At 34.4% G+C, this 72,089-nt stretch overlaps 1 protein-coding gene across 2 annotated transcripts; it reads right to left on the bottom strand.

Annotated features, from left to right (window-relative positions):
- Positions 1 to 17,300: 17,300 nt before the first annotated feature.
- On the bottom strand, positions 17,301 to 50,607 carry LOC109806464 (protein ZINC INDUCED FACILITATOR-LIKE 1). Of its 2 annotated transcripts, XM_020368882.3 has the most exons (17): positions 50,156 to 50,604; positions 50,032 to 50,072; positions 48,848 to 48,908; positions 48,666 to 48,768; positions 48,465 to 48,567; positions 39,775 to 39,828; positions 39,627 to 39,689; positions 39,392 to 39,441; positions 33,974 to 34,049; positions 33,395 to 33,574; positions 33,021 to 33,108; positions 22,627 to 22,712; positions 22,428 to 22,535; positions 22,242 to 22,286; positions 22,051 to 22,139; positions 18,321 to 18,364; positions 17,301 to 17,828 (listed from the first exon to the last, which is right to left on the bottom strand). In XM_020368882.3, exons 1-17 carry the CDS (start codon positions 50,304 to 50,306, stop codon positions 17,725 to 17,727), a joined length of 1,446 nt encoding a protein of 481 aa, XP_020224471.1. In that variant the 5' UTR covers positions 50,307 to 50,604; the 3' UTR covers positions 17,301 to 17,724. The 2 variants fall into 2 exon arrangements, with proteins under 2 accessions (XP_020224471.1, XP_082921142.1); XM_083065016.1 differs by lacking the exon at positions 33,395 to 33,574 and having other exon boundaries at positions 50,156 to 50,607.
- Between the last annotated feature and the right edge of the window lie 21,482 nt (positions 50,608 to 72,089).

Here is a 72,089-nt window from a genome sequence, read left to right as displayed (position 1 = left end):
GTTCTATAAGGCTTAAAGAAGTAAAACAAAGTTTCTCTGAAATAATCGATTATTTTAAAATATAATCGATTATCTTAAGTAAGACTAAGCAAATAATCAATTATTCTATAAATAATTGATTATCTGGAAGGATTTGAATCCAGAAGTATCTGGAATAATCGATTATTTGGGTAAATAATCGATTATCTGGGTTGAGAGGAACTTTGACCCTTTGTAATAATCGATTATTTGGGTAAATAATTGATTATTTGGGCAAGTTAAAAGGAATGAGTCTCTGGAATAATCGATTATTCTAGAAATAATTGATTATCTGGGAGCAATTTTGAAAAATAGTCTCTAGAATAATCGATTATTCTATAAATAATCGATTATTTAGTGCATAAAGGGTTTTTCAAGTGGATTTACTGATACAAAAAATCGATTATTTGTATGGATATATTTGTATGGATAATCGATTATTTTCCTGACCCTTGGTTTTTCAGAAGAATTTTGAAAGATTATATTCGCGCCAACTCCCAACCTCTCACCTTCCTTCATAAGTGGCACCTCTTCAATACCCAATCCGTTGATTAGGGCATTAAAACTCACCCAACACTCTCATTCTCTTTGTAACCCACACATTCTCTCAACTTTCACACACAAACCCTAACCTCTCAATTCCTATTTCTTCTTCTTCTTCTTTTCTCCAACCAAGAACCCACCTTTGTTCACAAAATGGCCTCATCTTCCAAAAGAATCAAGAAGCTAGAAGTCAGGGGGAGCAAGAGACCTCTGCCCACTAGTACTGATCCGTTGATTAGCAAGTGGTTATTACTACTTTTATTGGTATGTGGGTAGGATAATCATTCCTCCAAAAACCCTAAAGCTGGAATAGTTCAAGAATGAGGGTTTTAGTTTTCTTCCTCTCTTGGAACATCAAGAACTCAAATATTTCTTGGAGTTGGAAGGTCCCTAGATATTATCTGGACCTTATTAGGCTATTCTTGTGCTTTGCCTCAAATAATGGTGGAATCATGCAATTTGTGGTGAAAGGGAAGCTCATAAAGCTTGACGGACCAACCTTAAACGAAGCGGCTGGGTTGAGCAGAATCGGGAGAACAAAGCCCCAACCTTTCAACTTTGGTGATTTTGAGGAGCTTACAACCTTTAGGGACTGTCAAAGAAATCTAGAAAATACAAATTATAGTAAGTTTCTGGCTAGAGGTATGAAAAATTCTAGGCTAATTTCATTTATCATTGCTTGGATGCTTAAGCCTAGACTTCATAATCAAGATCATATCTAGAGATGATATTTTGTTGATGCATGTTATCAAGAAAAAGGAAAAGATTGATTGGGTCTCGGTTGTGAATGATTGTATTTGGAAAGCTAGGAGAAAGGAGGATGGTCCAATTCCTTATGCTTTATTATTGTCAAAAGTATTTGAGAATGCAGGGGTAGATCTTCAAGGGGAGAAAAAGATTATTCTCCATGCTTCAAAAAAGATTGAGAAATCTTATTTGCATCACATGGGGATGTTGAAGCAAGAAGATAAGTGGATATTCAAGGAAGATATTCCACCTACACCTGAACCTGCAAATGATGAAGATGGTGTTCCATCTCATGATGAGGACCAGCCACCTCAAGTGGAACTTGAACCAGAACAAGAGCACTGATCGAAGCCCAAGTTATTTTCTCCGTTTGAACAAATTATGATAGACAAGCTTGATGTTGTCATGAAGATGACAAGGAAGCATGAGTCACAATATTCTGGCATTCTTGATTGGTTTGATAACCTTGATCATGAGATTGCAAGGATTAAAGCCCACTTGGGGATTCAAGATGACTCGGAGTGATGTGTGGATGGTGTTTTATTTTTAGGAGTTTCTAGTTTTAATTTCAGTCTTAAAAATTCCTAGTTCTAAGTTTCAATATGGTTGTAATGGTTTTAATTTTTGAACAATTGTTCTTTGGTTTAAATTTGGTTGTTGTTATTGAACAATTTAATCTTGGTACAATTTGAATTTGGTTTTGTTTTGATATTGGCTTATTTTGGTTTGAGCATTGGTATTTTTCTTTTTGATAGATTTGATGCATATTTGTTAATGTTTGTTGGTGCATTCAAAATAATGCTCATGAGAACATGTTTGATGTATGATATTCATATATGATATGTGGTATCAAATTCTTTGATATGAAAGTTGGTCTGACTGTTTTGTGCATATATATACATATGAAATCTGCAATTTTATTTCTCTAGACTTGGACATATTGCTTTTATAAGTGCCATTGTATGTTTTTGATGTTGTCCAAAGGGGGAGAAAGGTTTTGAATTTGTTTTGTAGGCTTGTCTACTAACAAGGCACTGCTCATATCTCATTTGATTTGACTTGAGCAAAACATAGTTTAGCTAGCAAAACATATTGGTTTCTCATCATCAAAAAGGGGGAGATTGTTGAGATTCATGGATGATGAATCAAGCTCAGCTTTGAAGTTCTGAGAAGTTTTGATGATATCAAAGGATACAAGCCAATAACAAAGGGCAAGCTAGTCAAGAAAGGAAGACATGAAAGAATACTAAATGTAATAATGATTGCAAAAAGACTTTTCTTCTTCACAAATATTTTAGCACCTTTTCTATTGTTTCCATGAACTTAAAGCTTAAGATCAAAAAATAAAATACTTTTGAAAAGAAAGGATCTCAAGTTCTAAGTCTAGTGAAGAAAAAGTGGATTTCACCTAGTTTTACTTCTTATGCTACTACTTTAATTGTGCCCAAAGTAGACAACCATTGTCTATTTAAGACTCCTTCTACTTTATTTGTGTTAATAAGGCACCCAACATTTGGTTTATATTGTTTATTGAATACATCTCATGGTGTCATACTTTCTATTTTCTATCTTAAAGGAAGTCCAAACTTGTTTGAATGTAACTTGACTACTTCCCTTCGAGACAAACTTAGATTATGAGTCTTCTATACTCTTCTTTACACCCTGATGCGAATCCAGCAGGGTAAAATTGAAGACTAACAAGCCTAAAGTCATATGATAAAGAAGAAGGATTAATGGGCTGGAATTTAGGTAGTTTGGGGCTGAATAATTAAATAATTCCATTATCTTATTTTTTAATGTAATTTTCGTTTTATTTTATTGTATTAAATAAATATGATGGGATTCCTTGCCTTTTAGGTTGCTAAGGGGAAATAAATGCTAGTGGGAATTTATTGCTTAGTTAGTGGGCTAGTGAGGAGTCAATTTTAGTGGATATTAAGTGTTAGTGGAAATTTATGTCATCTTGCCCATCTAAGCTTATAAATAGGAACCTTTTGTGAAAGTTTAAAAAAAGAAAAATGAATTATTCATAATTTGGATATTTTTCCAATTGAGAGGATTTTCTCTCTCTAGGTTCTTAGGAACTACTTTTGATTCTTATCCTTGAATTTCCTAATTCAAAGTGACGAATCTTCCTCAACTTATCAATCTTTAGGGATTGTGGCATTGTTCTTTCATTTCTTACCTCAATCCATTTTTTTTTCTTTTAATTTCTTAATTATGAGCATTCCAACCTAGATAGATCCGTAAAACGAATCCATCCCTTTGGGTTCATATCACACCCTCTTCTATTTTATATCTAACAAATAATATGATCAAGGTTGTCTAGGTATTTTCCTTGTTAGGTTCACATTTTTTTCTTGTATATGCCTAGGTTACTATGTAGGGTACTTCAAGCAATATACGTTAACTTTTACGAATATTTCCTTAGTTTGCTATAGTTTTAGTACTTTCACATTTTTAGCATTTAATTTTACACATAGTCTACACTATAATGATGATCCTATCCATATCCATAAAGAGTTTATCTTTCCTAGTTTAGGGTACCTTGTTAGGACTCTATAGAAGCAATTCCTCATAAGGTGCACTTTCCACACATATTACATGAATATATCGGTTCTAATTGTTGAGATTCATGGATGATGAATCAAGCTCAAGTATGAAGTTCTGAGAAGTTTTGATGATAATAAAGGATACAAGCCAATAACAAAGGGCAAGCTAGTCAAGAAAGGAAGACATGAAAGCATACAAAATGTAATAGGGATAGCTTATATGTTCTTATATGTTGTGTTGTCTTGTTGAGTTTATTTTTTCATGTGTATGCTTTGTGCTTGAGTAAATCTTAATCTCAATTGACTAAGAATGAGTATGATGATGATCTAAGTGGCTTGGAAAGTTTCCTAAAGTGTGAAATTGAGTTTTTGAAAACTTACTCAAAATAATCGATTATCATTAAAAAATAATCTTATTCCAACAAGAGGTTCAAGGAACCTTGCTGTAATAATCTATTATTTTAGGAAGTACTTGTCGCCACCGGCCCGAAACGGGCTTTCGGCATTCGCGAAGGATGGTTGGACTCGTTATTTGTTTTTAAAAATGTGGATTGCTAGAATGACTTATTCTCAAACTGAGACCTCGTCAAACGAGCAATTTTATTAAATGATTCACCAATCCATATTAATCCCAAGCGGGACCCTCCATGGATTAGTGGTTTTCGCAAAAGGAGGGTTCGTGGAGTCGCCACCAATGTTTTACTCAAAACATTGGAAAAAGGGATAAGGCAATTGATTTTATAAATCAACTTTGGCCATTACAACCAGAGTTGGGTAAGGGAGTCGGTTACGCGTGGGGAAGGTGTTAGCACCCCACAGCGCCCCTTTCGGGTTCCCTATGACAGATTATTTCTAAAATAACAGCGTAAAATTACTAAATTACCCCTATTTATTATAAGCGATTATAAATTAACTATCTACATGATGACAGTTAAATATACAAACAGAAAGCAGTAAAAGGAAGGATTTTAAGAAGAAAACCTTTGAAGCGTGCTTTTATATATTTCGTAAAACTGGGAAGCTTTTTGGCGTTCCCTCGCTCTACAAGCCCGCTCGCTCCCTCCTATAAAATTTTGACTACGGAAATCCGGAGGATTTCCCTTCGACTAGGTTCGAATCTCCAAGCTAAGTGCTCGGAATTCCAGAACTTCGTCGGATCGACTCCCAGAGAGATTTCTAGGGCAGAACACTGCTCAAAAAACCCCAGAATACTCAAGGAGGGAGTCAAAACTGAGTGAAAAAGTGTGGAATGACGTCCAATTGACGTCATATTTATAGGGAATAGGCGCAATACGGCCTACAGGGGCAATACGGCCGTATTGAAATTTTTGAACTTCAATACGGTCGTATTGAAGTTCAATACGGTCGTATTGAAATTCAGAAATTTCAATACGCCCGTATTGAGTTCGCTGCGGTTGTATTGAAGTGTCAATACGGTCGTATTGACTTCAGTACGACCGTATTGAAGTGTCAATACGGTCGTATTGACTTTAGTACGGCCGTATTGGGCTTTTTCCCTCCACTTCCTTATTTTGAGCTATTCTAAGACCTCTAGACCTACAGAGAACCCTCCTAGGGCCTTCGAGGAGTCCTTCTGGCTGATTATCCTTCAGTCTTCGAGAGTCTTCAAGCTTTATTTCCGACCCGGACAATTTTAGGGGTCTACAGCTGCCCCCCCTTTACTTAGTCGGACGGCCTTTTGGTGTATCGGCTGACAAGTAAAGGAGTTGACCCAATTGTCCGGGTATTGTGCCGACCTTCTGACTTGTAGCGTCTTCCGGTGGAAAAATGTTGAGTAGCCTCCCCAGGTGGGTGCATACCTCGGCGCTTCTGACATCCTCGGTAGCTGAGTTTACCTTCTCCAAGGTCAACTTCACTCGACGCCCGAGCCGGAAGTTGGACATCAACGCGCCTCTGATGATGATGATGGTTGAGTACCGCCTCTCCAGGCTTAGCTTCACTCTTTGTTCGAGCCGGAAGCTAAGTATCCTTGTGACGACGGTGAGCAGTATGAGTTTTGCCTCTCCAGGCCTAGTCTCGCTCTTTGTTCGAGCCGGAAACCAAGCACCTTTGTGACGACGGTGAGCAGTGTGAGTTTTGCCTCTCCAGGCCTTGCTTTGCTTGTTGCCCAAGCTGGAAGCTGTAAGTACCGTCTCTCCAGGCTTAGCTTCACTCTTCGTTTGAGCCGGAAGCTAAGTACCTTTGTGACAACGGTAAGTGGTGAGTACCCCTTTTCCAGAGATAGCTTCGCTCATTGCCCGAGCCGGAAGCTGCATACCTCCGTGTTTGTGACGACGGGGTAGCGTGAATATCTCCTTTCCAGGGATTCGTGATGATTTTGTCTCCACAGTCCACGATGCTGCTTCGACAGTTGTTTTTTGATTTTGTGCCACTAAGGGCTGGATAACGCAGGGATCCGTCTAGGGGATGTGCAGTTACTCATAGGTTCTTGTGTCCCAACTTTCCATTGCGTAGTTGGTTCCCACTGGGGAATTTCTGATTCCTTTGGGTGCAGACACAAAGATGCTCTTTCTGATGTGAGCGGTGCCTTATGATTGGCTGACGTCCTTTCGACGTTGGTGGAGTATCCCGGTTATCCTTGTTCGGGTGTCTCTTTTGGTTTTCTGATTTTGCTGCCTCTGTGTAGGCTGTTATCCACTGGGGGATTTTGTCGTTGATTTTGATTAGCCTCTTCTGTTAGGCGTATCAGCTTGACGTTCAATGATTGGCTGAGAGCCAGATTCCACTTGGGGAATGATTATTGATTTTTTTTATTTTTTATTTTTTTCTCCTTCTACAGGGATGCCTCTTGAGTAGGCGACTGGGGATTTGGGGATCTTATGTATCCCAGAGTATTATTTAGGAAGCCTCTACAGGCTTAGCCTCACTCGACACTTGAGTTGGAGAGCTATCTTCACTGAGGAAGTTTAAGTCCTTTGACTTGGATATTCTGCTTGGGTGATCGTGCTTCCATTGGGAATGTCGTCGACCTTGCTTTGATAGCTCTTGCTGGTGATTTTGAGTCCAAGAGCGTGAGTTGAGGTTTCTCTGGGGAGTATTATTTCTGTGAGCCTCTCCAGGCTCAGTTATTCTTTGATGTGGGGGATGAGGAGTATTGTTTCGGCAAGCCTCTCCAGGCTCAGTTATTCTGTGCAAACTGATTGTTGGATTTTCTGTATCCTTGCCCTTTTTTTTTTTATTTTTTTTTTTATTTTTTTTATTTTTTTGGCTTTTTCTGTATTTTGCCCTTTTTTTTTATGTTTTTGGCTTTTGCTGTACAGAATTTAAATTAAATTCAGTTATTATGAGAGAGTATTATTTCGGCGAGCCTCTCCAGGCTCAGTTATTTTGAGAGTATTCTTTCGGCAAGCCTCTCCAGGCTCAATTATTCTGAGAGAGTATTATTTCGGCGAGCCTCTCCAGGCTCAGTTATTTTGAGAGTATTCTTTCGGCAAGCCTCTCCAGGCTCAATTATTCTGTATGATGCTGCTGATTTTCTGAATCTTTGTATTTTGCTTGCTGCTGTCATACACAAGCAATTTTCTATTTTTCTATTTTATGCAGTTGCCTCATGATAAGGTCTTTGAATGTGCAACTAATGTGTGTGTGATGCACAAATGCAATACAATTTTTTATTTTTGTTCATTTATTTAGAAAAGTGAGTGGCTCTCCCTATCCTCTTCTTCTTGGAGGACTTTCTGTCATTGACGCGAGGGAGTATTTTTGTGAGCCTTTATGCAGGAGATTATGGATTTTACAGGAACCCCTCCAATTTTCTTTTATTGACCGATTATTAAGAGTTTCGTACAATTTTTAGAAACATCAATTTAAAGGCATAATCACAAGGTCAAGAAAGAAAAGAAACAAATGGATATTTTATTGATATTCACAAATGTTTATACAGAAAGATTTACAAAGGGAATTTCTGAAGAATGGCTGGCCAAGGTAGGCTATACATTTTTGGCTTAAACAATTATATCTGTAATTGTCGCTCTTCCCGTTTCCCTAATCGTTTCGGGTGAGATGCCTGAGCCAGGAGTGTAGATACTGCAAGACGCTTGCTTCTAGAAGATTATCACTCGGACCGCCTTTCGGTTTTCGGTTGAAGTGATCGTTGCTTGCTTTACTTTTTGCATCTTATTCTTTTGCCCCTAATTTTTGCCTAGGACGTGTCCTAGCGGGGATAATTTTGCCTTTGTTTTGCCTAGTACCCTTGTACTGGCGGGCTTTTTGTTTTGCCCTAACTTTTGCCTAGGATGCCCTTTTTGGGTTTTCATCCTAGCGGGCTGATGCAAGCAACGTCTTCAAGCATAATACTTCTTTACCACGTCAGCGTTGACTGGGTATCGAAGTTCTTCTCCGTCCATGTCTGTGAGAATCAATGATCCTCCGGAGAAGGCTCGCTTTACCACGTATGGTCCTTCGTAATTTGGGGCCCACTTTCCGATTTTGTCCTTTTGAGCCGGTAGCAATTTCTTCATCACCAGCTCTCCCTCATGGTAGACTCGAGGATGGACTTTCTTGTCAAAAGCCTTTTTGATCTTCCTTTGGTAAGCTTGACCATGGCATATGGCGTTCAGTCGTTTTTCTTCGATAAGGTTCAATTGGTCGTGTCGACTTTGAACCCATTCTGCCTCGGAAAGTTTTGCTTCCATGATTACTCTCAGAGACGGTATCTCGACTTCAACCGGCAGAACTGCCTCCATTCCATAAACAAGGGAGAATGGAGTAGCTCCTGTGGATGTACGTACTGAAGTCCTATAACCATGGAGAGCGAAGGGTAGCATCTCATGCCAGTCTTTGAATGAGACAACCATCTTTTGTACTATCTTCTTGATATTCTTATTGGCTGCCTCGACTGCCCCATTCATCTTTGGTCGATATGGGGAAGAGTTATGGTGCTGAATTTTGAACTCTTTGCACAGCTCTTCCACCATCTTATTGTTCAAATTGGATCCGTTATCAGTGATGATTTTGTCGGGAATACCGTATCTGCATATGATATTCTTTCTGATGAAGGACGTTACCACCTTTCGGGTCACATGAGCATACGATGCCGCTTCTACCCATTTGGTGAAATAGTCAATGGCCACAAGGATGAACCTATGTCCGTTGGATGCTTTTGGCTTGATGGGTCCAATAACATCCATGCCCCACATTGCAAATGGCCAAGGTGAAGCCAACACATTGAGTGGCGTTGGTGGGACATGAATATTGTCGGCATATGTTTGACATTTGTGGCATTTCCGAACGTATTGGTAACAATCCCTTTCCATGGTCGACCAATAGTACCCTGCTCTGAGGATTTTCTTAGCCATTGCAGGCCCGGGAATATGGGTACCGAAAACCCCCTCATGTATTTCTTTGATTACATTTTGAGCTTCGACTTGGTCTATACATCTCAACAAGACCGAGTCATAATTCTTTTTGTAGAGGGTTTCTCCAATCAACAGAAATCCCATGGCCCTTCTTCGGATATGCTTTTTATCATTATCACTAGCCATATCAGGATATTCCCCTTTTGACAAATATTGTTTGATGTCATGGAACCATGGATGATCGTCAACAGCTTCATCTATCAGTAGGCAGAACGCTTGCTTATCGTGCCGCCGGATATTGATGATGGGCATTTCATGCTCCTTATCCAAGGCGAACATCGATGATAGTGTAGCAAGGGCGTCAGCAAACTGATTCTCCTCCCTTGGAATGTATTCAAAGATGACACTTTGGAAGAATTGTGTCAAATCTTTGATATGCTCAACATATGGTATCAGTTTAGGATTTCGGACTTCCCAGTCACCTCGTAGCTGATGGATGACTAAAGCCGAATCTCCAAATACTTTGAGTTTGAGGATACCATTGTTGATAGCCGCTTGGATTCCTAACGCGCAAGCCTCGTATTCGGCCATATTATTTGTACAGTCGAAATTGAGTCTTGCTGTTAGAGGGATATGCTTTCCTTGTGGGGAGATTAACACTGTCCCAATCCCTTGTCCAAGCATGTTGGAGGCTCCATCAAAATACATGGTCCACGCATCGTCTTTTGGTTCTTCATGTTGTATACTCATTATATGCTCATCGGGGAAATCATCCTGAAGGGATTGATAGTCATTGGTCGGCCCGTGTGCTAGGTAATCAGCTAAGGTACTACCCTTGATGGCCTTTTGTGTGACATGTATGATGTCAAATTCTGATAATTGCACTTGCCATCGGGCAATCTTCCCAGTGATTATTGGTTTGTCGAACACGTACTTAATTGGGTCCATTTTGGAAACCAACCAAGTAGTATGCCTTATCATGTACTGCCTGAGCCTTTGTGTTGCCCACGCTAACGCACAGCAAGTCTTTTCTAATGGCGTGTAGCGGGTTTCATAATCAAGGAACTTTTTGCTCAGGTAGTAGATGGCTTGTTCTTTCTTTCCAATTTCGTCCTGTTGCCCTAGCACGGCTCCCATGGACTCATCAAGCACTGTCAGATAGAGGATTAATGGCCTTCCCTCGACAGGTGGCACCAATACTGGTGGATTGGCCAAGCACTGTTTGACCTTGTCAAAAGCTCGTTGACAATTCTCATCCCAAGTTTCGGAATGATTCTTGCGCAACAGCTTGAATATCGGTTTGCACGTGTCAGTCAACTGTGCGATGAACCTTGCGACGTAGTTCACCCTGCCGAGGAATCCTCTAATTTCTTTCTCAGTTTTAGGAGGAGGCATTTCCATTATTGCCTTTACTTTATCGGGGTCCACCTCTATGCCTTTTTCACTGACGATGAACCCAAGAAGCTTACCCGACCGAACTCCGAAAGTACACTTAGCCGGGTTTAGCTTAAGCTGATACTTACGAAGCCGATTGAATAATTTTCTCAAATATTGGACGTGGTCCATCTCGTCTTTTGACTTTGCGATCATGTCATCCACGTATACTTCAATTTCTTTGTGGATCATATCGTGGAATAGCGTCACCATCGCTCGTTGGTAGGTGGCACCCGCATTTTTAAGTCCAAAAGGCATCACCCTGTAGCAGAAAGTTCCCCAGGGTGTAATGAAAGAAGTTTTCTCGCGGTCTTCTATATTCATCTTGATTTGATTATATCCCGAGTATCCATCCATAAAGGAATAGAGCGTGTTTGTGGTTGTGTGATCCACGAGTGTATCAATATGTGGCAAGGGAAAATCGTCCTTTGGACTGGCACGATTCAAATCCCTATAATCAACACACACTCTAACCTTCCCATTCTTTTTGACGACTGGCACAATGTTAGCCAGCCATTCGGGATACTGGGATACAACCAAGAATCCCGCGTCTAATTGTTTTTCCACCTCCTCCTTAATCTTTAAGGACCATTCGGGCTTGATTCGTCGAAGCTTTTGCTTAATAGGTCGAAACCCCTCTTTTAAGGGCAACTTGTGTTCAACGATGTTGGAGTCCAAACCGGGCATATCGTGGTACGACCATGCAAATACGTCCTTGTATTCCCTCAACAATTGAATCAATTGCGTTTTTATTCCATCACTGATACGGGTCCCAATATTGACCTCTTTCAATTCTTGACCCTGCCCCAAATTCACGGTCTCCAATTCTTCTTGATTCGGTTGGAGTAGACGAGCTTCTTGATCTAGCAGTCTTTGCAGATCCGGAGAGATGGTCTCCTCATCACTGTCCAACTCAACCCATTCACCCTCGGCTTTCGGATCCCGGTCAGAGCGAGCAATCACAGACATAATTATTTATTGGTTCTGTTTAGGTTTAGAGTTTATTAATATTAATGAGAGAGAGAGAATAGAACAAAATGAGAGAATAATGTGTGAAAGATGCCTTTTTATTGATATATGAGTGTAAAACTGTACAAAACCCTTTATTTACATGAAAAGGTCCTCATGATCTCGGGTACTGATCATGAGTCCCTAAAAGAAAAAAATGTGGAGGGGCCCTATCATGGCTTGCCCTTCTCTCTACTCCTGCTGCGGTAGAGGATTCTTGCTCACGTCGGGCGCCGTCGAATCGAAAGTGACCCACCCAGCGTCGATAAGGTCTTGGACCTTATACTTGAGAGCTCGGCAGTTCTCCGTTGAATGCCCTTGTGCCCCCGAGTGGTATAGACATTTGTCTTGTGGATTGTACCAATCGGGGTAGGGTGGATTCACCTTCTTTGGTGGAATGTAAGCTATAAGACGCGCCTCTACTAGCTTCGGCAGGAGATCGCTGTAAGTGGTCGGAAGTCTATCAAACTTCTTCACAGAGTTGTTTTGCGATTTGCCTGACTTCGAAGCGGAAGAAGACGGAGCAATGGTTACAGCGTTGACTCCTCCTTCTTTCTTCTTCCCAAAGGCCTTCTTAGCTTCATATGATTGGGAAGGCTTAGCCAGCTTCCCACTTTTAAGTCCTTGTTCCACCCTTTCTCCTATGGTGATGATGTCCGAGAAGAGTGTCGTTGTGTTCCCTATCATTTTATCGTAATAGGGACCAGTCAACGAGTTGATGAATAAGGACACCGTCTCCTTATCCGACAGCGGGGGCTCTATCTGTGCCGCCAACTCCCTCCAACGTTGGGCGTACGCCTTGAAGGATTCATCGTTCTTTTTACTCAAGGCTTGAAGATCAGACCTATCGGGTGTTAGGTCGATGTTGTATTTGTAGCGCTTGAGGAAGGCGTCGGCCAACTGCCTCCATGTGTGTACTAGATTTCCATCTAGCTGCATATACCAGTTGAGTGCAGTTTCAGCTAAGCTCTCTTGAAAGCAGTGGATCAAGAGCTTTTCATTTGTGGCATATGCAGCCATCTTGCGACAGTACATGGTGAGATGACTTTTAGGGCAAGTCGATCCCACGTACTTTGGGAAATCCGGCACTTTAAATTTAGGAGGGAATTGAATGTCCCTCACTAAACACATGTCGGCGGCATCCTTAATGTCAAAGTCATGCCCCTCCATAGCCCTTAGCCGATCCTCGAGGGCATGGAATTGTTCCTTTGAGACCTCGGGCTCTTTTATTATAATTCCTGCCCCAAGGGGTACGGCGTTTGGAGGATCTTTTTCATGCTCTTCCTCCTCTCCCTCATGATGGGACCCATGATCACTATGATGAGAATCATGGATGTTGTGATGACGCATGAGTTCCATCATTTGCGCCATCTACTCTTTAAGCTGTGAAAGCTCGGTTGTGAGCTTCTTGTTTTGCTCCTCCAATGCTTCCATTTTCTTGATTTTCCGTGCGCGCGTAAGGACAGAGAGATGACCAGCCACTTTCTAAAATGAATGTTTAGTTAGTTTATTTTATGGAATGAATACACTCTTTAACATGAGCTTGATAAACCTCCATCTTTAAGGCGCTGCCTTTTTAAGACGGAAGTTTACCACCCTTCTTTATCTATGATTTCTCCCCAACGGAGAATCTCTATAGTCATGGGTCTCTTTCACTCATGTCAAGAGGTATTGGTGATCCTAAAATGTATGTTTTCATGAGGATGCATGATGTCTTATTGGTAATGATGTACATGCTCCTCACTTTTATTATATTTTCACACATGGTCTTTCCTCTCATGTCATGGTTTTTTATGCATGGGGATTATTTTTAGACCTTATCACGAGGTTATTTATTAATGCACAAACAATTGCACATAAGCATTTACACAAACAATTCACTCATCCACGAACAGTCACGAGCGAATCACGAGGTAGGGGTCTCCTACAGAAAAGTGCATATTCAAGGAGGATCTAACTGTTCTCACTTGGTCAAAGGCCCCCAAGGTGCCCCCATTATAGGGACCCAATTCCTCTTGTCGTAGGTCGATGGAAAGCTCCAACGCACCGTCGGACTCAAGTTCATGGTTATCACCTTGAGTGATGTTTTTCGACAACGGTCTCATAGGCTCCTATAAACCCATCAACCGGCCGTACTAACATCCACTCCCTATGGATTACCACTCATGCCCCCGGGTATAGAGGGAACTGTTGTGTGCAAAGGTTTGTGTGCAATTTTATTTCAAACAATTGCGGAAAATTAAACATACAACAGTTATTAAAGCCAAATAGATAAACATGTTATCATACAAGTGAGGGGTAATGAAGTAGTTTTAACTATTATTTGTTAAAAATAATCTGTCACTAAATGGGACTGACTCTCGAGGCTTCCCCAGTGGAGTCGCCATCTGTCGCCACCGGCCCGAAACGGGCTTTCGGCATTCGCGAAGGATGGTTGGACTCGTTATTTGTTTTTAAAAATGTGGATTGCTAGAATGACTTATTCTCAAACTGAGACCTCGTCAAACGAGCAATTTTATTAAATGATTCACCAATCCATATTAATCCCAAGCGGGACCCTCCATGGATTAGTGGTTTTTGGCGTTCCCTCGCTCTACAAGCCCGCTCGCTCCCTCCTATAAAATTTTGACTACGGAAATCCGGAGGATTTCCCTTCGACTAGGTTCGAATCTCCAAGCTAAGTGCTCGGAATTCCAGAACTTCGTCGGATCGACTCCCAGAGAGATTTCTAGGGCAGAACACTGCTCAAAAAACCCCAGAATACTCAAGGAGGGAGTCAAAACTGAGTGAAAAAGTGTGGAATGACGTCCAATTGACGTCATATTTATAGGGAATAGGCGCAATACGGCCTACAGGGGCAATACGGCCGTATTGAAATTTTTGAACTTCAATACGGTCGTATTGAAGTTCAATACGGTCGTATTGAAATTCAGAAATTTCAATACGCCCGTATTGAGTTCGCTGCGGTTGTATTGAAGTGTCAATACGGTCGTATTGACTTCAGTACGACCGTATTGAAGTGTCAATACGGTCGTATTGACTTTAGTACGGCCGTATTGGGCTTTTTCCCTCCACTTCCTTATTTTGAGCTATTCTAAGACCTCTAGACCTACAGAGAACCCTCCTAGGGCCTTCGAGGAGTCCTTCTGGCTGATTATCCTTCAGTCTTCGAGAGTCTTCAAGCTTTATTTCCGACCCGGACAATTTTAGGGGTCTACAGTACTCTCTGAAATAATCAATTATCCTGCAAAATAATTGATTATTCTGTTCTTGAGTGGTTTCTAGAAATCATGAAGAACAAAATAATCGATTATCCTTAGAAATAATCGGTTATCTAGGTCTGGAAAACTTTATAAATAGTTTTCAAACTTTGAAACAAGTACAGAGAGATGAACTGAAAATAGAAGAGAGAAAAACTGATTTTGTGAAGTCTTTATGATCTTCTTGAAGTGTTTTCTTTGTGAAACCAAGAAGAAAAAATTTTGTGAAATGCTTTGAGAGAAATCATCATCATCACTATATTTTTGGAAGAGAAGGATTAAGATGTGTCAAGAATTCACAGTCTGATTTGTTCAGCTTCTAGGTGAATTCATTCCTTTAATTCTTGTAGTAGGTTTCTACAAGAAGTGCTTTCTTGGGGGCAAGAAAGTGTCTATCTTGAATGTAAGAGTGTATGCATGTATGGTATGCTTGTAAAACTTCTTCATTAAGATCGTGGAACAAATCTTGATCAGGTTATGATTGAGAACTGGATGTAGGTCACATGTGAAGTGGCTGAACCAGGATAAAACACTTTGCACTCTTCTCTCATCTCTATCTCTTACCTTGAATCATCTTTAATTGAATGTTAAAAGACTGGTCTTGATTAATATGCTTGTATGATTAAAATAGTGTAATCTGAAAAATGAGCATTGCATATTAGTTGTTCTATAAGCTAATTCAATAAAGATTAAGCAAGAACTCATATAGGAGTCATTCCCATTTGCTAAAGGTTCAATTAACTTCATTGAGAATTGATATTAGAAAAGTTTTAAGTTGAAATAAAGATCCTTAAACTCTAAAAAAAATTTAAGTGTCATTGAATTCAATTCACCCCCCTCTTGGATTGAGCCATTCTTTTATATCACTAATGCTTAGTCTCCTATTTACTTGTAGATGATGATGTCTATGTTGAAGAACCACTTGATTTCAAGACAAATTCTTTTAAAGGTGGAGGGAATGATGGAAACCTACTTCCCAAGGATCCATTTGGAAGAGATAAGTCTAAGAAGGGTGAAGGTTAGAGTCTATGATGGAGGACCATCTTTGAAAGCCATAGGACCTTTGGCAAGGTCTATGGTTAGGAGGCTAGAAGAAATAACTAGAGAGGATCTTCTTCTTAGACATATATTTATCATGAGCATAGAGTATATGTTCTTCTCATAGTTGCTCAGTCTTCTAATGTATATACTTTGTATAGTTTATTTTTCATTCCCATGTATATAGTAGTTAAGTGTATAAGTTATTTTTGCCATTGTATTTAAAGGTGTATATTTCGTTGATTTTTAGGTCATGCCTTTAGGATTTAGAGACACATTCCTTTTTGAAATGTATTCCAATTAACCTTGTATTCATGGACACCATATTTTAGTTTCCTTGAGTTTAGTAGTTGGAGTGAAAATAACCATTCTAGTGGTGTGGCAATAGCTATTCTAGGTTGTGTGTGAAAGTAGTAAAGGTTTGAAAATAGCCACAAATCATATTAGGCTTGTTTTTCTTTTCTTGGCCTAAGGAATTGATTTGGCTTGGTTCAACCTTCATTAGGTTAACCAAATCAAGCCAATTCCTTAGTTTTTGGTTTGGCCAAGACAAGCCTAAACCACCATGGGCCGCCCATCTTGGCTATTCTCCACCTTGGACTACTTCTCCAATCACCTAGAAACAAGAGGACACTTGAAACTTGCTTATTGCTCTTTTAGATCTAGCTGTCTCCTACATGTCCACATGGCTTGTTTGTGATTGGTGGAACTAGATCTAAGTGTCTCTTCCTTGTCTCCTAGATGTTTAGCTTCGTCTCCAGGCTACCTAGATCTATATATAGGAGTTTTGATCCATTTTGTACATACTTTGAGATTTATGTATAATTTGGATGAAATCCCTCTCCAAATTCTCTATATCAAAGTTTGTTTCTCTCTTTGAATTTTTTCCTTTTCTCTTATCCTTTTTTGAGTGTGATGAGAAATTGAAGAGACTTATCATTCTTCAATAAGTGTGGCACCATCAAGGAGACTCTCTTCATCATCTTGTGTGGTGAAAATGACTTGTAGCATCCATGAAAGACATTTTAGAAGCTTGAAGGAGTTCAAGAAGTAAAGATTCATTCATAAAAGCTTGAAATAGAAGTTACATCAATCTTGTCTCTCCTAGAATTTTCATCACATACATTCTCATATACTAAAATATATAATTAAACTAAGTTGAAAGAAGTAAATTATCACACCAAAACAATTTATCAAAAAATAAATACTTCATACTTTCGTTGATAATTGTAAAACAGTTTGACCATATATACTCCAATGTATATAGGTTTAAGTTGATTATTGGCAATAGGTTTGCCTAATAAGTTTATCCCTTTACATCTTTCACCTCCCTAACATTCATTAACAATAATCATCATTATTGTAATCTCAACACTTGTGTATAGAGTTGAACTTGAGATTTTTATAAAATCCCATTATTTTATTAAAAATAATTGAAAGCATAAGAGATACACATTTAAACAAAAATGCATTACACAAATACTATATAAGACAAAATGATAACGCCTCCCAAAAGAGACCCTCCCACACTTAATAAAGTGAAGGCATAAATGTAAATAAAACAAAATCAAATCAAAAGACAGCAAAATAAACCATGTTGGCATATCCTATAAAGTAGACATCCTACCCCTTTTAACAATATAAAGCCCATATGACGGTAGATATAGTATAAAATTACAAGCCCTTCAGTGGCCATTTTGAACCAATAGAGAAAAAATGGAAAAGGCAAGGAATATATCATATCATGTAGCAACCATGAAATGTTGTCTAGATGTTTCACCCTTTAGGCAAAATTTATAAATATCATTATGACTCCGAGGGCGTTTTCTTTACACTTAGGAATGGTTTGAATGTTAACAACAATGCAAGTACTTGTACAAGATTGAGGAAAAGGAACACCAAATTGGTTCCTGCATTTGAATGCATGATAGTGAGTTTCCAATTACAACTAACAAAATAAAAATATCCCAAAACTACACAAGTATCTTATATTTTCAATTTGGTAGTTTAATGTCAACCATAATCACCTTTTCCACTAAAAGAAGAAAAACTTAACTAAAATGTGTAGAACAAAAGTTTACTTGTGTCATTCTAAAATTCTATTTTACTTAGTTTTTTAGTTTAAAGGAAAAACAAAAAATATTTATTCTATTATAAAGTCATGTTTGAAAGTTTTTCATATTGACATGCCAAGTGATCACAACATTAACCATTTCATCAAGTGTGTTTGACTTAGTTACTCTAAAGAAATAGTCAATTTTTTAACTTAAATGATTTTTTAGCAAATATATTATTACTCAAAATATAAGTGAATAAACATGGACCAAAAATTACAATGTATTACTTAAAATAAAAAGAATAAAAATATAAAAAGAAATTCACAAATTAGTTAAACATTATACCTGGGAGGAAAGAAGCATTTAGTCGTTTTTGTGACAATGTTAACCTACATTGACCATGAGTAAAATAAGAAATTTAAATATACATTAATATGCATCATTATAGTCATAAAATATTGCTTCATACATTATACAAAATACTTTACTAATAAAGATCCTACTAATATAACTAGATTAAAAAATAAAGAGCATAATCTCCATTAAGTCTCTTGTACAAAATATTTTACAAACTATAACTATATTAAAAAATAATGATCATTAATCTCCATTGAGTCTGTTATTAACTATCAAGCTCAAAGTACACAATGGAAAGACATATAGTCAACCAAATTAAAACTAGAATTGAATGTACCTTTTGATATAATTCATTTCAAGTTCTTATGACACGTATTTGTTTAGAAATAATCATTTTATATTTTAATATAATTTTAATTTTTAATATTCTTTCATAATAAAAAATTACAAAAACATGTTTTTTCTAACCCTTCCTTAACTAGTCATAAGGATTAAATGACTTTATCCACACATATGGACAATAATACTTTCATTAGTAAGCATATTACCCAACAAGAACATATGTAAATACTTTTAACTTGATTCTTGTTTTGAAGGTTTAATAAACTATTTTCATACTCAAGTATTTTGGGATATTTTCCATTTTACCTTCTTCTCAATTGATATAGAACAAATAAAGATTAATTGTAAAATTCGGTATCTTTACAACCATAACCTTCTTTGATACTAACACCATTTTTTTTTCATAAAATATAATATAAGTATTTAATAATTTTTATTTTTATTTTTAAGTAATGGAGTTCTTTAATATAAGGTATTTTAATTAAAGATTTTAATTAAATATTTTATTTAATTAAATAAGAGGGGAGGGATTTGTAACTATGGCCAATATGTTTTAATTGGAGGGTTAAAGATGAGTTAATATTTTAAAAGAGAAATTTTCAACCGTTTCATTCTACAATCCTTCATTTAACATTTTTCACACACGCACTTTATTTTATGCTCAAAGCTCAGATAACAGAAACATGAAGAAAATCACCTCGAGATCATGCATCTGCCTTCTTCTAGTTACAAAGGTAAAGGAGAGTGAGAAATCTCACTCTGGATATAGGACTGTGCGTTAGGTATTGAGTTTGGCCCCTAATTATGTCTTTGTTGTATGTCTATGTATGAAGGATTTTCCCCAAATGTGTCTTTATCTTCTATGTTTCTCCTTATATATATTTTGATTGGGGTAATTAGTATGTATGTGTTAGTTTTCTTATGGGTTCTAAGGGAATGCATTCGTGGTTGTATGAGGAGATGACTTGAGTATGTATTTATGGGAAAATATTCCTTTTAGAAGTGTAACACAACAAATGGAGTGTTCTTATTGATTTGATTTGGGTTGAAGGTGTTAGGGAATGGTGTTGGGAAAGATAGAAATCCTTGAACAATATAATTTCGCATTCAGGACTATCATATTTTGCTTTAGGAAATCATAGTCTCGCTCTAAGAAAATTAATTTTGCTTCAAGTGGCCTTAAGCTCGTTGAAGTGAGTCCTCATAGGTAGTTTCAAGTAATACTTGCTTAGAGCAAATTTTTACCTCGCTCCAAGCATGCTAATCGCTCAATGCTCGCTCCGAGCGAGCTAATCTTGCTTAAGCATAAGATTGGCTCACTTAAATGAGTATATAGTAGAATTGGTTGTAATTTTCATGAAAGTTGTATCTTTAGATGTTAGCTTTCAAATGTCATTGAAATCAATTAAAAAGATCTGTTACTCAATTTATGATTAAATTAGTGAGCAAAAGTCAAGTTGTTAGATTTAGAATGAAATAATGCAGTTTTGTAGTTTTTAAAAATAATAGATGACAAAATTAGCACTCGAGGTCAACATAGAAGTTGTAGATAATTGTCATATATTTCTAACAAAATTTATATCAACTTGATATCATGTATATAGCTCTATATATTGTGTTTGGATAGCTCAAGGCCATAAAAGATTAAGTTTTGAAAATATAGTTTGTGAATGATAATGATAAATGGAATTACCCTTTTAAGTGTTGATATTATCAATGGTTTGAGACATCTATATCGATTTTTAGGAAAGAGAAATCATGAGAAATATTGATATAGTTGATGTGCATAGATCATGTGAGGGTCATATGATGAGAAATTTAAGTGAGGCTTAGCCATGAATTGATATGATATGATATTGTAATGTGATAAATCATAGAGTCTTAATTGTTTGACATACACCATCTGCATAAATGTTTTTGAAGGGTATGATATCGAATGCAACACTAGGGAATTCCCCTTTGTGTAAAAGCTTGGGGATCAATCCTCAAGGATAACTTGGTTTGTAAGTTCCATTATTGCCTTTTGTGTGCGTGGAATGTACCTTAAGTGGCTCGACTATCCTGACTAGACCCTAGTAGTATGTCCTCTTAGTGAAAGTGTCTTGAGGGTGTGGCCTAGCATGTATTCCTAAGCTACTACACCATGTGATGTTTTTACTGGCATCACATCCATGATAATATATAGTATGTGTCCATTGCATATGAATCCCACTGTTATGTGGTATTTAATTATGATGTATGAATGAATAAAATAGGTTATTGTTATTATTATTAATGTGCTATGTTGCTTATATGCCTTTGTTTATGTTTGGTTATCTAGTTGTATTCCTGCATCATGGACTAGAGTGAGATGTTTCTTACTCCCTTTTATTTTGTGTTATATTTTACTTTGGTTGTTATGCAAGTTATCATCAACATGAGGTTGAGGATGTTGATGATGAGGCTTAGACTTCAATGTTAGGTTTTACCTTGATAGAATATGTGACATCGAGACGTAGTTAGAACTAGATTAGAATGTTGTTTCTATTAATTTATTTTGGAGACATTAGTTTTAATTCCTTGTAGTTTCAGTTTGGTTATGGTAATTTGTTCAAGTTAACAATGTAATACTTTCTACCTAGACACGCTTTGATTTTATTTATGAAGATTATATTATGCATTTTTATATTTATTTATATGTTATGACATGTAAAGTAGAGGATATCACACTAAGAATGAAATTACTGTTTCAAAACCAAAAATGATTTAAGATTTAAAAAAAAAAATACTTTTTGGAACTGAGAAGATTATTGTCCCTTATCTAGCTTTTTCAATGTTATTGAGTGATTTCATTTGTCCAAAATTAATATTTGTACTTGTTATCAAACCACACTTTTACAAGAAGTTTGAACTCTAGTAAGCTTGAGCACATAAGACACTAACATATCTTCTATATATAAAAAAAAAAAGACACACATATCATAAATAAACTTTTAGACAAAATAAATTGTGGATAATCTATATAACATTATGTAAAAGTAGGAGAAAATGTGTTTGAAGAACAAAGGCTACAAATGTTACTAATCTAGATAAATAGCTTGCATATATATTTAGACTATTCTTAGACTAGATAGAAGAAACACATACTTATCTATACAATTTATTGTAACTAGTTAGTAACATAACTACAACAACTTCACTAAAAGTGATAGCTACCAATGTTAAATACTAACTACTTTCATAAACATAAAAGAAACAAAAAAAAAATGTACCCTACACATTTTGAGGAAATCTTATTTAAACTATTGATTTGTAATAAAGATTCATAATCATATTTTGAATAATAACTCACAAGTCAAGTGGAATATAAAGTAATATGGAAGAAATTTATACTCACAATACACCGCCAGCGGCTGGACCAATGGATTTTAATACTGATACGGCAGTAATACAAATGCCATTAGCTATTCCTCTTTGATGTTGTTCCTATTTAATTTTACAAGTATACCATAAATTTTGCAATCCATATTAAAAAAATTTAGGGTGAGAAACAAATTAAAGATTAAAAAGTAGAACCTAAAACCTCACCACTGCTCGATTTTGTAAAATGAATAAGCCAGCTGAAATTATCTCCTATGTCAAGCAAACAAAAATACAATTGAGAAAGTTTTAAAAATGTAACATTTTTTTAGTGAATTAAATTACTCAATCAAAAATTAATGAAGTCAATCTAATATTTTAGACTCTAAAGATAACTCATAGGGGTTTACTTACACTTAATAGATAGCTTAGAATCGTAGCGGAATATATTGATATGAATAGTGGGAAGCCTGACAATTTTGTCATGAAGGGATAGCTTTGCATGATAGGTATAGATAACACCTATTTATATAAAACAATAACACATAATTTAAAGTAAATAATGAAAATGTTGAATTAATTACAATAATTACCACAAAAGGTTAAAGCTAACCGCCATAATGCGAGTAAGGTTAATAGGTCCACAAATTTTTTGCATCGGTTGGTATAGTGCAACTTGGAAGATCATAATACCAATACCTAAGGAGTTGAAAAACCAACAATTAATTAACAAACAAAAATAAATATGTTTTTATTTTATGCAAATATTTGAGAATAAAATTCAAATGACGTCGATAATTTATGCTTTAAGATTGTACAAATTATTCTTTAAATATTCTTGTAACCCCTAAAATTATGTCGCGTTATAGATTTAATCCTTATTGGAATTTCATTCATTTTTAGTTTTTTTTAACCAAAATATTGTACTTTTACTCGTGTATCAGGGACAAACAATATTTTTTGTTAATTATGACCCAAAATTTAATGTATCATCTATATGCTCTATATGGTTTTTCATTTGTATAATCATATACATTCAGTCTATCCATTCGTCTAATAGGTTTAGGGTTTAGCTTGTTCTGTCATATAAGACTTAGTCTACATGTCTTGTGAATACAGAAGAGTGAGAACATGCGTGCAAGAGTTGTGAAGGAGATACATAGAGAGAAAAAGAAAACTTGTTAAAAATATCAAATGGTTGTTTTATTGTAAAGACACAATCTTGTTTTCAGACAGTAGCATTTTCTCTCTCTTATGGATGGAGGCCAAATTGGCTAAACCATGTAAATCTGTTAAGTTCTCTTCTCTTAATATTTTTTTTTACTATTACATTTTTTCTACATTTACATTTTACGTTATTGTTGGATATTCTCATTTATGAGTTTTTGGTTTGTTCTTGTATAGGGTATGTTCTTGTTTTCTTTCTTTCTTGTTTTAGAGCTAACAAGTGGTGTCGACTGTGGGGGAGAGAAAGAAAGAAAGAAAAAGGAAAATAAAATCATGGGAAAAACCAAGTACGATATAGAGAAGTTTTCGAGGAACAATGACTTTGGGTTATGGAAGATAAAAATGGAAGTTATCTTGGTGAAATAAGGAGTTATAGAAACTCTTAAGGTGAGGCAAAAATGATTGTATTTTTATAAGAGAATGATAATAGTGAGATAATTGATAAGGCAAAAAGTGTTATCATCTTATATGTCTCGATAATAAAGCCTCGAGAAAGGTTGCAAGAGAAAATATAGTGGTTACCATGTGGGTCAAATTGGAATCTTTATACATGACAAAGTCTTTGGAAAATCATTCATGATTGAAGCAAAATCTTTATTATTTCAAGATGACATAAGCAAGATCGGTTCAAGAATAGCTTGGAGATTTTAACAAGATTCTCGATGACTTAGAAAACATTGAGGTGAAACTTGAAGATGAGAATGAATCTTTGCTCTTATGCAACTATTTACCAAAATCCTTTAAGAATTTCAAGGATGTTATTGTGTATGGAAAAGATCAAACTATTACATCGAATTAGGTTCAAACCTCAATTCAAAGTAAAGAGCTTCAAAAGAAACAAGTGTTGAGACAGAGAATAATGGTGAAGGCTTAAACGTCTCAAATGGGAGGAGTGAGAAAAAAAGACCAAAGGGAAAGAAGTCTACATCAAAATGGATGAGCAACACCATGTTTAAGCCCAGATATTATAATTTCCATAAGAATAATCATTATAAGAAAGACTGTCTTAAGAAAAAAGCTAAGGAATTCAAAAGCTCCGTGGATTCTTTGGATGTCGTTGTTTTAGATTGTTATGAAAGTTTAGGGGTATTTGTGGCATCAATATCATAAAAGCAAAGGAATTGGGTTATGCATTATGGATATACCTACGACATATGTCCTATAAAGGATTTCTTTGAGACTTTCGAAGTCAAAGAAATTTAAGTAATGCTTCTTGGAAAAAACAAAACTTGCAAGGTGTAAGGTATAAATATTGTTTATATGAGAATGTTTGATAATAGTGAGATTCTATTGCAAGATGTGAGGTATGTCCTTGAATATAAGAAGAATCTTTTTTCCATAAGCATGTTCGATGGTTCGGGTTATTCTACTAAAATTGAATATGGTATGATGAAGATCTCTAATGGTGCCTTAATAGTTGCCAAGGGAACTAAAATAAGTGGTTTGTACATTCTTAATGGTTACATTGTTATTGCTCATGCATCTATAGTAACTTAAACTTTTCTTGATAAAAAATAATTATGGCACTCAAGGTTAGACATGCTAGCGAAAATGGTTTAATGGAACTTGGAAAAGAAAATCTATTGAATGATAATAAATTGGAAAAATTATATTTTTGTGATCATTGCATATTAGGAAAAAATTTGATAAGGTTAAGTTTGAGACTAATATGCAAGTTTCTGATAAACCCTTTGAGTATGTTCACACGAATATTTAGGGTTCTTCAAGGGTAAAAACTCGTGGAAGGGTTCCTATTTTCTCACCATTATTGATGATTTTTCAAGAAGAATATGGATTTCTATTTTGAAAGATAAATCTGAAACATTTCAAAAATTTAAAAGAATGAAACTTATAAAAAATCAAATAGTAATAAATCGAAGGTTTTAAGGACTCACAATGGCCTAGAGTTTGTTTTGGAGCAATTTAATGAGTTTTGCAAGAAATAAGGACTTAAAAGGCATAAAAATGTAGCTCATAATTCTCAACAAAATAGCCCATTTGAAAGGATGAACATGACCATTTTTGAATGTGTGAGGTGTATGTTGTTGGGTTAGGTCTACCTAAGAGTTTAAGGGGTAAAGCTACAAATATTGTAGTGTATTTGATATATAGATCATCTTTAGATTTAAACTTCAGACACCTATGGAAAGGTGGAGTGGTAAACCAATAGATTATTTAAATTTGAAGGTTTTGGTGCTCTAAATGTTTCTCATATCAAGAAAGAAAAACTTGACACTTGAGCTATGAAGTGTATCTTCATCAATTATCTAGATGAAGTGAAGGGTAAGTTGTGGAAGTTTGATCTTTGAAAGTCAAGATGCTTTACAAGAAGAGATGTCACATTTGATGAAACCATAATGGGATAATGTGCAAAAACCTAAAAGTAAGTAACTCAAAAAAATTTACGGAGAAAACTTAGTTTGAGGTGGAGTCTACTATTGATAATTTTGGAAATTGTCTTACACCAATAGATGATGGACAAGCAAAAAATGTATTATTTGTTGTTTCAGACTATCAATTGACAAGAGATAGGACTAGGAGGAATGTACCTCCAAATAGATTTAGGTAAGCTAGTATTATCTATTATGCTCTTACTATGGCTGAAGATATACAAGACTCAAACAATTTAAAAAGGATGTGGAGAGTAAGCAAAGACAAAATTTGTTGCAAGTTGCAAAAGAAATGGAGTCCTTAAATAAAAAAGATAGACTTGGAAGTTCGTGGATCCACGCAAAAATTAAAGTTAGTTGGATGCAAGTGAATCTTCAAGAAAAAGAAAGTTGTTTTAGGAGTGGAAATGGCAGGCTATAAAGCAAGGCTTGTGGCAAAGGGATTTACCCAAGTCGAACAGATTGATTATAATCAAATATTTTCCCTTGTGTTAAAACATTGTTCTAAGAGGATTTTGACGGAAACTGTGAATCAATATGATCTAGAGTTGGAACAATTGGATGTCAAAACAACTTTTCTTCATGGGGGCCTTGAAAAGACAATTTATATGCAACAACCACAGGAGTTTGTAGATGATAAATCTAAGGTCTATCTCTTGAGAAAATCACTTTATGGATTGAAATAGAGTCCATGTCTATGGTACAAGATTTTTTGTTAAACTTATTTTTTTTTTAGAAGCAACTATGACAATTATATTTACATATTTAAAAAAATGAGAAATATGTGTTTTTTTGTGTTACTATATGTGGATGATATTCTAGTAGCAAGCTCTAACAAGGATGAAATTGGAATGCTCAAAGAAGAGTTAAATTTTAAGTTTGAGATAAAAGATTTTGATACTGCTAAGAGGATACTTGAAATAGATATTATGATAAATAATTCATAGGTAGATGCAAAAGGTAGTGGAAAAGGTTTAGGATGCATCAATCTAAACCTGTTAACATTTCATTGAGTCATCAAACAAAGTTCTTTATAACACTAGCACCTAGCACTAAAGATGATGGGATCCTTCCTTCCATGGTGTGTTCTTTGGCTTCCAAGGAGGAGCTCCCTCTTTCTCCACGGATTAGGAAGAAGGATGATGGCTGGATTTTTCCCAAGGGTGGTGAAAAACAAGGTGGGAAGTGCAGGGTGGAGGTCGACAAAAAAGGAGAAGGAGAGGTGGAAGGTGTTTTTGGTGCTCTTGGCTAAATATCTCCACCAAGGGATGGTGGAGGCCACTCAAGGGAACTCAAACTCACTCTAGGGTGGAAAGGAGAGGAGAATGGACGTGAGGACCTAGGGGACTAAGGAAGGCTTTTTGAGCAACAAGGCTCACTCAAAATGCATATATTCCAAAGTGGGTACAAGGTCGAGGGTCTAAAGTACTTATAGAGAGAGGAGAGCATCTAGGGTTTCTTGGGAGCATTTGGCCAAAAATTTCAAGCCCAAATGCACCCTAAATGAACCCTAGATGTAGCCCAAATGAAATGGCTCTCATCTCTCCAAAAAGACTAAAGTATCCTTAGGCCTAGAAAAGGAAAGAAATGGATTTTTGACCTCACAAGTCAATGTTTAAGTCCCAAAATAAATTCTAAGACTGATTTTGCCCCATAATACAAAGGCTAAATAAAAATACAAAATAAATTCCAAATATCTAATGTATCCCAAAATACAAGGGCAAAATAGGAAAGGAAAGCAACGAACTAAAGAGATGGCCTAAAGTCCACACACATGATGATCAAGGCTTTTGGTGTGGTGTGTTCTTCATCTTCCTCTACTCTCCTAGCCATGGCCTTGTGATGGGCCCTATATGATGTCTAAAGGATGGTCCTCCATCAAAAGAGAAAATAAGGAAAATGCGTTCCATTCAATATGCAAGTGAAGTAGGGAGTATCATGTATGATATGGTTTGTAACAGATCTTATTTGGCTTATGTTATTAGCATTGTTATTAATTTTATGGAAAATTTGAGTCAAGCTCAATAGGAGACTTTGAAGAGGGTGTTAAGGTATTTGAATACTTTTTTAATATCTAGTTTAAGGTATAAGAAGATTGTTCAAGATAGAGAAGTTATTATGGGGTATGTTGATGTAAACTATGCAAGAAATGTGGATGCTAGAAAATCTTTATTTCAGTATGTTTTTACTTTGTTTGGTATTGTTGTAATTGGAAAGTAAATATACAATTTGTGGTAGCTTTGTCTACAACACAAGAAGAATATATTTCTCTTAATGAATGAGTGAAGGAGACTCTATGGTTTAAAGGGGTGATTGGTGAATTAGGTATACCACAAAAATGTGTGACAATTTACTATGATACCCAAAGTTTTATATACCTTGCAAATCATCAAGTTTATCAAGAGAAAACAAAGCATATTGATATAAAGCTTCACTTCAAAAATATGGTTGAATCTAGAGAAATTAGAATAAGATTGCATTAGAAGACAATCTTGCTAATGTGTTTACAAAGTCTTTTTCTACATCCAAGTTCAAGTACTGCTTGGACTTGATCAACTTCGTTTGATGTTCATTTTGAAGTAAGAGTGCAGTACTATTTTGAAAAGGTTCTTTTCTTTAGATTAAGAGTTAAGGTAGAGAATTAATGATTATGACTCAAAATCTAATGCATCATTTGTATGTTATGTATGGTCTTTTGTTTATACAATTTTTATACATTTAGTTTGTCCTCACTCATCTAATGGGTTTAAACTGTACATTAGACTATCCTCATTAATTTGATGGATTTAGTTTGTCTTGTCTTATAAGACTTAATATTAGTATCTTGGATCTTTATAGGTGTGTGTGTGTATGTGTCTGTGTTTGCGGATCTTTTTCAAAGAAAGACAACAAAGTGCTAAGTATGAGAACAAAAAAATGAGAAAAATGAGAACATGCTTGCAAGAGCTGTTGATGGAATACCATCCACAGAGAGCTCCTACATGAAGACCATTGGACCTTTAACTAGGTCCATGGTTACGACGCTAGAAGAGGCTTCTACAGAGGAGGTACTTCTTAGACCTATGCTCTATATGAGAATTGAGTATGATTCCTCTTTTTAGTCTCATAGTCTCTATTGTACATATCTTGTATAGTACTTTGTATATAGTAAATACTTGTATAGGATTATTTTTTGCCATTGTATTTATAAGGCGTCTTTATCTTTCTTTGTAGGTTAAGAAACAACATCTTCCTCATATAGAATTCACATACAATAGGGTAGTCCATAAGGCTACCAATCTTTCTCCTTTTGAGATTGTTTATGACTTTAACCCTCTCACTCCTTTTGACATACTTCCATTTCCTAGTACTTCTTCTTATTTACATAAAGGAGGAGTATCTAAGGTAGATTTTGTAAAGAAACTCCATGAGAAGGTTAAGGACCAAATTGAAAAATAAACTCAAAAATATATTGAATACAACAACAAAGGGAGAAAGAAAGTTGTATTTGAGGAACAACAAAAAGTCTTGGGATGAACATCTTCCTCATATAGAATTCACATACAATAGGGTAGTCCATAAGGCTACCAATCTTTCTCCTTTTGAGGTTGTTTATGACTTTAACCCTCTCACTCCTTTTGACATACTTCCATTTCCTAGTACTTCTTCTTATTTACATAAAGGAGGAGTATCTAAGAAACAATAGGGTAGTCCATAAGAATTCATCTTAAGAAACATAATATCATCTTAAGAAAACAAAAAGTCTTGGGATGAACATCTTCCTCATATAGAATTCACATACAATAGGGTAGTCCATAAGGCTACCAATCTTTCTCTTTTTTAGGTTGTTTATGACTTTAACCCTCTCACTCCTTTTGACATACTTCCATTTCCTAGTACTTCTTCTTATTTACATAAAGGATGAGTATCTAAGGTAGATTTTGTAAAGAAACTCCATGAGAAGGTTAAGGACCAAATTGAAAAACAAACTCAAAAATATATTGAATACAACAACAAAGGGAGAAAGAAAGTTGTATTTGAGGAAAGAGACTTAGTTTGGCTTCACTTAAGAAAAGATAGATTTCCTACATAAAGGAAGTTCAAACTAAGTCCAAGAGGAGATGGTCTATTCCAAGTCCTCCAAAGGATCAATGATAATGCATATAGGTTAGATTTACCTTTTAATTATGGTGTTAGCAACACATTTAATGTTTGTGATCTTGTACTTTTTGCAGGTGATGCTAAAATTGATGATGATGAGTTAGATCTAAGGACAGATCATTCTCCAGAAGGAGGGTGTGATGGAGGACCATCCATAGAGAGCTCACACATGAAGATCATTGGACCTTTAACTAGGTCCATGAATAGGAGGCCAAAGGAGATTTCTATAGAGGAGGTATTTCTTAGACCTATGCTTTATATGAGTATTGAGTATGATTCGTCTTTTTAGTCTCAAGTCTTTATTGTACATATCTTGTATAATACTTTGTATATAATAGATACTTGTATAGACTTACTTTTTGCCTTTATATGTGTAAGGAACTTTTATCTTTCTTTGTAGGTCACACCCTTAGGATTTTAGAGTATGTTACTAGGAAACTTTTACTTCATTTGACCTTGTATATAGATTTTCATATTTTTAGTTTTAATAATGGGGTAGCAAATAGTAAATGTGTAGGTGAAGCTAGCAATTGGGCCCTTAGTGAGCCCAGGTCAAATTTTACATATATTAGACTTGTTTTTCTCCATTTAATCCAAGGAATTTATTTAGCTAGACCTCACCATCATTTGGTGAACCTAACTAAACCAATTCCAAGATTTTGGATTGTATTAGGTGAAGGAAAACAAGCCTTAGTCTCCATTCTCTTCCATGGCTGAGTTAGTTGTCTAGCTTCTCCAACACACTTGTCTCTTGGCTTGCCAAGAAGATAAGGTGACATTTGGCATTCTATGATTTACTCTTATAGATCTAAGTATATCTTCATTGTCTCTTAGAAGGCAGGTGATACTTTGCACTCTATGATCGACTAATCTAGATCTAAGTGTCCCTACCTTGTCTCTACCTTGTCTAGCTTGTTTCACTACAAGTTTCTCCACCACTATATATAGGTTGGTTCACTTGTAAAACTCACTTATGGATCATATGAGATTGCCAAGTTATTTGCTCAAAATTCTCTCTCAAAATTCTAAATTCTTTATTTGATTTGCTTTTAATTCTCTTATCCCTCTTCCTAAGAGTGTGATGAGAGTTGAAGTGGTTTATCTTCTACCTTGAAGTGGCATCACTTGAAACGAGTTCTTCACCTTCTAAAGTGAAACCAGAGGTCTCTACCTCCATTAGAGACCTTGAAGAAGCTTGAGGAGTGTCAAGAAGCCAAAGATCTAAGAAAGAACTTGAAGGAAAAGCCATATCAATCCAATTGCTCCATTAGGTTTCCGTCAACTATGAAGGAGATAGGTAGAGAGGAGAGGAAAACCTATTAAAGAGAACAAGGCGTTATTTTGTTGTGAAGACTATATTGTTTTCAGATAATGGAATCTTCTCTTTCCCGTAGATGTAGGCCAAATTAACTGAACTGCATAAAAATTTGTTGTGTTATCTTCTCTCAATCTTTTTTGTTTTGGTGTTGCATTTTTTCTTTGTTTACGTTTTACATTCTTGTTGGATATTCTTATTTATATGTTTTTGTTCAAAATTTATATAAGATTTATTTTTGTTTGCTTTCTTTCTTATTTTAGAATCAAGAGTCTTTACAAGAAATTAAAGTTATAAAACCATAATTTTTTAAGATAAAAATGAATAGAAGCTTAATAAAGACCAACTTAAACAGTATTATGTTTTTAAGAGCTATAAAAATATTTAAACCTAATGTTGTTGTGCAATAGAAAATGATATCAACAATATCTTAATAGCATTACTAATAATCTTATATTTTCTTATCAAAATGGATTATTTATATATTGAGTATTCCAATCATAATGTAGGACCTTAGTCCACTTTTAGTATCGGAGATCTTATGATGTCTTTGATGACAAGGAAAATTTTGTATCTTATATTTTCAATTTTGGGACTAACTTATGATAATATTTTTTAAAAAAATATTTTCTAAAATTCAATCAAACTTATTTTCACTATCATTTTTTCTATTTTCTTACAAATAAAAAAATATCTAAAGTATACATGCCTTAAATATCTTAATTAAGACTTACAATTGAGGATGGATCCTACTGAATCTTCCATTATCAAAGATTCAATACTCTAATTTAGGGAATTAGATAATAAATCATAACAAATGAAACAAAAATGCTAAGAGATTAGTAGATATTAGGTTGTTTAAAATCATTAAGGTTGATCTAGTGGCAAGAGTTTAGATAGTATGTATAGGACTAAGGTTGATCTAGTGGCAAGAGTTTAGATAGTATGTATAGGACTATAAGTTCGAATCATATTATTGTCATTGTAATTTTTACTGTTCAAAAAATATTAAAGATTCAACTATAAAAATTTTTTGGTGTGTTCACAATGGGAACAATAAAGTTAGAACCTAAAATCTTATGCAAACTTTCCTAACTCTCACTGCTAGGTTATCCCTAGTTAGTGAATTCTACTTGATTTTATTTAAACTTCAATATATAAATCAAACTAAATCAATATGTTTTTTAAAAAAGAAAAAAAGATTATATAGATTTAGAAAAATCCTTTGATTTTAGAAGATAATTGGATTTGGAGCCTCATGATTAACTATGTTTAGCCTATACATCTTATCATTAAATGTTTTGATTAGCCAATGAAGTATGAATTTACCAATTAGTCTTTTTTTAATCTAATAGTGTTTAGTGACAGAAGCTTTAATCAAAAATACATGGAGATAAAATATACTAGACAATAGAATTGTGATTAAACTCACAATTGGTTAAAATATTTTGTAATTGTCATATGCCTTATTTATTTTTATGTATTATTTATATTTAAAAAAATGTGTACTTGTTTTCAATATGCTTCATGCTACTTTTTGTTATAAAATTGTCTACTAGAAAGTATAAAATTGTAAAACGAAAAGATTGAATTTAAAATGAGTATCACATATAGCGACCGAATAATGATTTTTTTTCCTTTTTCATTTATTCTTATACTTCATAATAACTCCTTGTTAATCTTATGTCATCTAATGGTATCAAACCAAAGCAATAAATTTGAAGGAACAAAATACATGTACAAAAAATATAAATTAAAATATTTATAGGTATATATCCAAACCTTCAATCAACCAAGAGTTTTGACAAACAAATTAATTGATCAATAAAATTAACTATGATTGTTTGATTAAAGGTTGAAAGAGATGGATAGATATAAATCATCTTCCAATGAATAAAAAAAAATGTCATAAATTCATAGATGTCAGAGACATACCTGAAACTGCAAGAATATTACCAACATCACTAGTTGAAAAGCTTAAACCTCCCAATCGTCGCGGACTAATAGTCCACAATGAAAAAACCTAGCAAAAATGTATAATATAATTTTTGTTTATATATAACCAAATATATGAATATCATGTTGTAAAATAAGTTATGATTTTTGTCATACTGTTTTCATTCTCATCTTTACACTTTTCTCTCTCCTTTCAATTGCACTTTGTGTCAAAAGTATGCTAGAAAAAGTCCCAACCCAAGTATAAATGGAATGCAATGCAAAAGGAGTATTAAATAATAATCCTTTGATGTACATGTGGATTGATGGCATAAAAAAATGACAAAATAGCAACATTTTAAGTTAAATAATACCTCAGAATAAGCAACGTCGTGAAGCGCAAAAATACAATAAACAATGATAGATGACATTAAAGGCCAATTTGTTAAGATACTTTCATGTTTTTTAGTCATCTTGTCTTTGGTAGCTCCACCACTTCCATTTTCTAAAGCTTCAAAGTTCTCAATGGACACATCGTGATTATGAAGTGTCTCCTGCAGTATAATATTTCATACTATTGAACTAAAATTGATGTAAATTTTATTAAATAATGAAACTTAATAAATAAAAAGTGAAACTCATTCATTATCAAGTCTTGCACTAGGGTCAACCTAATGGTGGGAAGTTGGAATAATATGAACAAGATCCTAAATTTGAACCATGATGTTGTCATTGTAATTTAGATGGATAAAAAAAAATTCATTTTCAAGTCCCATAGGAAATTTACCAAATAGTAAATATTGTTGGAAGAATATATTTTATCATATCTATACATAAAAAAAATGGTGCTACATTTAGGTGTGCACCCATGTTTATGTCAAAACAAAAAACTCAACAAATAGAGAAAATAGATATTTGTGATATCTATATATATTAAAACTCAAGATACATACCGGTAGCCAAATACAAGCAATTGCTACTGCAAATGCAAAAGTTGATATTACAAGGCAGGGCAAGAAGTAGGGATACCTGTAAGGAGATTGATGTTGACAAATGAAACTCAATACAATAAAACAAAACAATCAAATTAAAAGGCATATACAATTAATCAAAATATATTTATGCTAAATTGGTTTCATGTTGATATAGATCAATGACATATTGCTTTGATAGTGATGTTTACATGTACACCGAAAAGGTGACATTCTAGAGCGGTGATATAGATTAGTCACATGGCGATGACGTGACAAAAAAAGTATAAGATATATTGAAAATGTAACATCTTAAATTTTCTAAAATTATTTTAAAAAATATTAATTAAATAGATTTTATAATTATATTAAAGACTTTTTAAATAATTACGAGTATTTTTTATCAATTACAAAAGGATTTCTGAAATTATTTGTTATATTAATAATTAGAGATATAAATATATCTCTTGATTTTGACTAATTGAGAGGTTTTGTAGATAAGAATATTTTTAGACTGAAAATAAATATTTTTAAATTATTATATTTGAAAACATATTATCTTATGTATTTATTTATAGAATTTTAAATAATTAATTGGGTAATTTTATAATTATAAATGTTATGTGATAAAAAGAATATTTTATAGTTAATTATTATAAACAATTAAGTTTTAAAAGAGGAATGATGAAAAATTTAATGGGATTTACCCACAAGTTATGTGAAGGTTAGGCTTTAGGGTTCCCTACTAATAGATTAGTAGTCTAGTATTGTTTCTCATCATTAATACCCATCTTTGTGCTTCAAAGAGAAGAGACCAACTCATCATTGAGAGAACAATAGCAAAACACAATAGACAAGATAATAAAAAAAATTGATTGTTTAATTTGCATATCTACTAGGCAATGATTTTCTAATTGTAATTGGAGGTTTGTTTACCATTGGATCAAGTTAAATTTTGGATAGGGGGTTCATAGCTTGTTATTCTTCATTTTCAATGATTGGATCATCCAAATGATGTATGAAGTGAGAAAAAAAAAATTCGCACTAATAGCTCTACTTTTAAGGTTTTAATCTTCTTATTTCTCATTAAAGAGGAAGAACTACACTACTAGAAAATTGTAAAATAACGACCGAAATTAGCGACCAAAATTTATCAGTCGCTAAATAGCGACTGATTTAGCAACCAATTATGAATAATTAAAATAACGACCGATTTTGCGACCAAAATAAGTCGTCGCCAGAAAATCGGTCGTTATTTCAGTCGCTAAATAAGAAATTTTGATTTTTTTAGCGACAGAATTCAATTCGGTCGCAATTTCGATCACTAAATTATAAATTTTGATTTTTTTTAGCGACGAAATTAAATTCGGTCGCTATTTCGGTCGCTAAATTATAAATTTTGATTTTTTTTAGCAACAGAATTTAATTTGGTTGCTAAATATTAGTTAAAATTAGCGACAGAATTCAATTCGGTCGCTAAATAGTAGTTAAATTTAGCTATAAAATTGAATTTGGTCGCTAAATTATAAATTAATTTTTTTAGCGACGAAATTTAATTCAGTCGCTAAATAGTTAAAATTAGCGACAGAATTGAATTTGGTCGCTATTTCGGTCGCTAAATTATAATTTTTGATTTTTTTAGCTACGAAATTTAATTCGGTCGCTAAATATTAGTTAAAATTAACGACGAAATTGAATTCGATCGCTAAATAGTAGTTAAATTTAGCGACAGAATTAAATTCGGTCCCTAAGTATTAGTTAAAATTAGCGACAGAATTGAATTCAATCGCTAAATTAGAAATTTGATTTTTTTTAATGACGGAATTGAATTCGATCGCTAAATATTAGTTAAAGTTAATGACAGAATTAAATTCGGTCGCTAAATAGTAGTTAAATTTAGCGACGAAATTGAATTCGGTCACTAAATATTAGTTAAATTTAGCGATTGAATTCAATTCGGTCGTTAAATATTAAATTTTGATTTTTTAGCAACTGAATTAAATTCGGTCGCTAAATATTAATTAAAATTAGTGACAGAATTGAATTTGGTCTCTAAATCAAAAATTTTGATTTTTTTAGCGACAGAATTAAATTTGATCGCTAAATATTAGTTACAATTAGCGATGTAATTCTATTCAGTCGTTAAATATTAGTTAAAATTAGCAATATAATTCTATTCGGTTGCTAAATATTAGTTAAAATTAGCGACGAAGTTATATTCGGTCACTAAGTAAAACTTAAAAAAATTTATAAATTGCTTAAAAGTGATGATAATATTGTTGTTGAATATCAATCCCATTTTCTTTTTTTTAATAAGAGCTAGACATTAATTTATAATAAAAAAATATTTATATGCACTCCTACATAAATAATACTAATAGTTATTTATGTGGAAAAATATTTAGAGGTTTTTTTTACGATTGAATTTTTAGGCAGTTTTTTAATTAAAGTACATGAATTTTAAAATTTCTTATTTATTTTGATCCATATTTATAATATATATTTCTAACTTATGGTAACTTTATTTTTAAATAAATTTTTATATCTAAATTTTAAATTAATATTTTATTAATGGTTGATAATTAGAAATTAAAACAAGGATAAATACATTTTTTAAATTTTATATCTTAGATTTAAGATGAATAAATATATTAAGTTAATTAATAATTTATTTAAAATGTTAAAATTTAATTTATAAAAATAATATTTTAAAAGAGAAGAATTATAATAACATCGGTGTAACTTTTACTAAATATTACATCACTCAATAACTTTATATTAAATGTGAATTTTATAAATTCAACCGTTAGATTGAAAGTTTTTTACTCTTAGATAATATATACAGAATCTTATATGAATTCAAGATGATTTGATATTTCATTCTTGTAAAATAAAATTGACGTAATATATACATTTCAAATAAAATATGAGCACTTTGATTACTTTTAAGTTGTTCTTCAATTTTAACAAAAATTGATATAAACATATAAAGTGATATAAACTTTCAATCTATCGGTTGGATTTACAAAATTCACATTTAATATAAATTTATTGAGTCGTGTAATACTCAGTAAAAGTTATACCAGTATTATTATAACCCTTTTCATTTTAAAATATATAAATTATTACTTAAACTTTTAAATTTATAATAAATAATTTAAATTGTATCATAAAATTAATTATTTTAAATAAAAATAAGTAAATTGCTAATTATAAAAGTAAGTATATATATAAATAAAGATTAATTAAATATTAATTATTATTATTAGTAATATAATTATTATATATTTATAACGGTCCGGATATACCAAAATGATAAGTATCCAAAAATAATCTAAGTATGAGATTGGATAGTTGAAAATGACTTAAATGAATTAATTTATACTACTTATACTAATAACATGCATTTGTTTTTCGGTAGCTTATCTCATAAGGACTTCATAGTTAAGCGTGTTTGACTTGGAGTAATATAAGGATGGGTGACTTTCTGGGAAGTTTCCAAAAATTGTGTAATTAAGGACAAAACATGCTAAAAACTTAAGTATTTGAAATAAAATCTTTAAGAGACCAAATATGAGTGATTCGTAGCGACCAAATTTGCGACGACTATAAAATTTAATAAAATAAAAAATAAATATTTAGCAACCGATTTATTCGGTCACTAATTTGGTCCATACACTTCAGCGACCAAAATCATTTCAACCATTTAACGACCGAATTAGCGACCGAAATTTTCGATCGCTAAATAGCGACCGAAAATTTTTCCGTCGCTAAATAGCTTAGCGACCAGGATTTTAGCGACTGATTAAATTCGGTCGCTAATTCAGTCGCTAAGGTAAATAGCGACCGATTTTTGCAATTTAGCGATCGATTTTGGTGATCGCTAAATTGCATATTTTTTGTAGTGCTAGTGGCTATCGGAGATGACCTCGGAGATCCACGTATGGAGTTTGCATCCATCAAGGTAAGGGGGAGTGAGAACCTCGCTCTAAGTGTGGGTTATTTGTTAGGTAACAGGATTGATCCCTGATCTCATTATTTGTGTTTGAATGAATTAAAACTAAAATTGAATGTTATTATATTGTGAATTTGTTGTTTCCTTGCTTTTCAATTGTGATGTAATTATGTATGATCTATGATATGATCTCTGTTTGTAAATCCACATCACCCCTAGTATTTTGAATGCGTTAGTAATTTGTTATTGTGTTTTTTATCCTTAGAATTACCTATTATTGTGAATCTGTGTTTGTGGGTTTCCAAGAGAACCCTAAGGATTGCTTAAAAAAAAGAACCCTAAGGATTAAAATAAAATGCAAATTATTAGAGAAACAATTATTAGGAAACCCTTAGAGTAGAACACATTAATTAGATTGTAGATATCAATTCTTATCATGGGTTCGTGTAAATTATAGGATTTAGCATATAAATGAATCGTAATTATGTAGAGTGGGAATTATTGATACTGCATCGAGTGCCACTTGGGATCGCTAGGTGCAAAGACCACAAAATGCTTGCAAATTCATTGATATGGAGTGTATCATGGTCATGTTAGGCGTGGGAGTTCCAAGGTCTGTCTATTGTGATTTTGTAAGGTGTAAGAAGGGTCACGTCAAGCATGATCCTTCCAGAAGCTCTCAGCCTCAATCGCATTGAGCATAAAGGTTCTTTTTGTACCATGTTTTTCTCTTGTTTTTAATACACAATAATATTATATCATTTATCTTGTTATTATAAAATTTATATTTAAAATATTTTTAATCATATAGTTTCATTACTTTATTTTTTAGTCTCTATAATTTAAAATAGACTAAAAATTATCTTTCTCAATCTTTTTTAGGTCCTATAATTTAAGATACGGTTTTTAGTTCCTACACTTGCAATTTTTAAATCTTTTTAAGCATTTGTGTTTTTTTTTAACTTTGTCACCTTTGTTTTAACGTGACAAAAATATTAACTCAATTTTATATATCTAATGTCAAATTTATTTTGTTTAAGTTGTTTTAAGTTAGATTTTTCAATACTTCATACCTCTTTAGTACCCTCATATATGCAATATTCATTGTTGAGACACCATTTTTTTATTCTCACAAAATTAAAAACATAAAACAAAACAATCACCATTTATCATTTACCATATTAACACAAAACAAATAATGTTAACAAAAAAAAAATAATAGAAACTAAAAAGATTATAAAATTCTAAGTATAATAACTAAAAAGACATATTTAAAACTATATGAACTACAAATGATTAAAAACTAATTAATCATTTATTATTCATATTTTATAAAAAGTTATTAAGTAATGTAAATAAATAAAATTGTCATATATATATATATATATATATATATATATATATATATATATATATATATATATATATCACAAAAATATACTTACTTATCCCAGAAGGAATCCTTTGGAAATAAATTTGGGTATTTCTCAGCTGGCTGCAAAACAAATATTCATAAAATATTAGAGAAACAAGAGGAAATGTTTAAAAATCCTTTTATATTTCTAATTTCGTATATCTAAATTTTTTGGGGGGACATAAATGGAATGCCATCTCGTAAGACATTTCTGAAAATTCATGGGTTTTCTGAAATGCATCATCATGCTGTGAAGTAACAATTACCTGGGCCAAGTATCCTCCCAATGCTGGGCCAAAGACTAAACCTACTCCCCAGGCAGCAGAGACCTGAAATCATATTACTCTATGAATTATTCTGATGAACATGTATATATGTGCTTTAAAGAAAGTAGAGATGGTTAGTGATGTTTACACTTGAGAGTCCTAGAGCTTGGTATTCTTCTCGAAATATTTCAGCAGAATATGCCTGTTAATTAATAAAGAAAATTATGACATACAAACATACAAACCAATGGATATCTGAGTAAACAAATTAGAGATTATTTTGAACGAGTATGTTTAGATAAATTTTTCTACAAATACTTATCAGTGAAAAGAAAAATTCTCATAATATATAAACTTATTTATATAAGTTTTTTTATTAAATGTTTTAAAATCTTATTTTTAATTTATGCATGTGTTAATTTTAGTTTGTGATTGAATAAGTTTATTTTAAATTTTTTCTTAAATTACATCATTTAAAAAAAATTAGTTAATTTAGCTAAGTTCATTAAATTTCTCAATAATATAAATTATTTTTTCAAAATTAATCTTTTTTTCACTTAATCAATCAATATTTGAAAGAGATAAATATTTATGCATATATTTATCTTCTCGGATCCTAAGAGAGAATTCTTATCCAACTTCAAACATTTATTATCTTTTATTAAAAAATTGTTTATTAAATAACAATATTTAAGAATATATAAATAATGCAGCTTACAATTAAAATAAGATCTGTAATACCTTATTTTTATTATTATTATTATTATTATTATTATTAAAAATGGCATTTTCGCAATTTTTAAAAGTTTGAAGGGTGTTTTGGTAACTTGGAACGGGCCGTTCCAAAAGCAAAACGGGCCGTTCCAAGCTTTAAAATTTAACTAAAAATCTTGAGTGAGAACGGGCTCAGAACGGCCGTTCCGACAAGGAGAACGGGCCGTTCTGATTGTGAAACGGGCCGTTCTAAAGGGAGAACAGGCCGTTTCAAAAGGAGTACGGGCCGTTCTGCTGGAATTGGGAACGGGCCGTTCCGGTTTTGGAACGGGCCGTTCCAGTTCAAAAATTTGCGTAGATTTTTCGAGCCCAGAACGGGCGTTCCGATTTTTGGAACGGCCGTACCGGGTAGGTGAGCCAGAATTGCTATAAATAGGGGCTTGGGGAGTTATGAAAAATCATACCTTGGGAAGAGAAAATCCTTAGAGAAAGAGGGAGGAAAGGAAAGGAGGAGAAAGAGGAAGAGGAATCCGGTAGAGGTGGTTCTGTCAGAATAAAGAAAAGAGGAGAAAGAGGAGGAGGTTCTGCCCGAGTTTTGGTTCAGGATTATCCAAGTAAGGGAAGTTAGTTTTTTTTGAAATTATTTGATGATTAATAATAAATGAATAGTTTTGAACTGTGTCAAATTTTGTTGTTGAGTCGAGCTGAATTATATGTTGATTTTTAACAGTATTGTACTATAAAGATGTTGAACTGAGTTATGAGTAGTAAGTTGTGTTGAATACTACTTAGCTGTGTTGTATGCTGATTTGCTGTACTATATAATGCTGAACTGTATGCTGATTATACCCACTTGAGGTGGTGTTGTTGCTGCTGTTATAGCCGCTATGTCGGTGCTGTTAGCCACTATTGTGGTGCTGTTGTTGCCGCTAAGTCGGTGTTGTTATTAGCCACTATTGTGGTGCTGTTGTTGCCGCTAAGTCGGTGTTGTTATTAGCCACTATTGTGGTGCTGTTGTTGCCGCTAAGTCGGTGTTGTTATTAGCCACTATTGTGGTGCTGTTGTTGCCGCTAAGTCGGTGTTGTTATTAGCCACTATTGTGGTGCTGTTGTTGCCGCTAAGTCGGTGTTGTTATTAGCCACTAGAGTGGTGCTGTTGTTGCCGCTAAGTCGGTGTTGTTATAGCCACTAGAGTGGTGCTATTGCTGCTACTAAGCAGTGTTGATATAACTGCATTACGGTGCTGATGTTGTTGAGCAATATAAGCTGTGCAGATGTGTTGATAATTATAACGATGAATTTATTTACATTGCTAATCCTTTACTAGTATGTTTTGATTGATTATAAAAGAATACTAGCTTACCCTTGCATGTTTTCCATGTGGTTGGAACTGCGATGATCATACTATGTATGGGAGCAGAGCAGGAATAGGTGGGCTTCTTGGGATGAGTCTCCGGCGGACTTTGGAGTTAATTTGCTTGTGTGGATATTTTGCTTGTAGCTACTTGGGATAGTAGCATTTGGTTGTAATTTTCCTTGGTACACTTTAACTCTAGTCAGACTGGAATCTTGTATATTTATATATTCTAGATCCTATATTTATATACTTGTTCTATCTGTCTGGTGTTTTAGTGTGCTATACAGTGTGTAGTGACCAGCCGGGTCGTTACACTTAATGGTATCAGAGCAGTTCGAGTCTAATGGACACTCTTTGGGGGTGGTTCCTTTAGGCTTTTGTTGTGCTAAACTCTGTGTTGTGTTGTCTTGTTGTGTTGATTGTTGTGTTAATTGTTGTGGTGATTTGTTGTGCTTGTGTGGCTTAGTTACTGTTTACTAAAGAAGTTGTTATCTTTGTAGAAGATGACTAGGACAAATGAGCAGATAGCCCGTGCCCTCGAGATGTTGGCCATGGCTATGCAACAACAAAATACCTATTTTGCTAGGATGGAGGTTGAGAGAGCTGCAGTTAGTGCAGCAAGACCTGCAGGGTCACAGGAGAGCCGAGATCTTGCTGAGTTCCGAAAGTGTAACCCTCCGCAGTTTACTGGAGATGGGGATTCAGAGGTAGCTGACCGCTGGATCCGTGAATTAGAGAAGATCTTTACCGTACTGGGATGTCCTCCAGAGAGGAGGTTAGCATATGCTGTGTACATGCTTGTGGGAGAGGCTGAGCATTGGTGGAGAGGCACCTATCAGATGCTTGTTGCTAGAGGAGTTACCGTTGACTGGGAGTGTTTCAGGACAGTGTTCATGGAGAAATACTTTCCTGACAGTGTAAGGCACGCCAAGGAGGTTGAATTTATGCGACTGCATCAGGGTGGGATGACAGTTTCTGAGTATGCGATAAAATTTGAGCACCTGGCCCGTTTTTATTCGCAGGTTATGCCTGAGGCTTGGAAATGCAGGAAATTTGCAGATGGATTGGGATATGAGCTGAAGAGGATGGTGGTGCCTATGGCCATCACGGAGTTCCCAGCCTTAGTGGAGAAGGCGAAGGTGGTTGAGCAGTTGGAAGGTGGCAACCGTACTGTAAGGACTATTGGAGGACCATATGGGTCCAAGAAGGGTGAGAGTCAGAGGAAACCATATGACAGGCCCCAACCACAGCGAGGGGGTTCTGTTTATAGGCAATCTTTCAGTGCTGCTAGTGGAGATAGACAGAGTGGAGGTGCCACTCTGAGATGTTTCAGGTGTGCTGGGCCCCACTTTATCAGGGACTGTCCGCACACGGAGAACCGTTGCTTCAGATGTCATCAGATGGGCCACGAATCGGCAAATTGTCCTACGGGGGATAGACCAGAGAGGAGCACTCAGAGGAGTAATGTACAGAGGGCTGATACTCAGAGGAGTGGTGCACAGAGAGCTGATACACAGAGGGGTGACAGACCTACTACTGCTGGTAGGGTATTTACTTTGACGGGTGCTGAGGCTTCGACTTCTTCTGATCTTGTGAAGGGGAAGGGCAAGGCCGCTGGTAAGGATGTGATGATTCTATTTGACTCTGGTGCTACGCATTCATTTATATCATATGCATGTGCTGCTTTGTTGGGTGTGCCTGTGTGTGAGTTGGGGTTGAGACTACTTGTGTCGACGCCCGCTTCTACTTCTGTGATTGCTTCTGAATTGTGCGTGGGTTGTCCAATTGTGGTGTATGAGAAGAAGTACAAGGTGAACTTGATTTGTTTACCTTTGGTGGATATTGACATAATCTTAGGGATGGATTGGTTGTCTGCCAATCGCATCCTTATAGACTGTGCCAATAGGCGGTTAATCTTCCCTCAAGAGGAGGATGAGCTGTTGATCTCAGCTGTTCAAGCTGAGTCCTTGCTGAGGGATGGGGCAGAGTGCTGTCTTCTGCTTGCTACCACGAGTGTGGAGACCGAGAGGATCTTAGCTGGTATCGATGTGGTGAAGGAGTATACCGAGGTGTTCCCTGACGAGGTGCCTGGGTTGCCTCCTGTTAGGGAAATGGAGTTCAGCATTGACCTGGTTCCAAGTGCGGGACCAGTGTCAGTAGCTCCCTATAGGATGGCTCCTGCTGAGCTGGCTGAGCTGAAAGATCAGTTGGAGGACTTATTGGAAAAGCAGTTGGTGCGACCGAGTGTTTCGCCGTGGGGTGCTCCTGTGTTGTTGGTAAAGAAGAAGGATGGGGGTAGTCGACTATGTGTTGATTACAGGCAGCTGAACAAATTGACCATTAAGAACAAATATCCACTTCCCCGGATAGATGACTTAATGGATCAATTGAGGGGCGCGACGGTATTTTCTAAGATTGACTTGAGGTCAGGATATCACCAGATTAGGGTGAAGGAGGGTGACATACCGAAGACTGCTTTCAGGACTAGGTATGGTCACTATGAATATGTTGTGATGCCGTTCGGTGTGACCAACGCCCCCGCTGTGTTCATGGACTACATGAACAGGATCTTCCGGCCGTTCTTGGATAAATTCGTGGTAGTGTTTATTGATGATATCTTAGTTTATTCAAGGACCCCGGAGGAACATGGAGAGCACTTGAGGACAGTGTTGGAGATTTTGAAAACGAAGCAATTGTATGCTAAGCTTTCAAAATGTGAGTTCTGGTTGGATGAGGTGAAGTTCTTGGGCCACGTGATTTCAGCTAAGGGGATTGCTGTTGATCCGGCTAAGGTGGAGTCGGTATTGCAGTGGGAACGCCCGAGGACTGTCACGGATATACGGAGCTTTGTGGGCTTAGCGGGTTACTATCGGAGGTTCATTGAAGGATTCTCTAGGATAGTAGCGCCTCTGACCCAGTTGACGAGGAAGGAGCAGCCGTTTATTTGGACAGATGCCTGTGAACGGAGCTTTGAGGAGTTGAAGAGAAGGTTGACTACTTCTCCTGTGTTGGTGTTACCGAATTCTGGTGAGCCTTTTGATGTGTACTGTGATGCTTCTCATCAGGGTCTGGGGTGTGTGTTGATGCAAAACGGGAAAGTGGTGGCGTATGCTTCAAGGCAACTGAAGACTCATGAGAGGAACTATCCCACTCATGATCTGGAGTTAGCAGCTGTGGTGTTTGCCTTAAAGACTTGGAGGCATTACTTGTATGGAGCTCGATTCAGTGTCTTCAGTGATCACAAAAGTCTGAAGTATCTGTTTGATCAGAAGGAGCTGAACATGAGACAGAGGCGGTGGATGGAGTTTCTGAAGGATTTTGATTTTCAGTTGATGTATCATCCAGGCAAGGCCAATGTGGTGGCAGATGCGCTGAGTAGGAAATCCATCCACATGACAAGTATGATGATTAGAGAGCTGGAGTTGATTGAGAAGTTCAGAGATTTGAATCTCTGTGTGGAGTTAGCTCAGGATCACATTAGTTGTGGGGCAATTACCATAACTAATGAGTTCTTGAGGCAAGTTGGACTTAAGCAGTTGCAAGACACCGAACTGGTGAAGCTTCTTGGGATGTTGGGTACCGATAAAGCTGTAGGCTTTGAACTGGGAGAGGATGGGATCTTAAGGTTCAGAGACAGGATTTGCCTACCTCAGGATGCTGAGCTAAGGAGAGCTGTGCTAGAGGAAGGTCACAAGAGCAAACTTAGCATACATCCAGGTATGACTAAGATGTACCAAGACCTCAAGAAGACTTTCTGGTGGTCTGGTATGAAGAGAGAGATAGCTGAGTATGTGGCGGCCTGTTTAACCTGTCAGAAGGCAAAGGTTGAACATCAAAAGCCTAGTGGGTTAATGCAACAGATTGAGACTCCCGAATGGAAATGGGATAGCATTACTATGGATTTCATCGTGAGATTGCCTAGGTCATCTAGAAATAATGATGCTATCTGGGTGATTGTTGATCGGTTGACCAAGTGTGCGCATTTCTTGCCTGTCAACATCAAGTGGTCCTTAGAGAAGCTGACGCAGTTGTATATAAGGGAGATAATTCGGTTGCACGGGGTGCCTTCCAGTATTATTTTCGACCGAGATCCGAGGTTCACATTCCAGATTCTGGCAGAGTCTACACCGAGCTTTAGGCACAAAGCTGAAGCTGAGTTCTGCTTATCATCCACAGACGGATGGTCAGTCAGAGAGGACAATCCAGTCCTTGGAGGATCTGCTGAGGGCTTGTATGTTAGATCACTTGGGTAGTTGGGAGGAAGTATTACCGCTTGTGGAGTTTACTTACAACAACAGTTTCCATGCTAGTATTGGGATGGCGCCGTTTGAAGCCTTATATGGCAGGAGATGTAGGACTCCTCTGTGCTGGTATCAGGATGGTGAGTCAGTGGTTGTGGGACCGGAGTTGATCCTACAGACTACTGAAAAGGTGAAGATGATTCAGGAGAAAATGAGGACTGCCCAGAGTAGGCAGAAATCATATGCTGACAAAAGGCGTAAGCCTTTAGAGTTTGCTGAGGGGGAACATGTGTTTCTGAAGGTGACTCCGACTTCTGGTGTGGGTAGAGCGCTGAAGACTCGGAAGTTAACACCAAGATTCGTGGGTCCCTATCAGATAATACAGCGTGTGGGTCCGGTTGCTTATCGGTTGGCTTTGCCACCGTCTCTTTCAAACCTACACGATGTATTTCATGTGTCCCAGCTGAGGAAGTATGTTCATGACCCGAGTCATGTGGTGGAGATGGATGAGGTGCAAGTGAAGGAGAATCTGACTTATGAAAAGAAACCGGTAGCTATAATTGATCATAAGTTGAAGGAGCTTCGTGGCAAGTCCATAAAATTGGTGAAAGTTCTTTGGGATGCAACTACGGGTGAGGCAACTTGGGAAGTAGAAAGTCAGTTCAGTGAACAGTACCCATATCTCTTCTAAGTAAGTGAATTTTCGAGGACGAAAATTTTTGTTGTTGGGGAGAATTGTAATACCTTATTTTTATTATTATTATTATTATTATTATTATTAAAAATGGCATTTTCGCAATTTTTAAAAGTTTGAAGGGTGTTTTGGTAACTTGGAACGGGCCGTTCCAAAAGCAAAACGGGCCGTTCCAAGCTTTAAAATTTAACTAAAAATCTTGAGTGAGAACGGGCTCAGAACGGCCGTTCCGACAAGGAGAACGGGCCGTTCTGATTGTGAAACGGGCCGTTCTAAAGGGAGAACAGGCCGTTTCAAAAGGAGTACGGGCCGTTCTGCTGGAATTGGGAACGGGCCGTTCCGGTTTTGGAACGGGCCGTTCCAGTTCAAAAATTTGCGTAGATTTTTCGAGCCCAGAACGGGCGTTCCGATTTTTGGAACGGCCGTACCGGGTAGGTGAGCCAGAATTGCTATAAATAGGGGCTTGGGGAGTTATGAAAAATCATACCTTGGGAAGAGAAAATCCTTAGAGAAAGAGGGAGGAAAGGAAAGGAGGAGAAAGAGGAAGAGGAATCCGGTAGAGGTGGTTCTGTCAGAATAAAGAAAAGAGGAGAAAGAGGAGGAGGTTCTGCCCGAGTTTTGGTTCAGGATTATCCAAGTAAGGGAAGTTAGTTTTTTTTGAAATTATTTGATGATTAATAATAAATGAATAGTTTTGAACTGTGTCAAATTTTGTTGTTGAGTCGAGCTGAATTATATGTTGATTTTTAACAGTATTGTACTATAAAGATGTTGAACTGAGTTATGAGTAGTAAGTTGTGTTGAATACTACTTAGCTGTGTTGTATGCTGATTTGCTGTACTATATAATGCTGAACTGTATGCTGATTATACCCACTTGAGGTGGTGTTGTTGCTGCTGTTATAGCCGCTATGTCGGTGCTGTTAGCCACTATTGTGGTGCTGTTGTTGCCGCTAAGTCGGTGTTGTTATTAGCCACTATTGTGGTGCTGTTGTTGCCGCTAAGTCGGTGTTGTTATTAGCCACTATTGTGGTGCTGTTGTTGCCGCTAAGTCGGTGTTGTTATTAGCCACTATTGTGGTGCTGTTGTTGCCGCTAAGTCGGTGTTGTTATTAGCCACTATTGTGGTGCTGTTGTTGCCGCTAAGTCGGTGTTGTTATTAGCCACTAGAGTGGTGCTGTTGTTGCCGCTAAGTCGGTGTTGTTATAGCCACTAGAGTGGTGCTATTGCTGCTACTAAGCAGTGTTGATATAACTGCATTACGGTGCTGATGTTGTTGAGCAATATAAGCTGTGCAGATGTGTTGATAATTATAACGATGAATTTATTTACATTGCTAATCCTTTACTAGTATGTTTTGATTGATTATAAAAGAATACTAGCTTACCCTTGCATGTTTTCCATGTGGTTGGAACTGCGATGATCATACTATGTATGGGAGCAGAGCAGGAATAGGTGGGCTTCTTGGGATGAGTCTCCGGCGGACTTTGGAGTTAATTTGCTTGTGTGGATATTTTGCTTGTAGCTACTTGGGATAGTAGCATTTGGTTGTAATTTTCCTTGGTACACTTTAACTCTAGTCAGACTGGAATCTTGTATATTTATATATTCTAGATCCTATATTTATATACTTGTTCTATCTGTCTGGTGTTTTAGTGTGCTATACAGTGTGTAGTGACCAGCCGGGTCGTTACAAGATCTTATTAAAATTTTAAAAATTTTAAAAAAAATAAAAAATTGTTTTAAAAAAAAAAAAAAAAAAGGGAAGTGAAAAAGGTTGGTATTAGATAAGAATCTGTGGATATAGATATAGAGTGATGATGGTGGGTACTTACCTTCATTGGACCAATCAAACCATTTAAAGTTCCAAGAATAAATCTTGTAGTGAAAGCCATCACGTAACTAGAGCTAAGGCCAAATAGTGCGTTGAAAATGATGCTGAAATCAAATGAGCATGATTGTTGTTATGGTAAAACATATAATATAGTGTTAAAATAGCATCTACTTCACTGACATGTATACTAAATACTACTTACGTAGAGATGATCCCTACAAACACAACAGGTTTTCTACCATAGCGATCAGCTATCATTCCCCACAATATAGATGTGAAACATCTACCAAGGTGGAATGCAGATCCTACAAAACATTTTTTGTGGTTACTCATATGTAATACTTATGAACACTACAAGAGTAGGAACACTAAAAATAATCTTACCCACATAACCAGCATAGGCACTAATATCTTCCTCTGATTCTGCAATATTAAAATCCCTCACCTGAAAAGTATACGTGTTTGCCTCAAATGTTGCAACGTCCCAAGATGCATATAATTGCATACCACGTGGAAGATTACTTATTTCATTAATGTCAATCGTTTAACCAGATCATAAATTTATTTCATTATTAGTAGTATTTCATGATAAGTAAAATGGGAATACGGAAAAGCAATTAAAAATTGACATTAATTGACATTGGCATCCCGAGAGTCCGAAATAATCTATTCAAATATAAAGTATATTATATAATTATTTATTCAGGAAAGTCTATGGAACTTTATGTTTATGTATTAAGAAAAAGCTTGAAGATTAGCCGTTAATTGTACATATCTTTATGCACAATTCACGGTGTGAATAAGAGCATTGAGAGGATTATATTGGATAGAAATTTGATGCAGGAAATGTTAATTTTTTTACGTTTAGTTTACTATTTAAAAAATAACATTTTTAATTAAGAATTAGAAATGAATTTTACATAAATTTTTCAAAAAAAAATATTACTAAATATTAATATAAGAGAATTAAAAATTAAATTCTTTAAAATAAAAATAAAATTTTATTACCTTAAATATGTCATGATATCTTTATCTGTTTATTTAATAAAATAAAAGAAAATTTGATTCCATATATGATATAAACATTTTTGGAATATTTATTATTAACTAAACAGACCATCATCAGAATTTATAATTTTCATGATTAATAATTCTCGTAGATGAAACCCCTTGTAGTTTTCTCTTGTAGTTGCAAGCCTGAATTGAAATTTGATATGATCTCTATTCCCAGAAAATTCCTCAAATGATTTGCAGAACAAGCAAAAGGGGTACATGCAGTATGCAGCTCTAACTGCATTATCAGTTATCAATATAAAAAAGAATATGCTAACGGAGGCCACCGGTTATATAAGAAATTAAAAAAGTATATATATATACATTGTCTCGTATATAATTTTTAACTTAATTCATTTCTTAAACTGGTTAGCGACCCATATAAAAAAATAAAACTTAAATCGAAACATATCACTTTATTTATTGAAAACAATCACAGTAAACAACAACGTTAGAAAATCAAGGTACGCATGATCATGCAGTGTGATGGATCACTATGAAACATTGAAACTCACCATGAGATAAAGGAAAGGGTAGAGAGATGCTATAGGTAGAGCTGCACAGAACAAGAGAAAGAGTGATGAGAAATATTGAGTTTGCAATAAAACAAAAAGAAGACTAAAGTTGAGTACTCAGTACTGCTGCATAACACGACGATCCATATGTTGAAGAGATTTCTAAAGGTAACATCCTTTTTTTGCTCTTTGATTAGATCCACCTTGCAACCAGGGCAACCCTCGTGGTAGTGTTTCTTCAACAATGGATTTCCAACGTTGTTGCTCTCCTCCATGTTTTCACACAACTATACGATTGCTCTCGTGTCCCTCTCTTCCTCTCCAACCTCCTTATTAATACAACGTCCATCAGATGAAAAGTTAAAAAGCAGATGAAAATAAGGACAGATAGTAAAATAATAAATATGTCAAAAGAAAATGCATTTGACACTTGTTAGATTTAGAAGGGTGAGAAAAGTAATCAGAGGTGGATCGCTCAAACACATGGTTTCGTACTCTAGTGAGCTCTCTCTCTCTCTCTCTCCGTGAAGAACATTCAAGATCTTCGGTAATATCTACATTTTTTCTTGTATTTTAAAGTACTTTTGAAATCCATATATGCGTCATATATATCTACATAAATATATCTCTCAAGATTGAATTTTTCTTGCATATTTGACGAAAATAATTCTTGTTTAGATTTTTTTTTTTTTTGTTGAAGTAGATTAATTTAAGGTAAATTTTTAAGATATTAGTGTGAGAAAAAAATATAAATACATATCAATAATAAACTTTTAATATATATATATATATATATAACATATTATTGATCTATATCGGAGATCTCCCATCTGATATACACAATTTTCTTTTTACATTTACCTTTTAAAGCATATCTCTTATATTACCTTATATCATTTGGTATACTCAATTCTCTTTTTACATTTACCTCTCTATAATTCTTATACTACTTTTTTTTCTTTCTCTTTTTATCGTCTTTGTACTCTGCTACTCATATACATATTATCTTCTTACCTTTTTTCTTTAAAATATATAAAGGTAAAAAGTATTTTTTATACTAGTATATACACACGTGTTTTATTTCTAAAATTTTCAAAATTAAAATTTTAGCCTTTCAAAATTATTTTATTTTATTTTATTTTTTTAATTTTAAAATACATCACTTTCTGTATTCAAAATATTTAAATAACATTTTTTGATTTAAGAAAGATGTATTGATGAGTAGATTGAGTTTGGTTTTTCTTGAAGTTGTTAGAAATACGCAATAAGTTATAATTTTTAACATAATTTTTATACTAGTATATACACAAGTGTTTTATTTCTAAAATTTTCAAAATTAAAATTTTAGCCTTTCAAAATCATTTTATTTTATTTTATTTTTTTAATTTTAAAATACATCACTTTCTGTATTCAAAATATTTAAATAACATTTTTTGATTTAAGAAAGATGTATTGATGAGTAGATTGAGTTTGGTTTTTCTTGAAGTTGTATATTAGTTGGATATGGTGATTCTTGATTTTGATGGATCCATGTTATTTTGATGGTGGAATCGTGTTGTGCATGTTGTATAAATGTATTTTGTAATGTATGTGGAAAATTTATTAAGTTTCAAGTGGATTAGTCCACAATTGAGTTCTGCATGGGTGCATAACTAATATCGCACCAAGCATGCCTTCATAGCGCAAGGGCGTGGCTTCAACCAAGTCTTGTTCATGTCAAACACAGTATTAGTGGTACCAAATGTAAGGAGAGAGAATCATCTTAGGTTGGAATTACATTGAACGTGGTTTGAATGACAATGGGTGTGAGGAGAAAGAATCATCTATGTCTAAATATCTATGTCGAGTGCTAGTGTAGTGATGTCAAGCATGAGTCAGGTAAAGTCCATGTGCTTGAGTGGAGCCAGGCATGGGTTGTTGTCACACTAGACATGAAAGAATGGGAGGTTCTTTGTCTTAAATATTTCATTGTGTGGATACATGTTACGATACTCCAAGAGTTCGATTGAAACCCTTCAATAAGTATATTGGCTTATAAAATGTAGTTATTTTAAGTTGTAAGTTACATGAGTAGTATTAATGATATGTTGAAGTTGTATGATGAAATTAATGTTGTTATTATGTTGTTCTTTTTGATATGGATGTTGTGTTTGTATGATGCTTTTATTTTATAAGCTTACCATGTATTTTTATTATGGTGGGAATCGTTATAATCATACATTGGTATGGGGAGCAAATCAGAATTAGTAGGATTTGTTGGATGATTTGGTGGAGAGTCAAATTGGTGGTGGCTCATTTTTTTGAGGTTACTCAGTAGTAGCTTTGTCTTGTTTAGTTATTTACTCAGTAGTGGAGAAAGAATTTTAATATATATATATATATATATATATATATATATTTTATTAGTATATAAGTTTTTCAAAATATAAACTAAAATATAAGAATTTTTTCTAGAGATGCGGATTGTTTAAATACAAAACATCTAAGGATAGACGTTTTGTGTTCATTGTCAATTTGAAGACAGAGTGCTTACCCTTAATCATTTTGTGTTCAATTTCAAATTAAACGTAAAGCACCCAAGGGATAGATTTTGTATTTAAGGTTTAGGATTTAAGGTTTAGGATTAAAGGTTTAAACGACCGTCACACCTCCAAAAAAAAAATCTCTTTAACAGATTTAAGTTTAGGAAAATATGTGTTTTCTATTCATTTTGTATTTCTAAGCATTACATTCATCCTTAGGAACATTTTGTTTGTAGTGTTGTCTATGTGACAAAAACAATTTATTTTAATAATTAATTTTATAAATAATTTATTTTTAGGCAAAGAAAAAATATATTTAAAAGGAGTACAAGGGGTACTCTAACCCATAATACAAAAAAACTAACTTCAAAATCTTAGACATAGATATATGAAACTAGCAAAAATACCAACTACCCAATGAATACAATCAAGTGCTTGGACAACTGTTACTAGACATTACTAACTCTCAAAACTAAGTAGTGAACTCAATGACAGTAGCATCTTAAACGATAGATTATGACAGTATCGACAAGAAATAAAATACCATCAACAAATTGATCTTCAAACGGCAATTATAAGAAATAACAATCAACACTTAGAAAGTAAGACAGGAAGAACCATATCAGGAGAAATTTAAGCAAGAAAATGAGTCATTATTAGACCAAAGAGCAAAAGGGTATTGAAAAGCTAAATCTTTAGCCCTTAACCAATTCCAAGATCTTTAACTTAATTAAATCCACCACATCCTCAGAATTCATAATTTTTTGAGAGAAAACTGTCTCATTCCTTGCAAGCCAAATTGACCATAATGTTACCAACCAAATAGAAGATCACCGCACCCGGTTAACAACATTACAATTTGGAACTCCCACAAATTACTCGAAATTAGCCAAACTACTACTATTTTGAACAGGGGAGAATCCAAACCATTAAAGACAAGACATCCATATTTTAAAAGCATAGAAACATTCAAAAAAGACATCCATGTATGCTAAAATATAATTCCCAAAACATCTTCCGAATTAGTAAATTTTTAAAAAATCAAATATGTATTTTGACCAACGTCAACTTTTTAACTATTAAAAAAAATTTCGGTGCATTGTTTCGGAGTGAAAAGCATTACTCTAATATTTAACGGCACTAAACACTTTCAAATAAAGACAAAATTTGAGATTTACGTTGTGTTAAAGTCATCGCACACAGCACTTCCGAATAAATGAATACAACGATGTCGCCTGTCAAATCAAACACGTGAAATTGATATGAACAACTATGCATTATAGGTGCGGTTATAAATAAAGCTTAGTATGCAAAGGAAAGTAAAAGAAGTAAAAAGTAAAAGCCTTAATTTCATTTTTATCTATGGAGTATTACAATTATACAATTTTGGTCTTAAAGTTTTAATTAGATAATTTTAGTCCTTTAAAGATTATAATTGTGTGATTTTGGTCTTTCAATTTTCAATTAAACAATTTTAGTCTCTCGAATATCATAATTGTGTCATTTTAGTCTTTCCCATTAAAAATTTAATAATTTTAATATATATACATACAATATTTTAAAATTATACAATTATTTATCTATTTCAGTTAACGTATATTATAATTTTTATTATTGTATCAAATAATATATATTTATTATTATTAAATAAATAAAATTTATATATTATTATTTTTATAATATTATTGATAAATTAATATCAATAATATTATTAGTATATTTATAGATAAACTAATAATTTAATAAATATAAATTATTATATATTAATATACTTTTATAAAAATATAAGTATATTAATTAGAAATATATATTTTATCTTATATATTTGTATTTTTGTAAAAGTATATTAATATATACTAAGCTATATTTATCAAATTATTAATTTATCTATAAATATACTAAAAATATTATTGATATTAATTTATCAGTAATATTAAAATATTAATAATATATAAAATTTATTTATTTGGTAATAATAAATATATATCATTTGATACATTAACAAAAATTATAATATACGTTAACTTAAATAAGCAAAAACTTGTATAATTTTAAAACATTATATATATATATATATATATATATATATAAATTTTAAAATTATTAAATTTTTAATGGAAAAGACTAAAATTGCATAATTATGATATTTGAGGGACTAAAATTGTTTAATTAAAAATCGAGGGACTAAAATTGTTTAATTAAAAATCAAGGGACTAAAATCACACAATTACAATCTTTTAAGAACTAAAATTACTCAATTAAAATCTTGGGGACCGAAATTGCATAATTGTTATACTTAAGGGATCAAAAATGCAATTAAGCCAAAGTAAAATGATTTATAATTTTTGATAAAAGAAAAAGAAAAGAAAAGAAATTAAATTTTCGTTTTAATTTTATAAAAGTAGAAGAAAAAAAGAAATATATAATAAATAACAAATTATCCTCAAATAAAAATAAATAGTAAAATTAATTTATTAATAAAATTATATTTAAGAATAATTCAAATTTACTCTTTTCAATTTTAGAATAAAATGAAAATAGTGGATTTGAGTTTAATTCAACTCTTCAAAATCGGCTTGTAAGTTGAGGGTTGTCTTTCAATTATATACTATTTAATCTTTTAATCTCTAGTCAATATGGGACTTGAGTTTTTCCCAATACACTCCCTCATGTCCAGCACTATTGGGCTTGGTACGTGGATAAATGATGGGTGGCTCCTTTTTTAATGATCTAAGATAGGCATTCCTTTTTAAGGATCTAGGATGGCTCTGATACCATTTTAGAATAATTGATTTGAATATAATTCAACCCTACAAAATCGACTTATAAAATGAGGGTTGTCTTCCACTTATATACTATTTAATTTCCTAATTTCTAAACGATGTGAGACTTAGGTTTTTCCCAATACAACCCCTCATGTCCAATACTATTGGGCTTGGTACGCGGATAAATGGTTGGTGGCCCTTTTTAATGATCTAAGATTGGCGAGACTTGAATTTTTTTCTCAATACACTCCCTCATGCCCATGGTGCATGTATCAATGGTAGGTGACCCATTTAGAGTTGATCTAGATAACTCTGATATCATCTGAGAATAATGAATTTAAGTTTAACTCAACCCTACAAAATTGGGTTATAAGGTGAAGGTTTCCTTCCATTTATATACTATTTAATTACCTAATCTCTAGTCGATGTAGGACTTAAATTTTTCTCAATACTATATAAAATCGCAAAGGGCATATCTAAAAAACAAAATAAAATTGCACAGATTGGAATATGGGTCAAATTAACTCTTGCAAAGTTATTCATATGACGACAATTGTTTTTTATTTATAAATTATTTATTTATCATATTTTTAATTAATATAGGATTTGTATTTTTTTTAAGTACATTCTCTCACATCTAGCATATTGAATTTGGTGTGTTGATAAATGATAGATAACTCTTTTTAATAATTTAAGATAGATGAGATGTAGATTTTTCTCAATACATCTCTTCACATCCAATACTATTATACTTGATGCATGTATTATCGATGAGTAGCCCTCTTAGAGTAAATCTATAACATATCTTTGATACCACTTTAAAATGCGAGTTTAAGTTTAATTCAATTTTATAAAATTAACTTGTAAGGTGAAAATTATTCTACACTTACACTATTATGGTCTCATCTTTGATCAATGTAACATTTCTAACATATCTCCTAACATCAAGAACAAGACATTTTGAGTATAAAGTTTGTAAGAATAAACATCTGCAAGTGATACGATAACGACTCAATAGTGAATGATCTTATAAGCTCACCAATAGTCACTAGGATATGCTATAATGTCATTTTTAAAAAGTGGATTAGAGTCTAATTCATCCTTAAGAAATCGTCTCCAAGTCCCACATTGACTAGTATTAAGGAAATTAATAATATATAAGTAAAAAATAATTTTTCTTATAAGTTAATTTTGTAAATTAAGTTAGACTTATAATCCACATTCTAAGATAATATCAAAATTATCATGGATCTACTTTAAAAGAGTTACTCACAATTGATATACATATTAAATCCAATAGTATTGAATATGAGAGAAGGTAAGTAAGTATTTTTTCCCTCTAAAAATAGTAAATAGAGCTACTCACATTCTCATTTTCATTTTGTTTGTTTCCTTTTATTCTCTTATATTAAATACAGTATACAAATTAAACATATATTAAAATAAATATAATTTTGTTTTTATTTTTATAAAAATTAATTTTATCATATTATAATTCAAAATTAATATTTTCTGTTAATACTTATGCTATGTTCAATTCCAATGAAAGTAAAATGAAAAAAACAAAAAAGGAAAGAAAAAAATATTTTTGTTTTTTTGGTTTGGTTAGCACATTATCAAGGATCGAAGGAGAAATAGTTTTGACGAGTCTCACCATAATTTATTTCCTTATATTATATATTAGAAGAAGAAAAAAATGTAAGAGGAAGTGTGAATATAAATGGAAGAAAAAAAATACGCCATTATTTTGTTTCCTTTCTCATTAGAAGAAAAAAAAAAGGAAAGAGAAAGTGTTAATATGAATGAAAAAGAATTAGTGAATTAATTTATATTATTAATTTTTTTTAGGTAGTAAGATATTTGTTTTAATTTATCTTGTATCTTGACTAGTATTTTTCTTTTAATTATTGTGTTTATATTTTATATTTTATTTATTTATTATAGTTAATTTTATTTTTAAGCGCTTACGTTATTTGATAGTTATGTTTTTTCTTTTTTCTTTTTTTTAATCAATTAAATAAGATAAAATTAAATTCATTTTTTTACATCTTTCATATTTTTTAATTAATTAATATACATTATTATAATATAAAAATGAAAGATGGTATAATAAAAAATATCAAAATTATTCTAAAAAAAATAAAGAAAATTTGTATACTTCTCAATTTTTGTAATATAAAATCTCTTCCAATATTATTGTTATTATAAAAATTATTTCATTCATTATTATAGAGAAAACTATAAAAAGAGAAATAAATCAAACAACAAGACAAATTATGATTGTTATCGTAAATAGTAACAATGTGAGTAGGTCCTTCTATAACATCTTATAGATATAAGTGAAAAGAAAATTGTGTGGATCTAGCATAGCCACAAAACAGTAAAGGACAAACAAAGTAAGAAAAAATATTAAATTCATTTTTATAAATCAAATTATTTATTATTTGAAATAATCTAAAACGACTATTATAAAGGAACAAAAATAATATCTCATAAAATCTAGTTAAAAATTATACGATTTATGACTATCAAGAATATGGTCTACATCATATTTTAAAACTGGTAATCAAAAATTAATCTGTATTTGCGACGTATAATTCCTATTTATCAATATTATTTTAACATAGACTAAAATAAAATTTAAAAATACTAAATCAGCTTATCATGTATTATATAGAAAAGATATTATATAGAATTTTAGCCATTTTTAAAATTTTCATTTCTCTTATTATTAAATTAACTACAAATTTGTGTATTACATGAAAAGAAAGTCTTAACATGTACAGTTTTATTATACTCTTAAATAATGTAGAACATAAAGTAATATTTTTTAATTTATAAATTTGATCACACGATATTTTAAAATTGATTATTAAAGATGAAAAAAAAAAAAGCTGTTACTAGATTGAAATATTTGTTCTAGGGTTAAAAGAAAGTTTTGCCTGACAAAGCTGCTTTTCATCTGACGGTGATCATATATATCTGAAATTATTTGAATTTGAATATAGAAAGAATTGAATTTGAGTGACTTGAGCACGTGTCGTAATCATACTCTGCTGTCAACATTAATTTTATTATAATGTAATAATTGTATGAACCTAGCGTGTTACAACGACACCTAACTGCATAATAATATGTAGAATGGTGGATGAGTTGGCATGCATGCCAAAACGGGTCGACTACGTCACCTTATTGCTTTCCAAAATAAGTTGAATCAGATCTTCTTTTTTTTTGAGAAAGACATATATTTAAGAAGTATTTAAAATAAGAACATTGCTATATATTCTGAAAGAAACGTCTTCGAATAATTAAAATATTAATATTTTAAAATAAATTTATTATAAAATAATTATTTAATTTAATATTTTATTGTTTAAATCAATTTTTTATTAATTCGGATCAAGTTTTAGAATAAGTTTTCGGAGAATGAAGTATTTTTCTTAAAAATAATATGCAGTTTTTTTAACATGTTGTCTTATTAAATCAACTTTAAGTATTTTTCTTTAAATGATGTTTTGTGTGGTTATTATGGTGTGTTTATTTTGATTTTCCTTTTTATAGACGAGCTTGATCTTACGATTATAGTTTTATTTGTTATGCTTCAATTTGATTTGTAGTATATTTAAGTGTAAAAACAAGGACACCATGGATATTCCTTAAAAGATGGATAATAGTAATACTACATTTAATTAGTTTTTGATAGTGATATATTTTAGATTAATAAGCATTTAATAGTTGATTTTTTCCTTATGATTGAAAGTTAAATCTATGTTTTCTGTCGACATTCATTTCTCAGGATCGAAGAACCTGTTAGACTATAACTATAACTTGAAGTCGAGCTTTACCGTTTATATCTAATTTCATCTTTAGTTTTGAAAATTTGTGAATCCCATATGATAAACTTTGATAACCACCTTGACTAAAGTTGCAATGGTTACTAACACTTAGAGTTCCACGTTGGGAAAAGTTCAAAAATGAGAAGGTTTTTTGTTACTAAAATCATAATATTTGAGTAGTGTTCTATCTAGTACTTACATCGAATGAGTTTAATTTGTAAAATTAGAACCATCAAATTAGTTTTAGGCCAATATTCTAATTGATACAAACTATATAATATAAGATTAAGTTTACAATCAATTTTATTTATTTATTATGCAATACTCTTTCATGTAGTTTTATTTATATAAATGATTAAGCGGCATAATTATATAGCCTTTTAAAAAAGTATAACAATGATTGAATTCAAAAGAGTCCATTCACTAGCTTTATTCCATTTATTACATGTATGATCGAAACAAGTTACAAAATAGATTTGTAGCTGAATGATATTGGGTTCAATTCATAGTTAAAGATTTTTTATTTTCCTTTCATTTTCGGTTTGGTCATGCATTTGTACAATTTTATAGTCTATCACCAATATCCAACACTTCTAAGTTCTCAAACTTAATTTGCATTCTACAAGATTAGGTCCAAGATTGAACCCCACACCCTAGCAATGCTAGAAAATTACCTTTAAACAATTTGGGTTGTAGGTAGCATATACATGTAGTGCTTTATATATATATATATATATATATATATATATATATATATAGGGTGTTCATGGATCGATTTTTTCAAAAAATTGATCTAAACCGATCCGAACCGTTTTATAAAAGTGGATCGGTTAACCGATCCATTTTTATAAAGTGGATCGGTTTGATTTTTTTAAAATATGGATCGGTTTTTTTTAAAATTGGATCGGTTCGGTGCGGTGCAGTTATATACTTTTTACTCATATGTGGATCAGTTTTTTTTAAAAACTAAACCAAACCGAACCGATCTACTTTGTAAAAATGGATCGGATAACTGAACCAGTTTTATAAAGTGGTTCGGTTCGGAATTTTTTATAAAATGAATTAGATTTTTCAATACGAATCGGATCGGTTATGGATTAGTTCGGATCGGTTATAGATCGGTTCGGATCAATTAGGATTTTTTGCACATCCCTATGTACAGAGTGAAGTCACATGGTTATATTAAGCTCTTTTTCATCTTGAATTTGCAAATCTCATTCGTATTCTTTGTTTCTTTTGATCTAGGTTTTTGAATTATATAATCTCAAATCCTCTACTTCGTTACGCTTTACTTTATAATTTTATCACGTATCTTCTTTTTCTTAAGCCCAATACAAATTTTGTTTCATTGATACTGATTTTGTTCTCAAGATATCAAAGAGGCACTCATAGATCTCGTGTTTGAACGTTTCTTCATTTGCTGATAAGTATTTTAATCAATTAAATAAGAAAAAGTTAAATTTATTTTTTTCTTGTATTTTTTTATTACATAACTATATCTTCCTTTCTATTTTTCTTTCTTTATAAACTTTTTTATGATTTTTACTTTCCTCCTCGATAAAATCAAATACTGTATGTATTTGGTTAATATAAATAAAGAAAAAAATAATAGAAAAATAAAGAAAGATCAGAACAGTGGTGGACCTCATGCTGAAAGTGAAAGTTCTTTGTCGCCCCAAATTGGAAAGAAGGTACAACAAAACGTCAACTTAATTTGGAAAGAAATGAACAACAAAATCTTCAATTTTGCCTTAAAAAGACACAATGTCAGAATCACCTTTATGCACAAACTTTATTATAAGATAAAAATAAATCTAAAACCCTGATCGTGAATCTAAATTAGTTGCACTTTTATTCCCATTAATAAAAAATAATTATTTTAAATTTCACGAATAATAAAGCTTAAACTTTGACGTAACATATTTTAAACAATGAATCTATTTGTGAGACATTTATTTTAAAGAATAATTTAAATCAACTATTGTGATCGTGTTGGAGTGGAGTGATATATATGTGCTGTAATTTTTATCGATTAAAATAACATTTAGATATTATAAATAGTGTCAATAATGTAAATAAAAATGTTGACTTAAATATTATTTTTAAGTTCATGTAAATTTAACACAAAATAGATAATGTTATAAAAAAATATCAAAAGTGTCTAAAAAAAATAAAGTTATAAATGTAAAGACTAAAAATATTTATTTTAAACTATAGGAATTAAAAATGATTGAAAGATTTAAAAATATCTATTTTACACTATAAAAATTTAAAAATAAAATAAATGAAATTATGTAAATTAAAAAAAAAAGTTGACCATCACAATTTTATTAGATTGCACAAAAACTTTCTACTTCCTTTATTCTTACAATAATTCCCTAAAATGTTTATAAAATATTACACTAATGTCTTCTATAAACATTCCATTTACCACTCTTAATTATTTGAATTGAGAAGTAATGAGTTTAATAATAATGCACTTGAGAATAAAATAATTTAATATTATCAATCAATCATAAATTATTATTAATAGATTAAATTATATTTTTATTATTTATTATATTTATTTATTTATTTATTTATTTTAACTTTTTAAAATGTCTATTTTAATCTTTTTATTTATTAAATTTGAGTCAAATTAATCATGTTGAAACAATAGCTATTTTCTATTTTGAGATATGATTTTGAATATTTTTTTGATTGATTCTAGACTTGAAACTTATCTCATTATACTTATTTATATGAAAACTCTTAAGTATAAATGAAGTTCAAACAAAAAATATAATAAATATAGTAAAAATTACATAAAAATAAGTTTAAAAAAAATTGTAAAAATATAATTTCATATAATTTTCTAGTATCTTGTAAGTATATTTTTACACAATTTCATTATCTTTATAACCTTTTTAATACAATGTCAATTAAATTTCATAATTTTTATATAAATAAATTTAACATTATAATTTTTATGTCTTAAATTAGTTAAAAATTAATTTAAAGCCATATCACAAAATTAAAAATTATTATTATTTTAAAAAGATCAAACCAATTCGAATATATAAAATAAAGAATTGAAATGAATATTTTAACATATATATAAAACACTAATATAAATCTAAAATATAAAATAAAGAAAAAACATAATTCTACCCCATTAATAATTTTTTACTTATTAATTATAAAGATGAACAACTCACAGCAAGTGTTACTTTATAATTGAAAGATTGGAAGACGGTGTAGAATTAGTGCAAAAATTTGCAGAAGGCTAGTGAGAAGTTTAAAAGAAGGGTTGTTAGTTAACCCACAAAGCATCAGAATATAGGAGTGCGATTCAGTGAATATGAGATTTTATTTATTTATTTGGTAAGTTTGAGGTGTGTGTTGGTTTGCAAAGAAAGAGAGTGAAAGAGTTAGCGTGGCATGTATCCTGTGAGAAGAAGAATGGGCAAAAATGAAGTGCAGAAGAGAAGAGGCGAGAGAGGACAGAGCGACATGATTGCATAGGGCAAAGGAAGAGTTATGCATGTGCATTGTGAAACCCTAAAAGCATAGGGTTAGCTAGGGTGGGCTCCACGCTTTCTGCTGCCACCTCACCTCGCCCCGAGCTACAACAAAACTTCATTCCTCCTCTATCTAATCGCTCAAACACTCGCAACTCGATCACTCCTATTTTAATTATGACACTCTTCTACTTTAGCTTCACTCCTCTTTTTTTTTTAATTATATCATGGATTTTTTTAATTTAATAATGAAACACTTTATCTCTACTCAAATTTTTGTTCATTTTACATATGCATGTCTCAACTTTATCTACATAGGAATTATTAATTAATTGTTTAAAGTTAATATATTTCAATTTGACTTAAATAAATAAGTAGATTGTTAACTATACAAGTAAGTATATATATATTGTACTATTCGTACCACGAAGTTAAGCTCCAGCTCGGCATCACAACGCAGGATGACCTCGGACACGCGCTGGACGACCTCAGCCAAGACGAGGTCCGCTACTTAAATGGATCATAACTGATCTCAGGCCCAAGGCCCAACAAAACCCTAATCCACACAAAGGTACGTGCATTACTTATACGAGACTTATTCCCACATACACTAACTTTAGCATCGCAGTCTCTTTTGCAGGTACCACCCCCATCTTGGAGCATCAAACGTACCAGTGAAGGAGGCTCACCAATCTTGCCCAGCAGATCGTCCCTACAACCGATCTCTGGTAAGAACATTTGGCGCCCACTGTGGGGCCGATCAAGACAGCTCTTATCGGCCACGCTTATGGTTTTCACCCGAAGCCATAGCAGACGCGCGACAGACGACGTAGATCACACAACTACCATGGACAACGAAGCAGCATTGAGGAGACTGATTGAACAGGTCGAGCAGATGCGACAGCAACACACTGCCGATCTACAAAACATGCGTGCCAAGCACGAAATTGACCTAGCGGCATTGCGTACCGCTAACGAAGCTGACCTAGTGGCGCTGCGCGCTGAGAATGAGCGTATTCGCGCTCAACTGCCTCAGTGCCCCTCTGATCAGCCTCCTCAACCGAGTAACCAACACGAGGAAGAGGGGCACTCGGTCTCTCAACTGCACACAGCACCTAGGGCACCGACTCCCAGGCCTGCCACACATCGGTCACACGCACCGACGAACAGGTCGGCCCATGAAATCAGCATTGCCCCTGCCCAGGTTCCTGGGAACCGGATGACCTTTCATCGCCATCCTTTCGTGGATGGTATCATGGAAATGCCTCTCTCCTTTGGTTGGAAGCCTCTCCACCTCGGCCGCTACGACGACACGACGGATCCGGACGAGCACATCTATCTATACACTACACAGGTCAACCTTTACACTAACGATGATGCTATTCTGTGTAGGGTTTTTTCGACCTCGCTCAAAAGGGCCGCACTCAATTGGTACACCCAATTACCAGCTGAGTCGATCGATAACTTCCACACTTTGGTCAAGCAATTTATGGCTCAGTATGCCACGAGTCGGCGTCACCATGTCACATCGGCCGCTTTGGCCAGTCTCAGGCAGGGCGACGATGAGTCATTGAGGACATTCATGGAGCGCTTCGCCGGCATCTCGGTCAAGATCCAAAATTTGAATCCCGAAGTCGCCCTGCACGCCATGCTCATCGCTCTCAAGCCCGGACCCTTCATAGACAGCCTGTGTCGTGAGGCTCCTCGTGACATGGACGAATTCCGTGCCCGTGCCGCCGGGTACATCCAGATGGAAGAGCATTCCACTTTTCGTGATCAGGTCCGTGGCAAGTCACAGGCAAAGCCAGACAATGGTCACAGGGACAAGATGAAGGTCAACAATGACAGCCAGTTCAAGAAGTCTACCAAGGCAAACAAAGGGGGGAGATATGACTTTTACACCCCCCTGAGTACAACCCGAGTACACATCCTGGAGGAAGCTAGCAACAACAACGTGCTCACTTTACCTCTACCCGGGCACAATCCCAACAACGCCGACAGGACAAAGCATTGCCGGTACCACAGAAACCACGATCACACCACCGAGAAATGTCGTACACTTCGGGATCGTATTGAGGAGCTCATCCAGGCGGGCCACCTCGGACAATACGTACAGCGGCAGCAGGGTCACTGAGGAGGCTACAACGGGCGAGGACGAGGGTGAGGTCGCGGAGCAGGCACCTGGGCAGACCAACCCTCCGCATCCCAACAAAATAATGGTGGCGCAGTACAGGCCGAGGTAAGTCAGGAAACAGGGTCGGCCCCCTTGCGGGGCGTCATCAACACAATTGCAGGTGGCTTCGCAGGGGGAGGCTCTAGCAGCTCAGTGTGGAAACAACATTTGCGCAGCATCAACAATGTCCACTCCACCACCTCGACCTCGCACCAGAGTGCACCACCGATCACCTTCACCGACGATGACTACAATGGCGTTTGCCCCAACCAGGATGATCCAATGGTCATCGCCGTGGAGGTCGCCAATTGGGAGGTCCACAAGACGTTGATTGACCAAGGGAGCTCGGTTGACGTCTTATACTGGCCGACGTTCCTCAGGTTAGACATCCCTCACTCCCTTATCCACCCTCACACAGAACCTCTAGTCGGTTTTGCAGGAGAGCGAGTACACACTCGAGGGTATGTGGACCGGCTGATAACCTTCGGAACCTCTCTCGACACAAGAAGAATTATGGTCCGATACCTCCTCGTGGAAGCCAACACGTCTTACAACATAATCATTGGAAGGTCGACGTTGAACCAACTCGGGGCCGTGGTGTCTACCCCGCACCTCACCATGAAATTCCCAGGGAGTGATGGGAAGATCATTTCTGTCAAGGCAAACCATAAGACATCTCGATAGTGCTACGCCGAAAGTCTGGAAGTCTCTTCATCCGACGAGCGTTGCAAGAGTGATCCCCCCACAGTGGCCCACATCACACACGTGGATATCACTGACCTCGATCCGAGGTCTGACTCCCATGATGAATGACCGAGCCCCATCGATGAGCTCGATGACCTCCAGATCGGGAAGCTTCCTGGGCAGTGCACGAAAATCAGCAGGTAGTTGAACCCGGAGTTACGACAACAGCTCGAAGCTGAAATCTCCAAAAATGCCAACCTCTTCGCATGGTCCAGTGCCGACATGCCAGGTATAGATGCTAACTTCATCTGTCACAGGTTGGCAATTCACAAAGAGGCAAAGCCAGACGCCTAGAGGAAGAGGAAGGTCGGTGGTGAAAGGCGGAGGCCATCATTACCGAGACGCAAAAGCTACTAAATGCGGGCTTCATCCGTGAGGTCAGATATACCACGTGGCTGGCTGATGGGACTAGGTTGAAGAGGATTGAAGTTCTTTAATAATTCCATGCTTAGGACCGTGAATGTTCTTGAGTTAATCCTTCAATGATGCTTTGAAGCTCCACGAAGTGTTCTTCAATGGAGTAGAAGCCTTGAAGAGGTTCGGTGTTCCTTAGCTTGCATAGGAAGCTTGAGGAACCAAGCAAAGGCTGAAAACCTTTTGTGAGAAACCTAAGAGAGAAATTCCCTACGATTTTGGAGACTCTTGAGTGAGAGAGAAAATCTGATTTCTATTCTCAAAATGTTCAAAAGTGAGTACATGAGAGGTAATTACAAATATATAGGGAGAGGTAGCTTCTAGGAGTAGCTAACCTTAACCATGGTTCACTAGGAACCATGGTAAGGTAAGCTTAACTTCCCACGGTTTAGCAAGCTTGTAGGAGAAGCTAACCTTGACCATGGTTCACTTAAGAACCATGGTAAGGTAAGCTTAACCTACTAAGGTTTAGAAGCTTGCAAGGCAAGCTTCAAAAACCTAGAGGTGTAGCTTAGAAATTCGGCCAAGGAGGAAGAAGATGAGCTAGGCGGCTTTTGGTTCAAATTGCTCCATGATTTAATTTGAAAATTCTTAATTTGGTTTAGTTAGGTTCATCATATGAAGATGGGACCTAGCTAAATCAAATCTATGAAAAATTAGGAGCAAAATGAGTCCAATATGCAAAATTTTGCCTAGTCCCAACTCAGGCCCAATTTCTAAACACACTCCCTAGCTTTGCTAAATGCCACCCCCTTTTTCCCTACTGAAAAAATACAAAATGAATGTATCAACTAGGGAGGTTAAATGAAAATAAAATCTCCAAGTAACCTACCTTAAAATCAATATACAAACACTAGAAAAAGCAAGTAAAGTGCCTCACAAATACAAAGGCAAAAATAACCTATACAAGAGACTATGTATAAATTCTACAATATACACAAGTAGAACTAGGCCTTCTCTTCATGATAGAGCATTCCAAGTGAAGAATACCTTGGGCTTGACAAGCCCACTAGTCTTCACAAGGTCCAACTCTTCCTGTATTCTTCTAGCCATAGCTCTGGTAACTAGGCCCTTGGCCCATGGTATATCATCCCCTCCTTCTTGAGAAGGATTTGTCCTCAAATCTGTAGGTTCATCTTCCTCATCATAACCTGCAAAGGGAATAAGATCACTCACATTAAAAGTGTTGCTTACTCCATAATCATTGGGAAGATCTAACTTGTAGGCATTATCATTGATTCTTTGGAGGACTTGAAAGGGACCATCTCCTCTTAGGTTGAGTTTAGACTTCCTTTGAGAAGGAAACCTTTCCTTTCTCAAATGAAGCCAAACCCAATCCCCTTCCTCAAAAATGAGGTTTTTCTTTCCTTTGCTTCTATCCAAAGCAGTTCTCTCATTTTGTTGTTGTATATGAGTTTTAACCTTCTCATGCAGTTTCTTAACAAATTCAGCCCTAGATACCCCTTCTTTATGAAAATAATGAGAAGAATCTGGTAGGGGTATTAGGTCTAAAGGAGTAAGAGGGTTAAAACCATACACAACCTCAAAAGGTGAGATTTTGGTAGTCTTATGGACTACCCTGTTATAAGCAAATTCAATATGTGGGAAGTACTCATCCCAAGACTTATGGTTACCCTTAAGGACTGCCCTTAACATTGTAGATATGGATCTATTAACTACTTCTGTTTTCCCATCAGTTTGTGGGTGACAAGTAGTAGAGAAAAGCAATTTAGTTCCTAGCCTACTCCAAAGAGTTTTCCAGAAATGGCTAAGGAACTTAGTATCCCTATCTGAAACAATAGTTTTGGGTAGACCATGAAGTCTAACCACTTCCTTGAAGAAGAGTCTTGCTATGTTGCTTGCATCATTTATTTTGTGGCAGGGTATAAAGTGGGCCATTTTACTAAATCTGTCCACTACCACAAAAATCGAATCCATGCCTCTTTGGGTCTTGGGCAAGCCCAAAATAAAGTCCATTCTGATATCAACCCATGGAGAGTTAGCAACAGGCAAGGGTGTATAGGTGCCATGAGGCATTACTTTAGACTTTGCTTGTAAACAAGCTATACATCTAAAGCAAAACCTCTAAACATCCCTTCTCATATGGGGCCAAAAGAATTTTTCTTTTAGAAAACTTAGAGTCTTTTCAACTCCAAAGTGCCCCATGAGACCACCCTCATGACTTTCTCTAACAAGGAGTTTTCTAATAGATCCTTGGGGTATACAAATTCGTCCTTCTTTATATAGGTACCCCTCAGAAATATAGAAACCTCCTTGAGGCTTAACTAAACATTGGGTATAATTTTCACTAAGCTCTGAGTCATTGGAATATAATTCCTTAATGTGATCAGATCCCAAGATTTGAGATCCAAGGGAGATCAACAAAGTGTGTCTCCTAGAAAGGGCATTACCCACAATAGTATTTTTCCCTTTCTTGTATTTGATCACATATGGGAATTGTTCCAAAAACTCTACCCACTTAGCATGCCTTTTATTTAGTTTGCCTTGACCCCTCAAATACTTAAGTGACTCATGGTCACTATGAATGACAAACTCCTTGGGAATAAGGTAATGTTCCCAAGTTTGAAGGGCCCTAACCAAAGCATAGAGCTCTTTGTCATAGGTAGGGTAGTTAAGAGAGGCACCCTTAAGTTTTTCACTGAAATATGCAATAGGGTGCCCACCCTGTAACAAAACTGCCCCTATGCCAACTCAAGAGGCATCACATTCTAACTCAAAAGTTTTTGAAAAATCAGGTAGAGCTAGAAGTGGTGCATGGGTAAGCTTATTCTTTAAGGTTAGGAAGGCATTTTCTTGTTTTTATCCCCATATAAACTCCACATTTTTCTTGACTAACTCATTTAATGGGGAGGCTAGTGTGGAGAAATTAGGAACAAACCTCCTATAGAAGCTTGCCAACCCATGGAAGCTCCTAATATCTCCAACACTTTTAGGAGTGGGCCATTCTTGGATGACCTTGATTTTCTCGGGGTCCACATGAACCCTTTTTTTACTAATGATAAAACCTAAGAAAACAACACTATCTACACAAAATGTACATTTCTCTAGATTACCAAAAATTTGATTTTTCCTAAGAATATTAAAAACTTGCCTTAAGTGTCCCATGTGATCACTTAGGCACCTACTATATATGAGAATATCATCAAAATAAACTACAACAAATTTACCTATACAATCCCTTAGAACATGATTCATGAGACGCATAAAGGTACTAGGAGCATTGGTGAGTCCAAAGGGCATCACCAACCATTCATATAATCCAAACTTGGTCTTGAAAGCGGTTTTCCATTCATCACCTTCTTTAATTCTTATTTGATTATAACCACTTTTAAGATCAACTTTAGAGAATATGATGGCTCCATGAAAGCTCATCTAACATGTCATCAAGTCTAGGGATAGGATGTCTATACTTCACAGTGATGTTGTTGATGGCTCTACTATCACAACACATTCTCCACTTGCCATTTTTCTTAGGAACCAACAACATTGGAACAACACAAGGACTTAATCTCTTTCGAACCCAGCCCTTCTCCAACAACTCTTGGACTTGAGACTCAATTTCTTTTGTTTCTTGGGGGTTGGTCCTATAGGCAGGCCTATTAGGTAGGCTAGCCCCAGGCACCAAATCAATTTGATGTTCTATTCCTCTTGAAGGAGGAAGGCCCATTGGACCCTCGGGAGGAAATAGATCATCAAACTCCTTTAAAAGTGCTTTTACCCCCTTATGTAAAGTCTCATGTCCACTAGATGTGGCAGTGCAAGAGAGAGTTCCTTTACAGAGAAGGATATAAGAGGGTTGTTGAATCAAGAGGGTTTGTTTGGAAATTACATTCTCTTGAGTAACAACCTCTAGGGAAGGAACTCTTTTCTCCCTAGATTCCTCTCTACCCTTAGTTTTCACGGACTTTTATTTTCTCTATTTTCCTCTTTTTTTTAAATCTTTTTTCACTATCTCTTTTGAGTTTCATTTGTGCTTGATCCTCAGCTACCTGTTGAGGAGTAAGAGGATGAAGCACAAATTTCTTTTCTTTATGTGTAAAGGTAATCTCGTTAGTAAGGCCATTATGCATGATTTTCTTATCAAATTGCCATGGCCTTCCTAATAAGATATGACAAGCTTCTATTGGTACTACATCACATAGCACTTCATCTTCATAATTCCCAATGGAAAGCTTGACCTTTACTTGTTGGTCAACTGCTAAGTCACCATCCTCATTAATCCAATGGAGTTGATAAGGTTTAGGATGTGGACTAGTAGTTAAACTCAACTTCTCAACTAGCCTAGTGCTACAACAGTTGCACCATGAGCCACTATCAACAATGAGAGAACATTCATTGTTTGAAACTTTGCATCTAGTGTGAAAGATGTTCTCCCTTTGTGATAGAGTATCACTAGGTTGGTTGTTGAGGAGTCTCCTAATCATTAAGAGCTCCCCTTCATAAGGAAAAGTAGACTCTACACCTTCCTCTTGCTCACTTGCTTCTTCCTCACTATTACTAGAGGAAGTAGTAGCCTCATCTTGGCTACTATAAATGTCATGCCCCTTCATGATCATGACCTTCTTTATGGGGCATTGGGAGGCAATGTGGCCCCTCCCTAAACATTTAAAGCATTTAATATCACTAGTCCTAGAACTAGTGTGTGTAGTGTCCTTCCCCTTTCCCTTATCTTTTTCTGTTGCTAGATTCTTGGAGGGTTCAAAAGTTTTCTTTTTCTCAAAAGTTTTTCCCTCCTTCTTGGAATCTTTCTTTAGAAATGAAGAGTGGGAGCTATCGTTTTTATAAGATTTTCTCATTTTTTGTTGTTCTACCCTTACACAAAGTTGGACCAAGTCATTTAGGTCCCTGTAGGGTAGTAGCTCCACTTGGTCTCTTATTTCTAAATTAAGACCACTTAAGAATCTAGCTACAGTTGTAGCTTCCTCTTCCCTTATGCATGCCCTCATCATTAAAAGCTCCATTTGTTGCCTGTACTGTTCTACAGACAAATCCCTTTGTTGGAGCCTTTGAAGCTTATTCAAAAGCTCCTTCCCATAGTAGGTGGGAATGTGCCTCCTTCTCATAGCACTTTTAAGATCATTCCAATATTGAATTGGAGGATCATTGTGGAGGCATCTCTCTCTTTCTAGAGTTGTCCACCAATACATGGCATGCCCTTGGAAGCTAAGGGTAGCCAGAGGGACTTTTCTCTCTTCACTTACCTTGTGGCAAGCAAAGAGTTGCTTAACCTTCATTTCCCAATCTAAGTATAACTCCACATCATCTTTGCCAAAGAATTGTGGGAGGTCAACTTTGACTTCCCTTGGCCTAGTAGTTCTCCTAGGAGTATGCTGGTAGTGATCCCCTTGATTCATACTTTCATTAGGGGATGTGTATTGGGAATGTGAGCTCCTACTCTTTTTTCTATGTTTTCTCATGTCTTCTTTCAATTTTTCTTCCTCTTGTCTTAAAATTCTCAATTTTTTCCTCTAAGTAAGCAAGTTGTCCTTCTCTTTCAATCTTTTCTTTTTCTCTTTGAATGGACTCTTGCTTTTTCCATAGCTTAAGTGATTTGAGCTCTTTAGTGATATATGAAAGACTTTTCGGAGAGCCATCAGTTTCACTATTGGAGGAATTTTGAGACATTTTAATTCAAAAAGATTTTTCCACACAAAAATAGTTTTTATGAAAATAAGATTTTTGGAGTGCTTTAGACCTAGCACTTGGAGGTCTAAGAGTACAAATTGAACTTTGGAGGGAGGTGAGCTACTAAAGAGCCACTTAATAACCAAGCCTCTTCAAGTAAAAATCTCTAAACCCCCTTGTACTTTTGTCTTGCACAAAGCAATTTCACAAAGATCTTTTTCAAAAGAAAATAACAAACAAGTGCCTAAAGTGTACAATTATACTATGCTTGAAAACATAAATGACAAGAAAACATAAATTGCTTGAAAACTTAAATGACTGAAAACATAAATTGCTTAAAACATAAATGGCTTGAAAACTTAAAGACAAGAAAACATAAACTAGGCGTTGAAAGCAATTAAACCTAGGTGAGAGCTTGAAAGGCACCAAAGACCTTCAAGGACCCTCTCACATGTACT

This window comes from Cajanus cajan, chromosome 10, assembly GCF_000230855.2.
Source record: "Cajanus cajan strain Asha chromosome 10, NIPB_CcT2T_4, whole genome shotgun sequence".
Classification (NCBI taxonomy): Eukaryota; Viridiplantae; Streptophyta; class Magnoliopsida; order Fabales; family Fabaceae; genus Cajanus; species Cajanus cajan.
Note: the sequence above shows the minus strand (reverse complement) of the source record. Positions and strands in the feature narration are given on the sequence as shown.

Coding starts and splice junctions, on each gene's coding strand:
- LOC109806464 (XM_020368882.3), bottom strand. CDS start 50,306: ATGGAGGAGAGCAACAACGTTGGAAATCCATTGTTGAAGAAACACTAC. Junction 34,050..39,391: donor AAGGATTCCTTCTGGGATAA/GTAAGTATATTT, acceptor ATCTCCTTACAG/GTATCCCTACTTCTTGCCCT. Junction 33,109..33,394: donor ACGACGTTGCTTATTCTGAG/GTATTATTTAAC, acceptor CATTTTTGCTAG/GTTTTTTCATTGTGGACTAT.